Here is a 72,089-nt window from a genome sequence, read left to right on the forward strand (position 1 = left end):
CTTCTTGGCATTTCATGTCACAGACGAACAAACATGTAGGTCTCTGTTCCTTTCATGGATTTCACCTCAAATGTATCGGTTGTTGTCGCAATTGGCTCGTCTGAAAGATCTTGCGTCTCTGTCCTTTGCTGACATGTGCTCACTTCTATCCATATATTTTCAAAAGCATACGCATGTGGTAGCCTCTCGTGTTGCCTTATATCACTGTCAAAAACAACCGCATCAATCTTATTGCTCTTGGGCTGCTGAACTTCATGACCTCAATAGAAAGTGTCAATTTGTTACTGAAGTTCACAAAGAATCCTACGCCGATTCCATGTTATGGGATGCTATTATCCGGTCAGCGCCCGACAAAGACGTTAGGCAACGTGCCCTTCAGTTGGCCAATCTGACTCTATATGAAGTCCTATCCATCGCACTGTAATTTGAAATTTCTCACACCACTGGAGCATAAATAGAGGCGTGGGTGATGTTGTGGAAATACAACCTCTGTGCGCTGTTGATGACGCGTGCGACAGGTCTCCGCCGACCAACGTGGCCGCAGTACGCTCCCAAGTGCAGCCTCGGGCTAACCGAAAACAAACCTATAAGAAACTGCAGCAAAACCCCCAGCAACTTCCTTCATGTCCGCAGTGTCTTACGAAACATTCACGGGAGGATTGTCCCCAACGTTGGGCCGTGTGTCACAATTGCAAAAAGAAAGGTCATGTGTCATCCATTTACAAATCCGACCGCATACCTGATGTTCATGACCATGATGCTGATTCTGCTTCTGTGTTGGATGTCAATGGGACCTCTTCCCTTTCAGGGAAGTTATTCCACACTGTCCAAATACTATGGCGGGATGTTTGCACGCAGGTGGATACTGGTTCTGCTGCCACTATCATCAATTCTCAGACGTATCTTCAGTTGGGTTCACCTGTCACTAGGCAATTATGGACCTACAATAAACAGAAGATTTCTCTCTTGGGACAATTTGATGCTGAGGTATCTTACAAATCCATTGTTCGCACTGTTCCCATATTTGTGGTCGACCATAGTAAGGCAGAGAATCTTTTTGGTTTTGATGTCTTTTGTGTTTTTGGGTTCTCCATAGATAACTCTGTCAATATTGTCTCTGATGCTATTCCTTATGGTCAATTGGATTCCTTGTCAACGACATTTTTGTCCCTGTTTCTTGGGTTAGGCTGTGCAAATGATTTTGAAGCTCATATCATGCTCAAACCCACTTCTCGGCCTAAGTTTTTTCAGGCTCGACCTATTCCTTTGGCCCTTCGTGATCGGATAAAGTGGGAGCTGGATTGTGTCACTACTTCCGTGGTCTTGCTTCCTGTCACTTCCAGTGAGTGGTCCTCTCCTGTCATCGTCCATGCTAAGCCCAATGGTGATATTTGTCTCTGTGGCGATTTTAAAGCCACTGTAAATTCTCAATGCCTCATTGACACTTACCCTATGTCTCGACCTGAAGAATTGTTCAATAAACTTGCTGGAGGCCAGTATTTTTCTAAAACTGACCTGTCAGAAGCTTATCATCAACTTCCTCTTGATGCTGCTTCCCGGTAGTTTCTTGTCCTTAACACACCTTTCAGCCTCTATTAATACCAACGATTGCCATTCGGGGTTGCCAGCACCCCTGCTCTGTTTCAGCGATTCTTGGAAAAATTATTGCTCCCTTCCCTAGGTGTATTACATGGATGACATTGTTGTCACTGGCTCCACCACTGAAGAACATTTTCAGAATCTCCGCATGCTTTTTCATGACTTACAGACTGCCGGTCTTAAGTGTAATCTTCAGAAATTACAATTTTTTCAGGCATCTACCACGTACTTGAGGTTCCAACTCTCTCGGGATGGTATTCGTCTACTTCAGCAAACTGTCGCTGCGATTGATGCCCTTTCTCGCCCTACATCTGTTAAGGAACTGCAGGCCTTCTTCGGGAAAACAGCATACTGTCGCAGGTTTTTACCGTCTACAGCTTCAGTGGCTCAGCTGTTGCATCGCCTGTTGCATAAAAACATGCCCTTTCACTGGTCCGCGTCATGCGATGTCGCTTTACAAAAATTGAAGACTATGCTGAAACAGGCCCCGTGCCTGGCTACTTATCGACCTGGCCAGCATCTCATTCTTGTCACAGACGCCTCTCAATACGGGGTTGGTGCAGTCCTTGCACACCGTTTTTCTGACGGTTCTGAACAACCCATTGCTTATGCCTCCAAAACACTCACGGATGCCCAACAAAAATATTCTCAAATTGAAAAAGAAGCTTTGGCCATTATTTATGCTCTTCATAAGTTTGATGTTTTTCTTTATAGATCCAAATTTGATCTTGTTATGGACCACAAACCATGTGTTTCCTTGTTTCATCCATCAATGTCACTTCCCGACAAGGCTGCACACCGCCTCCAGTGTTGAGCGTTTCAATTATGAGATTCATTTCCGATCGACGGCTCAACATGCGAATGCCGATGCACTGTCTCACCTTCCCATGGGTCCTGATCTGGCATTTGATAGGGATGAACTTTTGTGTTTCCACCTGGATGTTGTAGAGCAGCGGGTTGTGGACGGGTTCCCCATCACCGGGGACCAGCTGGCGGCTGCTACGGGTTCTGACCCTCCCCTCCCCCGGGTTTTACGCTGTATTCAGAAGGGTTGGCTGGATCATCCATCTGCGAAGACTTCTGATCCGTTGCGGAACTACTATGCTTTGTGCTACCACCTCACGGCTAGGGATGGTGTTATCCTCCTTTCCACCAACAACGCTTCACCGCGTGTTGTGGTACCTGCGTCTTTGCAAGCTTCGGTCTTGCGCCTCCTTCACCAACTGCACTGAGGTGTCTCTCGTACAAAATCTCTGGCGGGTCGTCGTGTGTACTGGCCCGGCATCGACTTTGAAATAACACACATGGTCACTGCCTGCGGCCCTTGTGCGTCACAGACCACCGCCCCGAAGTCATCTTTGTCACCTTGGCCTTCGCCTGAGAAGCCCTGGGAGTGTATTCATGCTGACTTCGCAGGTCCTTTTTAGGTGCTTATTGGCTACTCGTAGTTGGCGCCTACTCTATCTTAACTTTCATTGTCCGTTGCATGTCGCCTACCACCGCGGCAACCACAAGTGCTTTCACTCACATTTTCTCTTTGGAAGGCCTTCCCTTTACTCTTGTTACTGATAAAGGTCCACAATTTGCCTCTTCTGAATTTGCGGATTCTTGTGCTCGTCACAGCGTCATGCATGTCACAGCCCCTCTGTTCCATCCACAGTCAAGGGGTGAGGCTGAACAACTGGTCCGCACATTTAAGGCTCAGATGAGGAAACTCCTGACTTCTGCTGCTGATGATGATGCACTTCTTCAATTTCTGGCTTCTTACCGTTTCACCCCCATGGGTGACAGCCTGGGTGAGCTCTTACATCGCCAACAGCCCCGCACGCTACTTCATCTTCTACGGCCTTCCACCTCACAGCCGCGGGTGCCTTTGCTTGGCCGGTTCACCACTGGCGACCTTGTCTGGGTACAGGGCTATGGCAGGCGGCCAAAATGGAGTCCTGGTCGCATCTTACGACACCGTGGCTGACGCCTGTATGAAATCCTGTCGCACACGGGTGTTGCACTGTGTCATTCAGACCAGCTTCAGCCTCGTGTGTCAGCAATGTCTGTTCCGAATGCCGCTACACCACCTTTGGCTCTCCCTGACGCTCGGGATCTTGGCAACTCTCATTACTCACAACGCAGCCCTCTCACCATCACCTCGGTGCCAGCACAAGAACTGACACCACCAGAAGATGTGCCCATGCACGAACCAGATGACCATCGTCTGTCGCAGCAACTCTACTTGCCTCCTTCTCCTACGGGCACCGACACATCGCCCATGTCTCCTGTTATAATAACCGGACTTGCCGCAATGGACAGATTGGTGCACGGGGCCCCAGCAGATTCGACCCCTACGTCTCCTGTCATCTCGACCCGTTATCATCGGGGACACTTCCGTCTGTACGGGAAGCCTCCTCCTCGAGACTTTACGGCCAGTCAAACAACACCTATGGGCGTTAGCAATCTATGGGCCACCTACATCAAGACCAGTGCAAAAAACTCATAGGGGGAAAAGTGTTGTGACTCACCAATCTTTCAAAGTGCCGCCGTGCAGTTACGCGCATCCTCTACATGCGGTGCTGTCTGCCAGCCATTCAGCAGCCGCACCACCTAAACGGCCAGCCAGCCAGCGGCCACTAGACTTGGATTCAGCACTGATTTGACTGTTACCGTGTACACATGTCTTACTTTGTCTACTTGCTCTGTGGCTTACATGTGTTGTGTCGTTTTTTGAAGTATATGTGTTCAAATTGACGTTATAACAGTAATAACTTAAAGCATCATGCTTGATACAACAGTTTCACTGTGTGAGGAGCAAAAGTATAGTATGTGATAAACATTTTTCCTTTCATCATTTTGTGGGAGACATCGGTTCGAAATTGTTAATGTTTGAAATTGTCTAAAAGTTGTTGCAAATCTCTCAGTACTCTCATTCTCAAATACTGGATGACTTAAGTATGGGTACTCACGCTTCATGGGCTACATTGTTTTTTCATTTCCACCCCTTTGGTAGATGGGTGGTTCATACCCCCACAGCAATTCTTTCCAGGCAGTAAGTGATAGGTGTACCAACTTTGGTTGAAATTGGTCAACTGGTTTAGGAGCAAATGTGTAACATACATGCATACATACATACATATTCTCAAAATGGATGTACTTATATACACATATTTACATACATCCATTTTTATGATTTGTATGGATTCAACCAACTGATGTATTATAACGGATAGATATTGTATCATTATATATAGGTCTTGACATTTTGATTTTTACATAGTGTTCTCTATAGTGTAGTGCATGTATAGAACAGATCACAGTGTAATAAACAGATGGCTTTTTACAGCGTATTACATTCTTCTTTGCACTTTATGGACAATTCCCATATGTTTAAAATTACATACATATACCGAATATTCAACAGTTCCTATTACATGTTCCTAAAGTTTGTAAAGAGGACTTAGCAGGCAAAGTTTTGATAAAAAATCCATGTCCAGGATCACATTTAAATCTCCTGATTCATGGTATGCACACAGTGTAAACAAGGGGCTCATTAACATGTGTGCTCTAAATGAGCTGCTCTGCATCTTTATGAGGTGCATCTGTGATGCTGTGGTGCATGCTTTCATACAAATGGTCCACAACCCTGAGTATTGAATAATTTTTGTTGCTGCTGAACTCGTGCAACAATATCTTCTTCTGGCTGTACAGGTGTCCCATACAAAGTTGTTCCCTGCTCACATCATAAGACTATACAGGAAAATGTCAAGAGGGGTTTATTCTGGCGTACACGGTGACCATGGAATTTGTCCACCTTTCATCATATGTTTGGTTGAGATGTTTGTGGATTGTTTCATGCCATTTCAATAAAGAATAACTGCCTCATGTATTCCCTTGACATATGTTCCTAATTTTGTACTAATATTGAAAGGCATACCCACATAAATCACTTTAATGCCTTGTTATTAAGCTGAATCTATTGATGGTTTCATTGCCTTCTTTTCAGGAGTATGACGGTCTCAGTTCCTCTATGAAGAAATTTGGTATGGGTCCAACACACAAGCAATATTCTAGAACCAGTCACACGAGTGAAACATAAGCAATTTCCTTTGTACGGTGATTGCACTTCCACAGTATTCTACTGATAAACTAAAGTCTGTCACTTCCTTTACTCACAACTGAATCTGCATAATCATCCCATTTCATATCATTACAAGGTGTTACACCCAGGTATTTGTATGAGTTGGCCATCTCCAACAGTGACTCACAGATATTATAGTCACAGCATACTATGTTTTTTATTATTATTATTATTATTTTTCATTTTGTGAAGTGCAAAATTTTACATTTCTGAACATTTAAAGCAAGTTTCCAATCTCTGCACCACTTTGAAATCTTATCACGATTGGAATGAATATTTATGAGGCTTCTTTCAGATAGTACTTCATTATAGATAACTGTCAGATAGTACTTCATTATAGATGACTGTATCATATGCAGAAAGCCTAATTTGACTATTAATATTGTCTGTAAGGTTATTAATACACAACATGCAAAGTAAGGGTCCCAACACATTTCCCTGAGGCACAACTGAAGTTACTTCTACATCTGACAATGACTCTCCAGCAAAGATAACATGCTGCATCATCCCTACCAAAAAGTCCTTAATCCAGTCACAAACTTCACTTGATACCCCATACAATCATACTTTTAACAGTAAGTGTAGATGTGGTACTGAGTCAAATGCTTTTTGGAAATCAAGAAATACTGCCTTGATCCAAAGATTTCATTATGTCATGTGAGAAAAGTGTTAAGTCGGGTTTCACATGATCGAAGTTTTCTGAATCCATGCTGGTTGGCATTGAGGTCATTCTATTTGAGATATTTCATTATATTTGAGCTCAGGTTATGTTCTAAGATTCTACAACAAATCAATATCAAGGATATTGGACCGTAGTTTTGTGGATCATTTCTACTACACTTCTAGTAGATGGGTGTGACCTGTGATTTCTTCCTACTACTGGGCATAGTTTTTTGTTGAATGGATCTATGATAGATTGTAGGCAGAAGAGGGATTAACACAGCCACAAATTCAACAATTTGAAAACAGAGTTAGGCATTTCAGCTTTTAGTTTGCTTCCCTGAGTTTGTTCCTATCTCGTTCACTAGGGACTGGACACTAACTTCCATTGATAACATTACTGTATTCTATGACAAGTCAATCTGCACAACTGTCATGTGAGCTTGTGGGCAGTTTATCACACACTGGTATGTGGTACTAGTTGTCATAAAGTCCGCTGGGCAGCTTTGACAGTGACTCTCAATGTGGACCTCCTACATAACCAAATAGTTGTTATAAAGTGGATAATGACTGAACAACTCTTCATAACACCAAACTGTAACCATTACTGTATTGAAAGAATGTGGAAAGATAAACTGTACTTCTATTTCAGTAATGGTGGAAATGGAATGACCTTTGCTTCTGTTCGAGAACAAAGTGTAATCATTAGCAAAGTTTCATGTAGGAAGTGAGTGTAAGTGTGTAATGACCACAATATACAGACTTGTGGGACCAATATCTCATTCAAACTTTTTAATGGAAGTTACATAACATGTATAAACTCTAAGGACTACATCTGAAGACTAATGCTTACATTTCACTTGAACAAATATACACTCCTGGAAATTGAAATAAGAACACCGTGAATTCATTGTCCCAGGAAGGGGAAACTTTATTGACACATTCGTGGGGTCAGACACATCACATGATCACACTGACAGAACCACAGGCACATAGACACAGGCAACAGAGCATGCACAATGTCGGCACTAGTACAGTGTATATCCACCTTTCGCAGCAATACAGGCTGCTATTCTCCCATGGAGACGATCGTAGAGATGCTGGATGTAGTCCTGTGGAACGGCTTGCCATGCCATTTCCACCTGGCGCCTCAGTTGGACCAGCGTTCGTGCTGGACGTGCAGACCGCGTGAGACGACGCTTCATCGAGTCCCAAACAGGCTCAATGGGGGACATATCCGGAGATCTTGCTGGCCAGGGTAGTTGACTTACACCTTGTAGAGCACGTTGGGTGGCACGGGATAAATGCAGATGTGCACTGTCCTGTTGGAACAGCAAGTTCCCTTGCCGGTCTAGGAATGGTAGAACGATGGGTTCGATGATGGTTTGGATGTACCGTGCACTATTCAGTGTCCCATCGACGATCACCAGAGGTGTACGGCCAGTGTAGGAGATCGCTCCCCACACCATGATGCCGGGTGTTGGCCCTGTGTGCCTCGGTCGTATGCAGTCCTGATTGTGGCGCTCACCTGCACGGCGCCAAACATGCATACGACCATCATTGGCACCAAGGCAGAAGCGACTCTCATCGCTGAAGACGACACGTCTCCATTCGTCCCTCCATTCATGCCTGTCGCGACCCCACTGGAGATGGGCTGCACGATGTTGGAGCGTGTGCGGAAGACGGCCTAACGGTGTGCGGGACCGTAGCGCAGCTTCATGGAGACGGTTGCGAATGGTCTTCGCCGATACCCCAGGAGCAACAGTGTCCCTAATTTGCTTGGAAGTGACGGTGCGGTCCCCTACGGCACTGTGTAGGATCCTACGGTCTTGGCGTGCATCCGTGCGTCGCTGCGGTCCGGTGCCAGGTCGACGGGCACGTGCACCTTCCGCCGACCACTGGCGACAACATCGATGTACTGTGGAGACCTCACGCCCCACGTGTTGAGCAATTCGGCGGTACGTCCACCCGGCCTCCCGCATGCGCACTATACGCCCTCGCTCAAAGTCCGTCAACTGCACATACGGTTCACGTCCACGCTGTCGCGGCATGCTACCAGTGTTAAAGACTGCGATGGAGCTCCGTACGCCACGGCAAACTGGCTGACACTGACGGCGGCGGTGCACAAATGCTGCGCAGCTAGCGCCATTCGACAGCCAACACCGCGGTTCCTGGTGTGTCCGCTGTGCCGTGCGTGTGATCAATGCTTGTACAGCCCTCTCGCAGTGTCCGGAGCAAGTATGGTGGGTCTGACACACCGGTGTCAATGTGTTCTTTTTTCCCTTTTCCAGGAGTGTATATCACACACTGTGCTGTCTTACATCATATTTATTTATGATCACAGACTGTATTTACAGTGGAAAACTACCACTTGTGACAACTTCACATCTCATACATGCTATTTAACCAGAAAAGTATTTGATTTGAAAATATCAGAAAACAATAGTTAACATCGTAATACTGCCTTAGCAAGTATAAAACATTAAAAACATGTAATAGCAGTAAGGGCACAGCACCTTTGCTCAGCTGTAGCAGTTATAATGCTGAGTACTGACAAACTTATTTGTGCACTGTTATACAGTTCTCAAATTTAATAGTTTTCAGTGGTGTTTCGTGCCATTTGTGGCGAAATAACGACTTAATAAACTTTTGGAAATGTTCGCTTGCTGTGTTTTTTAGAATTTTCTGTTCATTGAAGTCATTTAGTAAATTCTGTGCTTTAGTTTTAACTGACATTTCCTATTGTATCTAGTGAAATATTTCAGTAAAATTTTCATTCAGTGTTTTAACTTCATTTAGTGTTTCAGTGGCCGTTTGAATTTTTTGAGTTTAGCTAATAATTTTGTGAAGTTTTGTTGGTATTGGTATTAGCTGTGGTGTAGTAGTATTAATGTAAGTAGTTGCTTTCTTAGTAGGCAGGGAATTTCGAGACCATTATTATTAGTTCTTAAATAGTTCTACTGGTGTAACTGAACTTTGGTAACGTAGACGTTTAGTTTTTTTCAGTAATGTAAAATTTTACCATGAGTGAGAAGTGTGGGCTTTTTTCGTAGTTTGTGGGTAGTGGATTACCGTGTGGGATTTGTTCAAAGTATTTTCATTGGGAGAGAATACAGTGGGGAAGCCATTGGTCATTTTAGTGAGATCCTCTCCTAGGACTGCAGAATCTGTAGTAGAAATAAATTGTAGTGGAGCAGGAGTGTAAGATGTGTGCCCTTCAGGTGCAGTTACAATGCACAAAGGAGGAACTAGATAGGTTGAGGAGGGTGAAGGGTGGTCGAGAATGGGAACTGGCAGTTGGCAAGAAGGCAGCTAGGAAGAGGAGGTATTCAGACAGTTTTACTATGCATACATGAAATAGATATTACCAACTGTCAGAGTTGAGTACTCGTGTATCTGTAGATGTAGGGAACATGCAGCAGTCCTCAGCAGTTAGGAGGCATAGATTAGTTGCAAAGTCTACAGAAAGAAGAAGCTTCTGCTACTAGGTAGTTCTCATGGTAGAGGTGTGGGCCAGCAGTTGCAGGAAGTGTAGGGGAGTGAGTACCAGGTCACCAGCATTGTGAAGCCTAGTGCAGGGTAGGCTTAAGTGACTGACAGCATAGGCGAGTTATATAGGAATTTTACAAAAGAGGATCAGGTAGTGATAGTGGGTGGAGCAGGGAACAGTCTTGATAGGGATGTGGAATATGATGTAGGTGGTGACCTGGTAAAGATAGCTACGCAAACTGGTGGCACTAATGTGCATATCGTGCAACTGTTTCAGTATCATGATCGGCCTCACCTTAATGCGTCTGTTATGCAAGTTAACACGGGGCTGGTGAGGGTACCGATGGCAGAGGGCATTGGTCACATCTCAGTGGTGCCAGTTTTGTCCATCAGTAGATCAGGTTTCACTAGACATGGCGTGCACCTAAATAGGTATGGCAAGAGGAGGCTGGCTAAGCTAATAGGTGACAGTGTAGTGGGTGGTGGTGGTGTCACTAATGTAAACATTCCTGTAGTAGTTGGTGTTACACACACATCTTTTTTAGATTGAAGCCACCTGATAGGTATACCTACTTAAAGGAAGTCCCTCTAAGGGTCCACCTTCTGAGGATGCAATGTTTCCAAGTAGAGAAGGAATTAGCATATTTCATCAAAATATAAGAGGTATTAGAGATAATGTTAGTGAAATAGTTATACGTGTTGACTCTGAAATTATTGGTATATCACAGCACCACTTAAATAATTTGACAATTCAGAGGCTTCCTTTACCAGGATACAGATTAGCTGGCTGTTTCTCAAGGAGTTCCTTGCAGGATGGAGGAATGGCTATGTACGTAAAAAACAGTATTCCATTTGAGTCCATAGACATATCACGACACAGCACTGAACAGGTATTTGAATGTTGTGCAGGGGCAGTTGAATTTGGTGAAACTAAACTTCTAATTGTTGTTGTTTATACATCCCCTAAGTCTGACTTCAGAGCATTTCTGCTCAAGCTAGAGAGGGCCCTTGATTCACTTTTTTAGGTTTTTAGGAAGTACCAGAAACTAGTTAAATGTGGTGAATTCAATATACATTTTGTATATGATAGTGCAAGAAAAAAGATGTTGGTAGGGCTCCTAAATTCATATGATCTGATGCAGACCATGATTTTTCCAACTAGGGTGAAGGGGAACAGTAGCACAACCATAGACAATATTCTTATTCATTACTAGATGGGCATTCTGTTAGTAAAAGCGTGAATGGCCTTTCAGACCACGATGCACAAATTTCAACACAAAAAGGCTTTTGTACTCAAACCAATGTCATATTTAATTACAAACTATGTTGGAAAGTTAATCCAACAGCAATAGAGAGTTTTTTAAAACTTGTCAAGGAACAAGAGTGGCAGGATGTTTATAGTGGCGATAACACAGACAATAAATACCATGCTTTCTTTAACACATTTCTTATAATCTTTGAGAGTTACTTTCCATTAGAACATTCTAAATGGGGTACTAGCAGTAATAGGCAGTCCGGGTGGCTGACTAGTGGGATAAGGATATTCTGTAGAACAAAGCGAGAATTATATTAAAATGTTAGAAGTAGTCATAATCAATCTACAGTAGTCCATTACAAATGGTATTGTAAGGTACTTAAAAATGTTATTAGGAAGGCAAAGAGTATGTGGTATGCAAATAGAATAGCTAATTCATAGAATACAATTAAAACCATTTGGTCAGTTGTTAAGGAAGTGTCTGGTCACAACACAGGGTCGACGATATAATGTCAGTTCACAGTAAAAATATTTCTGTTACTAATAAATTAGATATATGTACAGTATTTAACAATCATTTTCTGAAAATTTGTCGTGAATTAAATAAAAATTTAGTTTCTACAGGAAATCATATAACTTTCTTGGCAAATGCCTTTTCGAGATTGATGTCTGAAATACTCCTCTGTGATACAGACAAGAGGGAGACAGAGTCAATAATTAAATCACTGAAGACTAAGGACTCTCATGGTTATGATGGAGTGTCTAACAGAATATCAAAGAACTGTGCTGCACATGTTAGCCCTGTATTTAGCAATTTTTCTAATTTTTCCTTTAGGAATGGTCAGTTTCCTGAACGATTAAAGTACTCAGTAGTAAAGCTGCTTTATAAAAAGGGGGAAAGGGATAACGTATATAATTTTAGATCTATTTCTAAGCCACCAGTGTTTGCAAAAATTATTGAAAAGGCTGTGTGTGTAAGGATAACTGATCACTTTATATCACACGATTAGCTATCATATGTACAGTTTGGGTTTAGAAGTCATTTAACAACTGAAAATGCTATATTCTCTTTTCTCTGTGAGGTACTGGATGAGATAATCAAAGGGTTTGAACACTTGGTGTATTTTTTTTGTTTAACTAAGGCATCTGATTGTGATGATCACAAAATATTGCTCCAGAAGTTGGACCATTACGGAATACGGGGAGTAGCTCACAATTTCTTCACCTCTTACTTTAGCAACAGGCAGCAAAAGGTCATTATTCACAATGTTGATAACTGTTGTGATGTGGGGTCTGAATGGGGTACTGTCAAGGGGGGGGGGGGGGGGGAGGGGGTGCCCCATGGATCCTGTTCCTTATTTATATATGTGATATGCCCTCTAGCATTATGGGTAACTCTTAAGTATTTATGTTTTGCTGATGACATTAGCTTGGTAGTAAAGGATGTTGTGTTCAACATTGGCTCAGTTTCAAATAGTGCAGTACATGACCTAAGCTCATGGCTTGTAGAAAGTAAACTAATGCTACACCACAGAAAGACTCAGTTTTTACAGTTTATAATGCACATTTCAACAAAACCTGACGTTTTAATTTCACCGAACAGATATATGATTAGTGAAACTTGAAACTGAACAGTTCAAATTTAGGTGTTCAGATAGATAGTAAGCTGTCGTGGAACGCCCACATTCAGCATCTTGTTCAAAGACTTAATACTGCCATTTTTACTATTCGAACGGTATCAGAAGTGCATGATCGTTCAACACAAAAATTATTCTACTTTGCTTATTTTCACTCACTCATGTTGTATGGTATTATATTTTGGGGTAACTCTTCCCATTTTAAAACGTTACTTTTGGCTCACAAATGGGTGATTCGGGCCATAAGTGGTGTAAGTTCACAAACCTCTTGTCGACCCCCGTTCACGATTGGGGGTATTTTGACATTGCCCTCTCAATATATATATTTCTTAATGTCATTTCTTGTTAACAATATTAGTTATTCCCAAGAATAAGCAGCTTTCACTTGGTTAATACTCAGCAGAAGTCAAACCTGCATTTGGATTGGGCTTCCTTAACTCTTGGGCAAAAAGGTGTACATTATACTGCTGCATCCCTTTTCAGTAAGCTACCACTCAAATTCAAAAATCTTAGCAGAAATTCACGTGCTTTCAAATCAAAACTGAAGAGTTTCCTCATGGATCACTCCTATTCCTCCGAGGAGTTTCTTGAAAAATTAAGCAGATTCTTATTGTATTGTTGATTGTGTTCACTTACTCTTATGGACTGACTTTTTTCGGGTTCATGAACATTTATTTTTATCTGTTATTACATTTATGTTGTAATTTCATGTATTGACACATTCCAAGAGCTTGGAGATTTGATCCTCAATTTTGTCCTACAGAACTTGACGTGTAAATAAATAAATAAATAACAAAACACCCAGGAGGTCAATACACTGGCTACTAGCTATGGGGTATGGTTGTGTCTGAGCAATGGTATTGTGCTCTTATTGCTGTTACATGTCTTCAATGATTTCTGCTTGCTTAAGCCAGTGTTATGGCATTAAGTATCATTTTCTGTCATTTTGAAGTCATCAAAGGCACATAATTTCCAGGTTAAGTAGCTACAATAGAAGGGGAATGGGTAGCTCTGAGGGATGAAGTAGTGAAGGCAGCAGAGGATCAAGTAGGTAAAAAGACGAGGGCTAGTAGAAATCCTTGGGTAAAAGAAGTAATCTTGAATTTAATTGATGAAAGGAGAAGATATAAAAATGCAGTAAATGAAGCAGACAAAAAGGAATAAAAACGTCTCAAAAATGAGATTGATAGGAAGTGCAAAATGACTAAGCAGGGATGGCTAGAGCACAAACGTAATTATGTAGAGGCTTACCTCACTAGGGGTAAGATAGACACTGCCTACAGGAAAATTAAAGAGACCTTTGGAGAAAAGAGAACCACTTGTATGAATATCAAGAGCTTAGATGGAAACCCAGTTCTAAGCATAGAAGGGAAAGCAAAAAGGTGGAAGGAGTATATAGAGGGTATATACAAGGGCGATGTTCTTGAGGACAATATTATGGAAATGGAAGAGGATGTAGATGAAGATGAAATGGGAGATATGACACTGTGTGAAGAGTTTGACAGAGCACTGAAAGACCTGACTCGAAATAAGGCCCCCAGAGTAGACAACATTCCATTAGAACTACTGACAGCCTTGGGAGAGTCAGTTCTGACAAAACTCTACCATCTGGTGAGCAAGATGTATGAGACAGGCGAAATATCCTCAGACTTCAAGAAGAATATAATAATTACAATCCCAAAGAAAGCAGGTGTTGACAGATGTGAAAATTACTGAACTAAGTATTGGAACACGTGAGGCAATACTGACCTTACGACTTATCTTAGAAGAAAGATTAAGGAAAGGCAAACCTACGTTTCTAGCATTTGTAGACTTAGAGAAAGCTTTTGACAATGTTGACTGGAATACTCTTTCAAATTTTGAAGGTGGCAGGGGTAAAATACAGGGAGCGAAAGGCTATTTACAATTTGTACAGAAACCAGATGGCAGTTATAAGAGTCGAGGGGCATGAAAGGGTTGGTAAGGGAGTGAGGCAGGGTTATAGCCTCTCCCCGATGTTATTCAATCTGTATATTGAGCAAGCAGTAAAAGAAACAAAAAAGAAAACCTCAAAGTTGTTATTAAAATCCATGGAGAAGGAACAAAAACTTTGAGGTTTGCCGATGACATTGGAATTCGATCAGAGACAGCAAAGGACTTGGAAGTGCAGTTGAAAGAAATGGACAGTGTCTTGATAGGAGGATATAAGATGAACATCAACAAAAGCAAAACGAGGATAATGGAATGTAGTCGAATTATGTCGGGTGATGCTGAGGGAATTAGATTAGGAAATGAGACACGTAAAGTAGTAAAGGAGTTTTGCTATTTGGGGAGCAAAATATCTGATAATGGTCAAAGTTAAAATGTAGACTGGCAATGGCAAGGAAAGCGTTTTTGAAGAAGAGAAATTTTTTAACATTGAGTATTGATTTAAGTGTTAGGAAGTTGTTTCTGAAAGTATTTGTATGGAGTGTAGCCATGTATGGAAGTGAAACATGGACGATAAATAGTTTGGACAAGAAGAGAATAGAAGCTTTTGAAATGTGGTGCTACAGAAGAATGCTGAATATTAGATGGGCAGATCACATAACTAATGAGGAAGTATTGAATAGAATTGGGGAGAAGAGGAGTTTGTGGCACAACTTGCCAAAAGGAAGGGACTGGTTAGTAGGACATGTTCTGAGGCATCAAGGGATCAAAAATTTAGCATTGGAGAGCAGCATGGAGGGTAAAAATCGTAGGGGGAGACCAATAGATGAATACACTATGCAGATTCAGAGGGATGTAGGTTGTAGTAAGCACTGGGAGATGAAGAAGCTTGCACAGGATAGGGTAGCATGGAGAGTTGTATCAAACCAGTCTCAGGACTGAAGACCACAACAACAACAACATGAGATGAGAAGTTGTCACAGTAGATATTTTTCCACTGTGAAGATGGTCCATGATTCTCCAAGTTTGTTGATGCTATTGACAGTCCCCTGAAAGAAATTTTTGGATTACAGCCTCAGCTCCTATGAGCAAATAAATGTCTAATCATTATTCCTCTAATAACAGGGGAGACTATAATGACAAGAAACACTGAGCATCATACTTTGAAAGAGCAGCAAAGTTATTCGTGGTTTGCAGTGTAAATGCGTTGTACAGTGAAACCTCAATATAACGTTTTTCAAGGGACCACAAATTCTGAACACTGAACAGATGAAAACACTATAAAGAGGAGGGCTTCCAAATAATAATTATAGGGCATTACTGAAGATTGGGATACCACTAATCAGCTTTGACAAATGGTGCCATAGATGACATTTTAAATTTTCACAACAGTAATATGACATTCATTGCAAATGATCAATGTATCAAATGATAAGTTTTTTGTAATCAAAACATGGGGCCCAGTAGGTGGATGGGTGAAAGTAAATGGATCAGTTTGTACTGTAAAAAGTTATAACAGATTCTAAAGATATGACATCATTGTCCAAAATTGACAGGTCGTATTCCGTTCTTCAGTCGACCCAGTTGTAGAATATGAGCCAAGTTTTGTTTATGATATACTGAACATATTATATAAAAACACAGTAAATGGTATAGATTAAAAAAGAATTAGTCACGAAAAAATTACTTTAATAATTAAATTATGAAACAGAACTTAAATTTACACAAAACTCTAGGAACCTATGCAATCTGAAAATCACATGCATATGATTTTTTAAAACATTCAAGCAAGCATGTTTGTTTTCAATTTCTCCTAGAGACTATGGCAAACATTTCTTGCTCCAAATGAGCACAATGAACTACTGTTCTGTCCTCAAGTCTATGGGCCATCATATACCTCCTGAATGTTTCAAAGGCGTCAGCTGCCGTAGTATATGAGGGCACAGGGTCATCTTCCTTGTCACTGTCTCTTTCACTACCACTATTATTCTCCAAGCTTTTCTCGGCTGTCAGCTCCTCAATACTTTGTACTCCTCTGGTTGCCACATTGTCATCCACAGCCACAACATCCTTAAAAGTGACAGAATCACTGCCTATTAATTCCTGAAACTCTTGCAAATCACTTGCAACATCTTCCATAGGAGCTGCCATCTCGGTCTCACAGAATCCTGCTTTTGCGAAACAGTTTTTAATAGCTTCAGCACTGATTTCCCTCCACGAGTACATAATTAAATTCATTGGCTGTAAAATATTCAGCTTCAGTTGTGAGCTCTGCTGGCTTCCTGGTTTTCTTTGGTCCATCAAATTCAAGGCCTTTTTTACAAGAGCTGTCCTGTATATGTTTTTGCATAGATGTCTGCATGTACTGATGAAACAGTCTGCCAGGATTGGTACCATAATTCTGGCTCATAATTGAAACGAGGGCACTCAATGTCCTTTAATGATGAAGCAACAAAGAATGTATAAGTACAACAATGTGTGCAGTACGCTATAGGCCTGGTAACATACATCACAATTCTGTGTTAAACTAAATTTAACAGAAAAGAATGTCTTTTTGACATGAAGGCTTAAATGAGATTACATGTGCAGAAGAATGTATGGGTATGACTGTCATCCTTAAATGTCACATTTATTCATGATGTAGGGTCATAAAGTTACAGCTTCTTGAGCACATGTTTGTGTGACACATCCTGTGGCATAGTATAACAATGAATTTTTGACAAAACAATTTAACTGGATGGATAAAAAATTTACTCACCAAGCAGTGGCAGAACATGGACATAGAAGGTTATAATCAGGCAAGGTTTCAGAGACACTGGCTCCTTCTTCAGGCAGAACAGTTGAAGGGGAAGGACGATGCGTGAAGGAAAAGGACTGGAGAGGTCTATGACAAGGGTCAGATTTTGGGAAAGTCACCTAGAACCGCAGGTTAGGGGAGACTTACTGGATGGGATGAGAAGACGACTGATTGTTGTGGACTACTTCAAATGAGATTTGAAAACCTGAGAGCTCAAAGGTGGGAGACAGGGTAATACACAACACAGAGATTAAAGCTTAAACATTGTACACATGTTAATAAGAGTGAAAATTTAAGTGTACTGTGAGAAAAAGGGGTGGTGAAAAATTGACAGGTAAGAAAATGAAAGATGCAGAAAACTAAAACTGAGTGAAGAAAAGAGTAGTTACTGTGAAGAAACGCCGAGATCAAAGAAATTAACGCAAAATAAGGCCAGGTGGGTAATGAGAACCAAGGACATGTTGTAACACTAGTTGCCATCTGCGGAGTCCTGAGAAACTGGTGTCTGGGGGAAGAATCCAGACGGCACATGTAGTGAAACAGGCACTGAGGTCATGATTGTAGTGCTGTAGAGCAGGCTCTGCAACAGGATATTCGTGTTGCCAGTATACACCCTCTGCCTAAGCCCATTCATCCTAACTGATAATTTTGTGGTAATCATGCTGATTGTAAAAGGCTGAACAGTGTTTACATAACAGCTGGTATGTGATGTGTCGTTTCACAGGTGGCTCGCTCTTTGATAGTATGTATCGTGCCAGTTAGGTGGTGGTAGGGGGGATGCATAGGGCAAATCTTGCATGGGGACGATTAGAGGGATAGAAGCCATAGGGTAGGGAGATGGGCACCAAAGGAGCATAGGGTCTGACAAGAATATTGCAGACATTGGGAGGGCAATGAAAAGATATTCTAGGTGTGGTGTGGCAGAGCTGGCATCAGCTGCTACTTATATTACCAGCAGTCACTATGACTAGCGAGGAGTCATCACACAATTTCCACCTTCTCACTGTCTACACATTGCCTTCTGCATATGGGCACTTAAATTCCATGTGGTTTGACACACCACAGCGGATAGTGCATAGAAATGGAATAAAAAAGCTAATGGGGGTTAAGAATATGAATCAGTTATGCCTCAATGATGGATTCCACAAGAGACAACAAATAAACAAGTACTCAATCAGCAGTAAAAGAAAAGTGATTAGCAAATTGATTAAAACTTCACAAGCAGGTTAACTGCCTTACTTCCACAAGTCAATATCCTGGCATTTGCAGAGCAATTTAAACCACGAGGAAGAGGGCTGAAGACTGGTGAAGAGGAACTGAATTTTCCCTGTATCGATCTGCTGTTGAAGTTACATTTCTGTTTAAGGACAGGGTAAGTTCAAGGCATCTAACAACTCAACACTGATTCACAAAGCAATAAAGAAACCGAGAAAATGATAGAACCATAAAAATTTATATGGACAGATGAATGACAATTAAGGAAGTCACATTTAACAACATAATGTGTGGTACGTGTTGTTCCATGTGTAGAGGGGATTGCACTCAGTCTCAAGACTGAAGGGCATAAGGTTACTGGGAATACAGTGTATGATGACAAGGTACTGAGGGAAGAAAAGTGCTATCAAATATTAGGTAGTACCACCCCCCCCCCCCACCCCTCAATCACCATCAACTTTAGTGCATAATTAAACAAAAATGAAAAAAATTTTGAATACCATTATTTTTCAAATAACGAAATATAAATTATATTTAGTATTTACGGGTGCTTTATTAAACTAGGAGCTAATGAGTCACTGAGGCAATTCTCAGTGTATCTCAAGTGCTTCCTACAATTCATTCACGGAAACCAAAGCTAACTATCTGCACTGAGGGTAGACACTTGTTACAAAACAAGTTTCCTCTGCACTACTCCTCTCACTAGTGACACTTGCTTCACTCACACCTTGCATTCCCATTTAAAAATCAACCAGATTAAAATTTGTGCACTGTACTTATTGTTTGTAAATCACTTGATTGCTGAACTCCTTACTTTTGAACTGACAGACAGTGTAAGACCACAAGCTTCCAATTCCATTTTTATTTGACCACTGGCGCTAACAACATCAACAATAATAGTGTGTAGGCCCTAGAGAAGTTTAGTAGCCTTTACATAGTAAGTTTCGTCTTGTGGCATCAGTTAGCTTGCATAGTGAAGTGAATAATGAAGCAATTTTGGTCCATTGTGGGAACTACATACAACTCAGAGGTGAAGTTTTCATGAGGTATTTAAGCATATGTGGTGTATATGTCCCAATTTCATTGCCATAGGTGCATGGCCCAAAGTAAAAAGTGTTAATACAGTAAGTGAACTATGTGAGGCAATCATTTCACAGGTTGTAAACTCCAGCACTCTGTGTCACACATTGTTCCTGGTATTTAGAAAAATGTGATATTACATGATGTTTAAGGTAGCTCACACATGACAATGTAATGAGTGCTGCATGTTGTTGTTTGTGTAGCAGGCATCAAATGCAGTCTCAAGAGCAAAGGACATCAGGATGCTGCGAACATAGTGCATAACAATATGGTGCTGAGGATGGAAGATTTTTACACTTTCTCACACCCTTAGGAGCATTGTGTTTCACTAATGGTGGATCCACCAGAACCAGAGGTGGGTGCAGTGCTGCTTGTCCATGATAGGCCTTAACATGTCAAAGTGCATGTAGTTTATCTCTCAACTGATTGAGGGCGTCAGACACATAATTTGGTACGGCCCTTCATTGGGTGTGGACAATTTTCGTTCTTCACTTTTTGATCACCAGGTTACACAATTAGTAGGCCCCTTTGTTACTTCTCTGAATCTGTTTAGAAATAGTTTTGCGGCTACACTGCTTTTCCTCTCATCAAATCATTTTATGTTTCTGAATCAGGACTTCTACCTCATTTGAAATGCTACCTGGTGGCAATTTGTAAGCTCAAGTGGAAAACTCATTGGCTGTCCATATACCACCTCATGGGACATGATTGATTCATGAGTGCGACTGCTGTAAGAAAACACGATGTATGGCAAATACTGATCCACTCATCATGTGTCTTGTTCACATAATAACATTTTTAATATTATTTTATGAGCTCATTCCACTCTTCCATTGGCTTTAGGGTGAAAGGCAGTAATTCTTTACTTTTTGGTTCACAAAAGCTAGCATATTTGGACAGAGAAGGCAGCTACAATGAACTGGTTTTCCTTCGTGCTGTTGTAAATTTTACGTTACATCAAATCTGTGGCCATGAAATATTGCCTTTCTTCAAATAGTGATGCAAATTCCTCTATTAGTGGTTATAAAAGGCTTCTCTCTGAATCCAATAAAAGTGACAATTTCTTCTACAGTCAGTTTCTAAGGGGCAGTGTTGTAATGACATTACCACTCTCTTTCCTATTCATAAAACGTGAAATTCTATGATCACCTTATGTTACGGGTTCTTAGTTACATCTGCAAAGTAGCATGATCTTCCCACCACCTTGGCTACCTTTTGTAACTTACAACTTTCAACTTGCAACTTAACCAACAATATAAACACAGTGAATGCTTTCACATAGGCTGCACACCCTTACTATAGTGAACCATAGTATTACCTCTCTGAAATTTAACCAGACAATCTTACTCCATCTGAAGTGTTCGCTGAGCAACCTAAGGGGTTGTAGCGAATAAATGCTATGCACACCATTTCTTACCTTCATCTATCCTTATGATAGTTGATGTTTTCCACTAACGCATAGTAACAGCATACCATACTAGACCAGAATCAATACTGACTTACCTCGTGGACAATCCTCCAGAAAAACAATATACTACATACTATAAACAGTCACCACACCCTGAAGGGATGAATTTTGGAAAAGTCAGTTTGCTCATACAGCTTAGAACAGTTGCTGAATTTGTTGTTTCATGAATGTGATTAATCTTTGTTACTTCAGACTTTGTATTGAGGCATTGCTTTAAGGATCTTGTAAAAAAAAAAAAAAAAAAAAAAATTAGTTTTGGTCTTTAGGCATCAGTTATTTTAATCTTAGAACTTTGAGTGACTGATTTTAAGTGAACGAAAGTTATGGGAAGACTGAAACAATACAACCCATCAATGTTGTGAGACAGCATTTCTTACATTAAAACATAACACCACCATTGCTTTCATTGGTGCAACTTTCCAACCATAAATTATTAACCATAATGATAGCATTTAAGCTAAGTGGTAACACTCATTATAGTTACCTCTAATTGTACTAACTCAAGAAGTCTTTTCATTCATTTTGAATTGATGTGAGTCTGGCTCTCCTACATAATATTCCAGAATAAAGTGTTTGTAGGCTGCCTTGTCACATGCAATGCAAATACTCCTGCATATTATTAATGTCTCTAATATACTGGATAAGCTGAAGTAACACACAATCTACCCCTGAGCAGCATACTTGAAGTAAGACGATGTAATAACTGCAACACCTAATAATGCCTGAAAAAATCTTGCATTCACGGCAACAATATTACAGAGACAACTTTAATTTTTGGAAGTGCTTGTATTACTTGTTCCAATGAATTGTACTACAGTGAGCACAATTACTCATGGTTTTGTAGAGTGCCTTACAACATGAACTTCCACATTGACTGCCAGCAGCCTACTCTCCACAGTCCATTCTAAAGTCTACCTCTCACCAGAGAAGAAGCATTCCCAAAACAGAAAATAGCAAGGTTACTTGCCACCATACCTCAATGCTGTCCACCAGGTCAGCCTATTGCGCATTCTCCCTTGAAGGATAGGTATTTTCGAAATGGAGCAACAAGAGGAAAGGCTTAGTCTTTCTCAGGTCTGTTGGTCTTGCTCAGGACTGTTGACTGCCACAGTTCTTTTGCAGAATACTATGTGCTGCATTAAATGTTTATTAACAATTATCTCCTGTATACTGGGCAGTACATTTCCATGTAGAATTATGAAGGTTTTTCACCCAAACTTTTCTAAGCAGAGTGGCAATATACTTTCCCATTCATGGCCTCATCCTTCCAAGAAGCCTGTTTCACATGAACTTGAGGACAATCTAGAACTTCATTCTAGCTCAGCACATCAACCAAAGGAGAGTGCTGCCAGAATGTAACTCCATGATGGCACTGATAGGTCAGTGTAATATTGCAGCTCTCTTAAAAAAGCAAATGTTAAGCAATGAAATGCGCATGGAATGTATAGAAAATGTTGCAAAAGTAATTCTGTGCATGAAGTGTCGATTCTGGCTACATGAAAAGTGTGCAAAAGTGAACCTAAAATTCACGAATGATGATTTCTTGTGGTGCTGCCATGATTGTTTACATAACTGCTTTTGTGACGAAAAGGTTGATTTCCAAAGTGAAATGAATACAAAAGAAAGTGTTACTCAAATGCTGCAAAAAGAAATTGAATCCCTCAGAGAAGATTTGTTAGTATTACAAAACAAAAACAGCAATTTTATGTGCCAGAAGACTGTGATTACGAGGAATACATTGCCAGAAATGATGAAAATTTGCAGATGTGGAGTAATATAAGCTGTGTTTCAAAAACTGGTAATGACGTCTCGTTTTAAGGAATACACCGCAATAAGAAGTACTGCCTCCTAGAAATGAAGAAATGAATATGTGGAATATATTCATGAAGGAAACTGTGACTCAAATGAATCTAAAAAACTGTGCACATTTTAAGTACATGTCTCCAAAAAAAAAAAAAGAAATCTTTAGGAAAGTTCACTCAACTTAGCATCTGTTCAGATAGTCACGGTTGCAGACCTGTAGAAATACTTTGTAATCGTTATGATCTGGAAGCATACAGTTATGTGAAACTAGAAGCACCAATGCAGGAAACTGTCAAGGCCGTTTTAATGGACAAACAAAAAAACGAAAACCATCATGCTGTATGAATTGCAGGAGCAAATGATGTGTATTGTAACAAGTTAGCGAATGCTATTCTCAGTTTAAAAACTGCCCTGATTTTGATAGAGAACCAAGAAATAACTGTTTTTGGTATACCACATAGTTATGACCTCGAATCAACTTCATGTGCGAATGCTGAAATTAAGGAAGCAAACAAGCAGATGTAAACAATATTTAAAATATTTGAAACATAAGATTCCTTAGTGCAAATTTCCTGGAGGGATGCAACTTTACATAACATAGCAGGCACCTTAATGTTAGAAACATATAAAAACAGAGTATGTGTGAGTCAGTGCCAGCCACTTCTATGAACCACCAATACATTGCTGAATGCAACCCTACAAGAAATGACCATCTTGGAGGCAACAAATGCAGCAGCTGCAGAATCGCTAATGACTGCAACATCACTACCATACTCAATAAAAATTGCACCACCGACAAAACCACCAGCATCTGAACCAACTCAAACAATAACAGCTGAAGCACAAGCAACAGAAGCAGAAATGGGATCAACAATAACAACAACAACAACAACAACAGAGTAGTTCTACAGCAATCAGCAGAAGCAGCTTCACCAATAACATCACAAAACATGTGTGAAACCAAATGATCTGCTGTCTGTGACCCTTAGAACAAGAAAAGTTCCATAGAAGAGCAGTGATTTTTTTATGGTTGGCTCCGGGGAAACGGCTATGATATCGTCAATTGGATCCAACACCATCAATGAGCCAGCCATAATTCACCGGAACATAAAGTACATTAAAAATAAGGTAAACCAATTAGAAATAATACTAAAAAAGGTAATTCCTCATTTCTAGCTCTAACAGAATGTGGACTAAATGAGCATGAAATTTGAAATCTTATCATAGCAAATTCCTGTCTAACAGCTAGCTCATGCAGGAGAAATAGTAAAGGAGGGAGAACTGCTATACTAATCCATAATGAGATAAACAGAAACTGTGTACATGGTCTTGGTTTATGCAAAAAATATAACACTGAAAATGTAATAGAAGTAACAGGTCCACTGTACACCTTAAACATCTACAGACCACCAAAAGAATGCATAGACACTTTCACTGAAATTATTGGAGAACTCTTGCATATCACCCTAAACAAAAATTGCACACTTATTCTACTAGTGACCTCAACATAAATACGTTAAAAGGTTCAAAGGACGGTAGGGAACTCCTTAACACAATGAAAACATATGGCTTAAACAAGGCGATATAAAAGCCAACACACCCAACTGCAAACACCTGTACACAAATAGTTCATATATTCACAAATCTATGTGATTTTCAGTAGAAAAGTGAAATTATAGGAACAGCCCTGTCAGATCATGATGCAATAAAAATATGATTAAATTATTCCACCAGAAAATAAAAGGGTAAAAAAAAAACTGGAAGAGTAGAAACCTAAATGAACAAAACCTAACAGCCCTCAGACATAAACTTAAAAAACAAGAATGGGAAAGTTTGCAAAAAATTTTCACACTGGATCAAAAAGTAACATACTTGATAAATTTCATTCCTTATTACCTTCAAATAACATGCCCAATAACAACGGCCAGTAGCAAAGTCATCAACAAAAACAAAAACTGGATAACAAAAGGTATTGTAGTCTCTAGAGGTGAATGCAAATCATATACCATCAAATCCATAGGAACACATCAAAATACAGTTTATGATAAGCAAAAAGATGATAAAAGAGCAGAATAACACTGTCAATCTCTTCAATGAGCATTTTGCCACAGTAGGCCAAAAACTTAGAGAAAAGACAAACTGTAGACACAATAGCACATGGAATACGTATATTCATCCCATTAAAAAAACTGTGGCTCTATTCCCAGTGAAATAAAAAAAACACTACAGATAATAAAAAGTCTAAAACAGACAAAACCATATGGAACTGATGGAATATCACCCATAGAAATTAAATTTGTTAGCAGGAGTTCAAAAAACCACTTACACAACTAATCAACAAGTCATACGTGGAAGGAATTTTTCCAAACTGTTTGAGGACAGTGTAGGAATTGGGTAATGAACACTGTGTTTAATGACAGTCAACATTACTGATTCACATAGACAATATTTATTTATACACATATACGGACAGATACAACTTAAATACTTAGATTACTGCAGGTATTAAAGTGTCTTCAGAAAGAAAAAGAAAACTGTATGAGACAGCAAGAACAAGTTAAGATCCAGAAGTAGTTTTACACTATAAAAGTTATTGTAACAACTCTGTCAATAAAATAAAATCAGTGTGGGATCTTGTTAGAAGGAAGACGGGAAAAGTAACCACTGGGATAACTAGTATTACTATTAAAGAGAATGAGACCATGCTAACCAACAGTACACAAGTAGCTAAAGTATTTAACAACTATTTCTTAATTGTAGGAGAAAAAATTGGTGAGAATAGTTAAAAAGAAAAAGCCAGGTAATACTTGGAAGAGTCAGTTTTGAAAAATTTCAGCCAGATTAAGTTTCACATAACAACCTCTCGTGAAATAAGTAAAATTATTAAATCCTTGAAAAATAAATGTTCTGTTGGAGTAGATGACATCTCTAATAAAATTATTAAAACAATGTGTAACAATTACAGATGATGTTCTGAGCCACATATGTAATGTATCACTAACTCAAGGTATTTTCCCAGACAGGTTAAAATATGCCGTTGTCAGGCCTCTCTACAAAAAGAGGGTCACGACAGATGTCAATAATTACCGGCCAGTAACCTTGCTTACATCATTTTCAAAAATCTTCAAGAAAGTAATGTACTCAAGAGTGGTTGGCAATCTCAATAGTAATGGGATACTTAGTAAATCGCAGTTCAGATTTCAAAAATGCTGTACCACTGAGACAGCAATAAACAATTTCACTTTCCACATAATAGAGTCTTTAAATAGTAAAATGTCACCAATAGGAATTTTCTGTGACTTGTCCAAAGCATTTGATTGTGTGAACCATGACATTATATTAAAGAAATTACAATTCTATGGTATAAATGGAATAGCATATGAGTCTGTGACTTGTCCAAAGCATTTGATTGTGTGAACCATGACATTACGTTAAAGAAATTACAATTCTATGGTATAAATGGAATAGCATATGAGTGGTTTAAGTCATACCTACAGGACAGGAAACAAAAAGTTTCTTTGTATGGGTCAAGTGATTTAAATTGGTCAAGTGATTTAAATAAGTTTGCCACTTCATCTAAGTGGGATGAAATTACATTAGATGTTCCACAGGGTTCAATCATGTGTCCCCTTCTGTTGATGTATGTGAAGGACCTCCCTTCTTATCTGAATCAAGAAGCTAAATTGACACTATTTGCTAATGATACAAACATAGTTGTTAATCCAGTAAAATAAACTCCAATTGAAAATGATACAAATAAGGTATTCGGAAAAGTCATTAATTGGTTTTCTGCAAATGGGCTTGCTTTAAACTTTGAAAAAATACAGTACATCCAATTTTCTGCTGCAAAAACTATAGTTCCTTCAATAAATATAACACATCAGGAGAAGTCAGTAGACAGGGTAGGGCATACTAAGTTTTTGGGTTTACATGTAGACGAGAATCTTAATTGGAAAATTCATATTTTGGATCTTCTAAAGTGACTAGGTTCAGCAACTTTTGTAATCAGAATAACTGCAAATTTTGAGGATACAGAAATTAGTAAGCTAACATACTTTGAATACTTTCACTCTCTGATATCATACAGAATAATATTTTGGGATAACTGAACACTTGGACAGAAAGTATTCACTACTCAAAAGAAAGTGGTTAGAATAATGTATGGGATTCATAGCCACACATCATGTAGGCATCTTTTTAAAAGATTGGGAATTCTTACAACAGCCTTATAGTACATTTACTCAAAAATGAAATTTGTTCTCAACAACATGGACCAGTTTAAAAACAAGTGACATTCATGATTACCAGAAAAAAGAAAGACTTACACTATCCTTTACTCAACCAATCTTTGGCACAGAAAGTGGTAAAATATGGTGCTATTAAATTTTTTGACAAATTACAAGGTGAAATAAAGTGTCTGACAGACACCGGTAACAGCTTCAAAAACAAACTGAAATTATATCTCCTTGACAACTCCTTTCATACCATAGATGAATTCTTGAACAGGGATAAATAAAGCTATAAATATAGTATATGCATGTTGTGCCATTTAAGGGAATGGAGTAAATAATAGGAATATTAATCTTTAACACTGTACTGTAGTAGATATATGTTGAAAAATCTTCTTTCATGTCCGCATTTCTTGTGTACTTGACACGCCACATCATAACGGCTACCATACCGTGTAACTGATCAATGGAACACTCAACCAACTACCTAACTAACTAACTCAGAACACACTACTCAAGGTCCAGAGATATTGTTTTCACCATGATATTCTTGGGGACGGTACTGGAGGTGCCATCGTTAGGTCATCCACTGGTGGTTGTATGCGATCCTGTGGTGGGGCTGTAGGCTGATCCTGTGTCCAGTTTTCTGTGTTGTGGTCTCAGGCTGACACATGTAGGATGCCATCCCTGGATAGCGTAGATAACAGTGTAGCTGTATCGACTGACTGTTGCATCAGTATGAAGTGGTACAATGAATGCGAACCGTGCTGTTGCTGACCTGTTGGTTTTCATATGTGGCAGATACCATGATCGTTGTGTCATGTAGAGGCACTGTGATATCTTCAGGAAGGTAGTGCTTGACATAAACTGTGATGGAAAAGGAGGTTGTGTCATGGCGTGGTGTCAAAGGGCTGGTATTGTTCCCCAGCATCTCTGCCTCCATGCTGGCTTCAGTCTACTGACAGGCACAGTAGTGGGTTTGCCAGCTATCACGACTTTGAATGTGTTGGGTACCTATCTCAGTATTTTATACAGCTCACTGTAGACTGGGTGCAGTGCTGGCTTCATGGCGTCTATGTGTAGCATGATGTGAATGCAAGTCTGTAGGTTTTTGTGCACAAATACAGTGGGTGTTGTGTGGTGCAATGGGTGTGGGACTCTAATGCTGTGTATCCGTTCTCTGACCTGTCATATGAGGTCTGGGAGGTCCTTGTTGTCTTCGTCCATCGTCTGTGTGACAAGCTCCGCTGGGAGGCTTATCGCTTCACTGTAGAGGATCTCTGCTAGCAGAGCATCGAGGTCCTCTTTGTGGGCTGTTCTGACACCCAGCAGCACACAGAGAATGGCCTCTGACCATTCGTTATCGTAGCACGCTAGTGCTGTTTTCAGCGTGTGGTGCCACCATACCACTAGGCCTTCTGACTGTGAAAGACAGGCTGTGGTATGGAAATCAGTGGCAGCCACAGAGGCGGCACAGTTCTGTAAACAGAATCGATTCAAACTATCTGCCCTGATCGGTTGTTACTGACTCAGGGCAGCCAAATATCACTATCCACAGGTCAATGAACGATCTCGCCACTGTCTCCACTGATATGTCCCTGAGCGGAGTGGCCTCCATCCACCGAGTCGCTCGGTCAGTGACTAATAGGATATAATGAACTCCATTAGAGTCAGGTAGTGGCCCCACTAAATCTATATGTGTGTGGCAAAAACGGCCCTTCGGGACAGGCAGGCTCCCTAACAGTGTCTGATTGTGTCGTGCTGTCTTCATCCTCTGGCAAGGAATGCATGCTTGCATCCAAGTGGCACAATCCCTCTTCATATTCTGCCACATATAACACTCCAAAACTAGTTTTGTAGTGGGATGCACTCTGGGGTGAGCTAAGTTATGGAGCAAGTCAAATATTGTTTGGAAATAGTTGGCAGGAACAAAAGGTCATTGCTTCCCCATTGACACATCGCACAAAACTAGTTTGTTGGTTCTGAGCACTGATCATTTTCACAGCTGTAATCCTGTGTTGTCGCCTGACAAGAATTGTTCCAGGTTGGTATCTAATGCCTATGTGTCTGCAAGGTTATCAAAATCCAGTTGAGTGGCACGGCTGCCAGGCAGGACAGGTAGTCCACATCCATACTGTCCACCCCACCCACCTGGCAAATGTCTGTTGTGAACTGTGAGAACTGGTCAAAGTGCCTAAACCTACATGGTGTGATGTTGGCAGACGAATTCTTTACTGCATCAGCTAATGGTCGATGGTCTGTACAGATAGTAAGTGGTCTCCCTTCAGTATTGTCCTGGAAGTAGCACATCACTTCGTACTTTGCCAGTAGTTCGCTGTCAAGGGTCAACCACTTTATTTGAGAGTCTGTCAGTTTCCTTGAGAAACAACGGAGAAGTTGTGTCATCCCTGGCACTTCCTGCTGTAATACAGCACCTATTGCTTGGTTGCTCATGATTGATGTAATGATGAGATGAGCATCCAGTGAAGGTAGTGTGAGTGTGACAGTTTGGGTTACTTGAGCTTTAATGTTGTTGAATGCAGTTTGCATCTCAACTGTCCACATTAGATTCCTCTTTTCTTATGTATTTTTCCCCTGTAGAGCCTCTGTGATGGGAAGTAGAGTTTCAGCCGAATAGGGTAAGTGTCGTCGGTAAAAAGTGACAACGCCAAGAAATTTACGTAGTTCTTCATAGTTTGTGAGAGGGGGCCAGTTAGTAATCTGCTCAATTTTGTACTGTGTGGGCTGTATACCTGTTGTATCAACTAGGTGGCTGACGAACATGACACTAGGCTGTCCATCCCGTGTTGCGACAGCTTGTCGTATACATCATGCAGGTGTCGTTATGTTCCTCTGTGGATTTAGAGAATATAATTAAACTGTCTAAATAGCAGTAAAACTGTGGCAAATTGAAAAACAACCCATCAATGAATCTTTGCCATGCCTGTGCACCTTTTTTCAACCGAAACATGAATAAGAATTCATCTAAACCGAATGGAGTGATAATGGCCATTTGTGAAAGTCCTCTGTGGCTGTAGGGATTTGGGAGTACACTCTTTTACAGTCCAGCACGTTAAAGATAGTTGCCCCTGCCAAATCGTGTGAAATATTGGATATTTGGGACAGGGTAGCTATCTATAATCGTTCTCGCTTTGAGGTACTGGCAGTCGCTGCAGAGGTGCCATGTACCGTCTTTCTTTGGCCACATAGTAATAGGTGATGCCCATCCACTGTCCAAAGGTCTGATTACACTGTCCTTAAGAAATTCTTTAATTGCTGCCTTGAGTTTGTGGCGGGCTAGGTGGTGGGGCGACAGTGCCGTCTGTAACTATGCTAACTGTCTTGTTTGGTAGGGGTGGTCTAGGTGGCAGAATCCAGTTGTCTGATCTGTCAACAGACGCGGTAACCTCATCAGTGGGTAACCCACTCATGAGAGCAGAAACACTGTCACTATTTTACCTGCTTGCAAGAGTGTGAACACTATCACTGTTCAACACACTCACGAGAGCTGCATCACCAAGTATAATAGGCCCTTTACTAACTTGTGTATCTGTGCTAGTGGTTGTACCGTTATCCTGTGGCTCTCAGGTGCATCAGGCCATCTGTAGTTGCTGCTGGTAGCCGCTTGTCATTTTGTTTTGGCTGGGCTGTGTTGTGGTGGCCAGGGTGTCGGCCATCTCCCTGGTTTATTTACTTCCTGCAGCAGCTGGGTCTGTGTGCACAAGGTCTGGTCACACTACCAGGATCCTTTACGATCACAGCCATTTCGGGTCTAGCTTATTACACGAATGTAGCAGATTGTTTTTGTACTGGATATAGTGTTTGTCGCTAAAAAGTGTGTGTATTTAGAAATGGGTTGCTGTATTGCACCAAACTGTAGCAGCAATTTGTCTAAAGTGATCAGATTATTCAGATTTCCTACAGTCAATGATCAGAAAGGTAAATGGTTACAAAACTGTAGGAGAGACAAATGGAAGCCAACAACACATTCCCAGTTGTGATTGGTAAGTAAATTACTGATTAAAAGACTTACAGCTGAAATATTGTACGTTTTCTATATAATTTATATATTTAAGATTTTTTAAAGCTTGACTTTGAAGATTCACAGTTCAAGCTAAGGAAAGCAGATGGGAGAAGACTGCTAAAATGGAATGCCATTCCAACAAAATATGATGTCCCAAATCCATCCAAACTGGTCTCTTCAAAACGGAAACATCATAAAGCAAGGACAGTAACTAAATTAAATGCCAATGAAAGTGAGATATTCATCAACATTTTTCAGTTTTCATATGTTGGAATGCAGTTGTTAACTTTATTTTAGCTTTATTAATGTAACCTTCCAATCCATGATCAGTTACCATCACTTGTTAAATCTGAAATGATGGTAGTTCATGATGGAACCAAATTAGTGGTGAGCAATTTGTAGAAAGCATAGATTTATATCAAGCATTTCTGTTTAAAACTCTGCTTTGGGCCTACTGCAGTTTCTGTTAATTCTCAGGCACACATTCTGTCGACAATATGGGTTTGTACAGTTTGTTATTGTGTAATGTGGTCAGTGAACCCTTGCATATAAAGAATAAATTGTGAAACAGAAGATAGCAATTGTTGCACCAGACACACTAATTGTGTTATGCCAGTATTAAAGCTGCAAATGCAATGTTGGGACTAGGGAACTTGGTTTCATAGCTGAGTGCATGCCAGTGTTTGTTTAAAGGCGCAATGCTGGTAAGATGGTTACTGAAAAGGCTGCTTCAACTTTTGTCTTTATTTGAACATTTTTAGCTGTGAAATAATGGAGTTTCATAATTATATTTCCAGCCACTGAAGCATTCGAGGAAGAAACACATGAACAGAAACAGGAAGCATGTAGTAAAGATGACAATGCTGTTGCATACCTTTAGTTGCAAAACAAGAGACTGAAAACAGATATGAGTATTTATAGTGATGTCACTTTTATCATTAATAAAATCCACTAGTAGGAAATGTGCTATAATAATCATTTACATATGTTTTGATGGTTCTTCTCTCTTCACAGATGAAGAAAACCAATGATAAAATGACTGCAATGGAGAGCACATTTTTACACCCAGACCCGATAAGTTACTTGGAAACAGTTTCTGAGTCAAACCCTTACAAATGGTCAAATAAAACTATAAGATTTGCTCTAAAAGTGAAATGTGCTGTTGGTACAAAGGGTTATGAATATCTGAGGAACACCAACTACCCACTAACATCAGCAAGGACCCTGAGGAGGAGAACTGAAGCCTGCAAATTTCCACCTGGCATTCAGCATGCTATTATTCAGTGGTTAGGTGTGAAGCTGCAGTCTGAAGATGTGAAACGGAAATTGTGCGTACTTTCATTGGATGAAATGTCCATAAGGCCATTTGTTGAAAATGAGAAAAGTTTAAAAAGATATATAGGATTTATTAATGAAGAGTTAAGCAGTTCATCAGAGCTGCAGCTTGCCAGCCATGCCTTAGTTTTTGTGGTGCGACATTTAACTGTACACTGGAAGCAGGTTTTGGCATATTTTTAACTGGGAACTCTATAAACCCAAACAAACTTTGGAACACCCTCCAGAAGGCAACTAAATGTTTGTATACTCAAGATGTAATAGTGAAGTGTATTTCAAGTGGCATGAGGTACTAGCAATGCTGGCATTTGGGGAATTCTAGGAATTCATTCAATTCATAGCCTGGTGAATTGTAAAATTAAGCATCTGTGCTTGCCTGATGAGACCTTATATTTTGCTGCAGATGTACCCCAATTTTAAAGAAAATTAGAAATTGTTTGTTGTCACAAAACATAACATTGTCTGTGGCCACAGTAAAAGAAAATACTCTGAGTCACAACACAGTTTCACTGAAGCATGTAGAATCTTTAGTCAAACTTCAAGGGGAGGGTGGACCTGTCCTTGTTCCAAGTTTGTTAGCTACAAAGATTAATACAAATACATTTGAAAAGATGAGAGTTCCAGTGGCACGAAACTTGTTGGATCATAATGTGCTTCAGCTTTACAATTTGTTGCATTAGTAGGGCTTCTTTCAAAAGAGGCGCCTAACAACAAGCTGGTTTATTAATAGTGTTAATAGGTGGTATGATATAATGGTAAGTAGAAATAAAGCAGAATTACTCTGTAAGAACAATGCAGATAGGATGATGCATTTGAGACAGATGCTGAAGTGGTTTACAACATTGAGTTTCATAAGCAAGAAGCAGTGGAAGCCAATACAAGCTAGACTTCAGCTGTCTACTACATCTGCTATGGAATTGTTTGAGGAACTATCTTCCAAGCAGTTAACTGACTATCTACTAAGTAGTAGGCTGTTGAGAAACTCTGTAGAAAACATATTTTCCCTAAGTCTGTGAAACTGGTGATATTCATCCTACACCAGTAAAACTACGACATGTAATCAGGATGATAAACATTGCCCAGTATTCCCATGTGCACAGTCATCTCCATATGAAGTGGATGATGAGGATGAGTACTACCTTGACTTTTTTTCCAAATCAAAACAGCCAGAGGCTACGAGACTGAGTTAGAGCCTCAAGCATCAGACCCTGTAAGTATTAACTGTTCAGCTAGCAGGCCTGTGTTACTTGTCAAGGTGGTTGGTGCATAAACTTATCAGAACTTTGTCAGTTACATGTGACACGTGTATAAAATCAATATATTCTCTACAACCTTCAGAGAACCTTCCCTATGAGTAGACATCAATTGTGAATCAAACTGATGCATCCACAAGAGGCTGCATTTAATGTTATAAGCCATGGTGAAGAGGTCTTGCACTTATGCACTGTTGAAGTATGAGAATGTGTCTTACCATTGCTTACAATGTGTCTCAGTTGTATCGAATGTGTCAGTGGTCCTTTTTGTCCTGGGCATGATGTAGTGGAATTTCTTTTAAAGACTTTTTTCTCTGTGGGACTACATATTTTTTGCACATATTTTGTTTGTAGCAGTTGCCTTCAGAAAACTGATTCATTTTATCTGTTTCTTCTTCTTGTGGTTGACACTTTTGGCCATAAATATAATTTTTCTGTTAATTAATGTGGCAGTAATGTCACAGTACAGTATTCTATAGTACATTGAGGCTCAGCTATTTCCAAATTTGAAACATAGCTGGTTGGTACATTAAGTTAAAACAGACTGCTATCAAGTCAGTATATTTCTATAATCTGTTTGTCATAAAAATAAACCTGATGTAAACAAACACAAACATGTTGATTGGTCAGAAGCCGTAGCATAAGTTGACTGGTGTTGTTATGCTCTTGGAAGTAGGTCTTACTTGTGTATTAATTTCTTATTACTAAGTTACGTTAAATGAAACTTTAAGATATACAAAAGTATTATAACAGCCGTCAAAGTTTTTCTAAATCATGCATTAGCTAAGTAGTTTTTATTTCAAAAATCATGTACAGTCACAGCCTCTGCAGCATTGTGCTCTGATTGCCATGCTGTTAATGCGCAGTATGAAAATGGCTGAGGCTGCTTTCGTTTCCATAGTGAAACATGTGCTTAAGTTTTCCCAGTGCTGTATGTATGGAATGACATTCCAGTAATGGTTCGTTGATTCACGTTTCCACAGTCTCATTGTTTTTCTCATTTAATTTGAAATACTGACATCTCATAATTATAAAACTCATCATCATTTTTTATGAATAATGCATGTCTTCTTGCTTCTAATTACATATTGGATGCGAAATTCCTGTTTCAATTTCAAACAGTAATTCTTAATTATCAATGTTTTATGTTAGACTGCTCATAAAAGTTGCTTAACTTAAGAAAACATAACAATTTAATCTTTTAAGTCAAAAATGGAAAACCAAATCCTCTTTATCCTGACTATGCACATCATTTATACCACAGAGGTAGATAAGTATAGCAAAACATGAAGAACAATCATTTTCACAGCATCGAGAACATTCATACAAATGCTGCATTTTTACATTTGCTACTGTACCATCACAATATGACTCCAACAGAACTGATCTGGAGCCATGTTGCGGGATTTGACCCGAGCAGTAACAAGACTGTTAAGCTGCCAGATGTACTGGAACTAACGCACGCAGCTTTTCTACACTGGCGGGATATAGAACGGCTCGTCATATAAGAAGAGAAAATGCTGCGCCTGGTTGGCTTCATGGTTTCTATTGTTGATGGGCTCATTATCAACATAACAGGTGACACTTCCAGAACTGAACTGTATTTCTCGGATTACCAGACAACTGACTGTGAGTAATACCTTCAGTGGTTTTAATATTTAACTGTGTAGTGAAATCCTTCAATACTTTCTTATGTTACACATATCTTATGCAGAAAAATTACCCTGTGGTTAAGTCAGGAATTTTCATCATTCTTGTTTTTAATTACAATGGCACGTTGGTTAAAAATGATAACATGTTTTGGTTTTCGTTTAGTCATCTGAGGAGCGTATTGTGGGAGATCTGCAGTGTGTTATTTTATTCTGCTTAAAATTAAATGACATTCGACTCTGTCTTGCTCCCCTGCTCATCTCTTTTTACGTGTGAACTGCAGTTGGCGGCATCACTGCAGGCTAGCTCTACCAGCTGACCGGCCAGTGCTGTCCAAGTTAAATGCGCTGGTAAAGCCGTTTCCTGTATTATCGCTAAGTTGATATGCACGTAACACACAGCACAAAATGTACCATTATTATTGTACTTGACAGTACTTGAGACAGCTTGGCTGCAGTCCCACGTGAAACAGAAACCCAATAAGGTTTCAGCAAATGCGGAAGAATACATAGTGCATGTTTACATAAGGTTTATTCTTATGATGAAAGGATTATAGTACACTTGCTCTGACTGGAACATAGCCAGGAAAGTTACTGCTTTTCAGTGATGTAACAATTTTTGCTATGTCTCCAACGGTTGTGTTGGTATAACTGGTGTCTACTGGTAGATTAGGTAATGCCTGTCAACGAAAATCCACTGGGTCTGCTTTTAATGGTCCATTTTTGTAATTTTTTCTTATCTACAATGTCCTGGCACAAGGTAATTTGATACTAGATGTTAGCTACCTTTACTCTATCCTTCCACTGTCTCTGACATTTTGTAAGGGGGACCTATGTTCATAGTGATGTAAAAATTATTTTCAAGAGATAACTATATTTTTCATATATTGTGTGAACTTGATAAAATTCACTATAGAAAATACTGCTCAAATAACTAGTAATCTAAAGTCTTGGGTCATTGTGAGTTGTGAATGATGTGTACTGTTAGATAATACATTAGTCTGCCATAACTGATGGACTTTTATCTGATCAACTGTTAAAACTAAAAGTGTCACACAGCAGCAGTTACATTACTGATTTCCGGGAAATGTAAACCTGATATCACAGTGTTATTTGGGACTGTGTGCAAATGAACCTTTTACGTGAATCTAGGTTTACAAAAAAAAAAAAAAAAAAAAAAAAAAAATTCAGTTTTAGCAAGTACATCACATCCATTACCCTCATTTATCAAAATAAATATTATTGGAATTTCCTTCATTGTTAACCTTTCCTTAATCACAATCCCTCGGTTAGTTTCAATAGTGGTTTGGTTTGAGGCAGAGAAACCAAAATTTTTATGAGGCATGCTGGTTATACAGAATGTGACAACATTCATTCTCACTGCAATACTGGTATGCATGACTTTTGGCTAAAGATACAATTGGTAAATTGTGTTACATTGGAAAGAAAGAGGCCTTTCCATTAACAAAATTCTGCTTTCCCCAAAGGCATCTTGGGGAACATAAAGCTGTGTGTTTCCTTTAAATAGTCTGTAAATTGTTTCCCCCCTTCCAGTCACTGAAGCACAATATTATTAATAAAAAAACCAGGGTGTTGTCAGTGGAATAGAATGCCTAGTGAGCTTTTCTGGCCACATTTGTTTCACCTGCTATCACTGTTTTTAACCAGTTTCTGGTTTTTAGGCACATGCAACAGGTCAGCTTTGCAGGTAATGAGTTGGTTCACTCAGAATACAGTAAAGATATAGATGTCATAAATGCTAAATTAAACTCTATATTTTTAATATCCTCAAAACTAATAGTTTGCAAATGGTGCTTGTTTCATATTCGCATGCCTACACAACTTTCTCTGTATAAACATAGAAACAGTAATAATGCACAACTTATGTAACTATTTATCCAGCAATTTCTGTAGCAGACGTGACAGTCACAGCTTCATTGTGGTAATACTGCATCAGATTCCCTTGTCAAGTGTTTACATTCAGCAGGTACAAACATTTATGAAGGCATACCATTTTACTCAAACGAAATGGGCAATATTGGCCTTACGCAGTCAGCATTTTATTTTTAAACTTAAATATTTAATTTTCTGACACAAAAGACATGTAAACTGTTTTCGCAATGATAATAATTTCTGAAAGCAACTGCTCTCTTCCCTAGCGACATAGCACTATGTTGACTGCTCTAGCCCCAATATGGTGATTCCAGAAGGAACATTGGTGTCCAGTCCTTCCCTATATAGACCTTGCATGCACCATGATTGTTGTGGTGCCTACAGCGGTCATGGCCTGCAAGGTGGCTGGGGTTCAGTTTTGGGGCAGGGAGGAAGTTGCTTGGGGTCTGCATGTAATGTTTTGTGCTGTGTCTGCCACTGCTGTTGTCGTCATCTGTTGTGCACCATATTTGTCGCTGGCGTGGCAGTTGTAGATATGTATCAGTGTTAGGTGGCGTGCGGGTGCCAGCATCCTAACAGCCAGTTGTAGGTGTGTTTCCAGTTCTGTCCCCACATGTACTAGACGTGCAAAATGTATTTGCTCTGGGAGCCTGAGTAACCATAATGACCATAGGGGCCGGTCTGGTAGTAGTTTGCTACCCGTTTTAAGGCACAGTTTGTAACATAACACCGATGGTTTGTCATCATCACCCAGCATTGTCTCGTTTATGGCGAGGTTCAGCTGTTGCTCTGCCATGCATGATAATCGTTGAAATATTAGTTGCTTCATCATCTGATACTTGTGTGCAGTTGGAGTATTTAGCAGTACATCACTGACAAGATTTGCTTGTTCACTGAGATGGTTGAGAAGTATTAACAGCTTGCTCTGATCATCCTTGATCCCTGCTGTCCTCATCATACGTTCATATAAAGAAAACCACACTTCTGGTGAGTCTGTGGGAATGGGCAGCAGGTGGAGTTTGATAGAAGGTGGGTGATTCCCGTAGTGATTGTTTTGTGTTGTTGGTGAGACCATACCAGCACACTGCAAGTATCAGCACGTCTTGGTGTGAGCTAGGGTGTGGGGACTGGTGCAGCTGGCGGGGACGTGATGTCACGCTCAAGGTGTACCTTGGTAGGCGGCGTGGCTGCCGTCATGTCACCTGCGTGACGCATGAGAGCAAAAGCGGTTTGCAGAAATATGCCATTTTGTTCAAAATCACTGTTAACTGGCACTATCTGTCTGTGAGACCACCAAATTCACTGACTTGCAAGTTTGTTTGTTGTCACTGATTGTTCCACGTTTGTTACATTATTGTGGTTGGTGTCCGTAATTAACTGTCAATGCCTGACATCTCAATAATGGTAGAGTTATTCGTTTGATAGGGAGACTTACAAGTATCATTAGTACTAGCTGAATGTAAATCAATTGGAATATTGCACTCAAGAGTGGCAGGGGGCGACAGGGTAGCGCCACTGTTCATTACCCCCAATTGTCGTTGTCCCTTCGTTATGTAGTCTGACAAAGTTAGTGTCCACATAAGCACTAGTAGCACTATTTTCAGTGTTTGTTAATGGTATTGTGGTCAATGGAAGTTCAATATCGTAGTCCTTATGTGTGCACTGATGCGACAATGGTTACGCTGTTGTGCGGGTGTTAAACACAGAAGTATTGCAATTTCCGTGATGTAGTGATGAAAGGTCGTTAGATAAACACTCGCAGCACTTGCTATTGTTGATTGTAGCTGGCTGACTGTCAGTGTGTGTAGGATCCACTTTGGCAAGGTGTTCAATTTTCACGCTGGATGGAGTGTTACACAAAAATGTCGTGGCGTGGTTGTCAAAAAACTCGGGGTCACCAATGTAGGAGTTAGGTAAAGAACACGATGTGTAAAGACTGTCAACATAACCGATTCACATAAACAATATTTATTTATATATATTATACAGATTCAGAAGGATGTAGGTTGTAGTAGGTACTGGGAGATGAAGAAGCTTGCACAGGATAGAGTAGCATGGAGAGCTGCATCAAACCAGTCTCAGGACTGAAGACCACAACAACAACAACAACATACAGACAGACACAACTTAAACACTTGGTGCTCTGAACACAATTCTCAAGGTCGAGAGATTGTGTTTTTGCAGAAATATTCTTGGGGACAGAAGTCTATAGAGCTTGTGTCCTCAGAGCAGCACTGATAAAACCAACACATAAAAAGGTAAATGAATATCAGCCAGAAAATTATAGATCCATAGCTCTTTTACCAGTCATATCAAAAATATTTGAACAAGCCTATGCTCAGAGTCTCATTGCATTTCTGATGAAATATGGATCTAGTTGTGAATGTCATGACCAACTTAGACAGTAGTAATAACTGTACAGGGGTATTTATGGATTTAACAAAAGCTTTTGACTGCGTAGACCATTAAACATTAGCAGAAATATTAGGGGCATACTGGATAAGAGGGATGACAAGAGACTGGATCCTGCAAAGAGTATTGAAAATGCAGAAAAGAGCAATAAGAATAATGTCTGACCTTAAGTGGAGAGAATCATACTGGCTAGCATTCAAAGCCCTGAAAATACTAATACTACCAAGCATTTACCTTTATCAACTCTTGTGCTGGACAAAATTCAAATATGTATCCAATACCAAACCCCAGCACAACCATGAAACTAGGAAGGGAAACTTCTTCCATGAAACCAGACATAACACCATGAAATTCAAAACAAATCCATCCTATGCAGTCCCGAAAGCCATTGAAAAATTTCCTTCATACCTGAGAGAGATAAACAATAAACTATTTTCAAAAAGTCTGAATAATCCAAAATTGCCATTGTAATAGTACATAAAAAAAAGATGTAGACAAGTTTGAGACATAAGAAACGCACTAAAGTCAGACAAATTGCAATGTAATATGTGTACTAATACAATGTATTGTACAAAACCACAAAATATGTAAAACCTCTCTCTCTCTGTCTATATACACACACAGAGAGAAGATGTTTACATGATCTATACTCTTTGTGTGTGTGTGATGCAGCGTCAGTGCTTGCTTATTGACTGGGGGGTAAAAACACTATGCTCACTTGAGTACCCATATATATCAAAATTCTTAAACTTCTTCCATGCATCTTAATAATCACAATCAGTTTTGCAGAGGAGGGGGAGAGGGAAAGGGGGGGGAGAGAGAGAGAGATAGAAAGAGAAAGAGAGAATGGCTTTCTGTGCTGTTGACATAGTTGACAGAGATCTTTCCAATGTTCTCCAATGCTTGATTGGCTGCTACCATGCTTTGTGCTTTGTGAAGCAACTCAGACTGGGTTTGGCAAGCTGGCATGGTGGGGTGGTCTGTGGAGGGCAGCAGGGTGGCAGACACCTGTGCACTGTTATCAGTGCTGGGTAGCAGGCAGTAAGCTTGACATTGTGCAGAGACTGAGCCACAGCAACTGGTTAGCAGCATGTCCATGCCGCTCAGGCAGTAGCCGGCTAGGCTACAGTGGTTGCCAGGCCACTTGTTGGCTCGTGGTGAGCACATAACAGCACTTGCTCACAGGCCATGACAGTGCAGCCAGACTTTGCTCAGCATTGCAGTAGGATGTCTCGAGTCCGTAAGTGTTTCTGCCTGTAGCCTTGGTGTATGTAGGGCAGTGTAGTCCCAGCACTCCTTTCTTTCAAGTGCTAGCAATATTCAATTTCGATCATTCAGCTATGAATACGCAGCTTTCTTAATTGGACTGAAAAGTGGGAGATCCTGCTTCACTGACACCAGAATTGTGTAGTGAACTTGCATGCTGAATTCTGAAGTGAGGTCAGGAATATTGGGAAAGATGAGCATCCATTGGATTATCAAATAACAAACAGAGGTTTGTATTGAAAAATTGATATGTATGTTGAAGTAGGTGAGCTTGCCGAGGTATGCCATACATGGCACCAACCCTCTGGAGGAACTGTCATGGCTGAGCTGAAGTGAACCAATGTCGAAAAAATAGGATAGGAGCAAGGAGCAAATGGGTCTGCTATCAGACCAGCAGCTGAGAGCAGAGAAGAAGGCTTGTCAAGAATCTACTCTCTGCACATGTCATCACCCCCCCCCCCCCCCTTCCTCTGCCAGAGCCACATGTGACATTTTTTCTACACTTCCTGTTGGTTGTTGCAGGTACCATTTGTAAAGTGTGCCCTGCCAGCAGCTCTAAATTGGTGCACGCCACTCCTGGCCTGAAACACAGGCTTCTTTTGGCACAGAAGCCATGGGAACAGTGAAAGGGATGATAGTTCTAACAAAAGAAAAATTTTAATTTCCAATGAATTGAAAATAATCATTCATGGCATTTTCTTCAGAGAGGTGGCTACTTTTACTTACATGTAAGCAGTGATCTATCTGAACAGCTACCCACACTAACTGCAGTTTCTTTGCAATCAGCTTGTTCTTTAGATGGAAAGCATGTATCTGAGTTTTTGATGGGTTAGGCTTCCACTGGATTTTTCAGTGAGAGTCAGTTAGTTCAGATAGGGCCTGATAGCATTTCTTTTACAGTCATAAAATAAGGTTAATCTTCGTCCACCAAGAAAAATTTTCAGTTTTGGGAAGAGACAGAAGTCTGACAGACTCATATCAGGTGAATAAGGTGGGTGTGGCAACAATTAATACCTTAGTTCGAGTAGTTTTGCGGTTTTTGATACAGTGTCAAGGCACCCATCTTGCTGATATTTTTTTTCATTTCTAATTCTTCATTTAAAATGTGACATACCATTTCAGATGACATCTGACAAGCATGAGCAATTTCATGCACTTTCAATTGGCAATCTTCCATGACCATTTTGTGCACTTCTGCAATGATTTCTGGAGTAGTGACACATCTTGGCCGACCACTGCGCGCAACATCATCTAAGCTCCCCTGACCAAATTTAAATTCATCTGGCCACTTGGCAACTGTTGAACATGAAGGAGCAGAGTCCCCTACTGTATTCTAGAAATCAGCATGAATGTCCATTGCTTTCAAACCTTTCTTTATGAAGTACTTAATCACTGCTCGAATCTCGAAGTTTTCCATCTCTGCAGATCACTACACAGGAACAACAACAGAGCCAAGTCATCGCCATAGCTCTCTTCCAAGAGCCTTGATGTGGCACATGTTTACATGCAACAGTCCAATGAATATCACGTGAACAACTCGTGCTAGCGCTGACCTCTGATGGTGATTATGCGAACTTTTCAAACCACTCTCGTACGTGTTGTCCAACTGCAATTATATTAACACTGAAAGGTTTCTCTTCAAATGAATGATAACATTCAGTCAGTGGAGCAGAAGTCTCCTCCATTAGACCCTGTATGCAGTTACTTCCACGTCCTCTAGGGACTGCAATTCTTGAACTCTCATTGTGCTCATCATACGTATCTGGAACAGTACTAATTGTATGAATATTCTTATCCAGCAGATTGGTGAATCTTTCACAGCTGGCATTTTTAAAATTACAAATCTTTTTAAAGCCAACCTTTTGGGATTTAATTACAGCTATCAGTTACCGCTTATCAGACAAAGCTGTGTATTAGTTATAGGAGTACAAACAGTTTTGACACACTGATGAACTATCTTCTCACTCAAAATTATTAGATCAACTACTTAATCTTCATTTGAGCTCACAGTTTACAATAATTTTGAGTTGTTACCTGAAGTAAGAGGCGACGAGTCTCATCCAGCTGTAGGTCACAGTAGGGTGCTGCAGACTTGTAGCAAAGAAATAAATTGTGTTACTGAAAGAGAGCAGGAACAAAAGAGCCTTGCTGCTAGGTAGTAGCCATTGCAGTGGTGTAGGCTAGATGGTTTAGGACAAATCAGGAACAGAGTACCAGGTGGCAATTATTGTGAAACCAACAGCTAGACTCAGCAAGGTGACAGGCAACACTGGGAATTTGTGTAAAGATTTTGACAAAGTGGATCAGGTTCTCATAGTAGGTGGTGCAGAGAACAGCCTACGTAAAGACAGAAATTGCAGGATTAGTGGTGACTGGATGAATTAGGAGTAACAACTACAAACACAAGTGTGAGTTCGTGGAAGTCTTACAGCAGAATTACCAGCCCTGGGTTAACACTGCTATAAGCTGTTTGAAAGCTAAGTAGAGTAGGTGGCCTGCTGACTGAAATGAAATATCATACAGGTGCAATGTTTGTTGTTACAATTGGGAGATGGAGATGTACTGACATGGCCTAACCAAAATAAAAGAGGGAAAGATAGGTTGTCTGAGCTTCATGCAAATAATCTACAAGAGGCCACCATCACACAAAGTAAGAGCCCTCTGGTTGCTGGTGTCAGAGAGTTACATTTTTAAGGTTAGATTCAGGGGTCATGCACCCTACAAAGAAAGAAATTAAAATAACAGAAGAGCCAAATCCCCACAAAATGATTATGAATACACAGAAAAGTAAGGTTAACTTATTTCATCAGAATAATAGAGGACTGAGTAATGAAGCAGAGGAGCTTCTTGTTTGTTTGAAAAATTTAGAGAGCTCTGAAAAGACAGGCACTGTGTGCCTATCTTAGCACCACATAACCTATGAGGCTACAAAAGTTAAATATAAAAACCAACTTTACCCGCAGCAGTGCTCGCATGTGAGTAAAATGACACAAAATGTGTTGATAGCTTTATCAGCTGGGAGAATCCATTCAAGAAATTTGGGTGCTTGGTGCAAGTCATTTTATTTAACGCAATTTTAATGACTTGTGCATCTATGATGATACAATTGTAAAGAGAACACACATACCCAGGTATGAGCAGAAAAAGTTCAACCTCGCCCCAGGAAATGAAACCTGGGACCCCATGGGCGATGGTCCAAAATGCCAACCAGAAGACTACCAGCAGCTGACACATGTTAACACGTATTAGAAGCTATAAGAATATGTGATGCTCAGTTGTTAAAATGCAATGGATTTGAGACTGATTTAGTACGGAAGTATTCATTAAACATGTAGAAGATTGTAGAAGCATTGTATTCATTATGTTTAATTGTACTGTATAGAGCCTTTCAAACAATAAAATCATTTTCACAAATATAATAAAGTTCAAAAGTCAAAGAATACACAGCTTTTTCAAAGAATAATTACTGTTCCATATTTCATGCTATATTCTTCAAATCAATAAATGTATTGTACTGTGTACTTCCTAGAGCAGCCTATATTCTTCCTGAGTGTTCAAGCTATCTCCATTCCAAATTTCATCAAAATCAGTTCAGCGTTTTAGTCATGGAAGAATAATGGACGGAGCTACTTTTAGATTTATAATGTTAGTATGGATTACTTTGTGGCATCTGGTTCATGTAGAACTAATATGGGAAACCTCAAGTGTGTATTTCTTAAATTCACACTCAATCAATGCAGTACAGCCTGCTTTTCGTTTGTGATTTGTAGTACCCTCATATGGTTGTGTTCCTGGACAGCAATCAATTTTAAATTGGGTAAATGCATTCAGAATGACAGTGGATGTGTCATCTGTATGAAGAGGACCTGAGAGAAGCATTACAACACCACAAAATGTCGAACGAGTTAGACCAGCAGTACAACAATCTCCAAAATGCTCAACTCGGAAACACGCACTTGCTCTTGGCATCTCAAGACATTCTCTCCACCTGATTCTTCATAATGAGCTGAATTTTCACCTGTATATAATGTGTGTGGTCCAGCAATTGCCAATACAGGATGTAACAAGAAGAACATCTTGTAAAGACATACCCCAAGATGCAAACCTGTTTTTTTTCTGATGAGGCACATTTTCACCTCAGTGGGTGTGTGAACAAACAGAATATGCAGTACTGGAGCAACACAAACCCCAGGCAAAGCAAATTCACCAAACCCCTGCACTCAGACCGTGTCACTGTGTGGTGAGCCATATCATAAGTAGGCATCATTGGCCTTTACTTCATCATCATCACCATCATTTAAGACTGATTATGCCTTTCAGCGTTCAGTCTGGAGCATAGACCTCTTATAAAATTCCTCCATGATCCCCTATTCAGTGCTAACATTGGTGCCTCTTCTGATGTTAAACCTATTACTTCAAAATCATTCTTAACCCAATCCAGGTACCTTCTCCTTGATCTGACACGACTCCTCCTACCCTCTACTGCTGAACCCATGAGTCTCTTGGGTAACCTTGCTTCTCCCATGCGTGTAACATGACCCCACGATCTAAGCCTGTTTGCCCTGACTGCTACATCTATAGAGTTCATTCCCAGTTTTTCTTTGATTTCCTCATTGTGGACACCCTCCTGCCATTGTGCCCATCTACTAGTACCTGCAATCATCCTAGCTACTTTCATATCCGTAACCTCAACCTTGTTGATAAGGTAACCTGAATCCACCCAGCTTTCACTCCCATACAACAAAGTTGGTAGAAAGATTGAACGGTGCACAGATAACTTAGTCTTGGTACTGACTTCCTTCTTGCAGAAGAGAGTAGATCGTAGCTGAGTGTTCACTGCATTAGCTTTGCTACACCTCGCTTCCAGTTCTTTCACTACGGACTAAGGTAAGTCGCAAGGTCAATATTGCCTCACGTGTTCCAATATTTCTACGGAATCCAAACTGATCTTCCCTGAGGTCGGCTTCTATGAGTTTTTCCATTCGTCTGTAAAGAATTTGCATTAGTATTTTGCATCTGTGACTTATTAAACTGATAGTTCAGTAATTTTCACATCTGTCAACACCTGCTTTCTATGGGACTGGAATAATTATATTCTTCTTGAAGTCTGAGGGTACTTTCATCGATTAACTTCAATATTTCTTCTGTTACCCAAGGATTTCTACTAGCCCTCATCTTTTTACCTACTTGATCCTCTGCTGCCTTCACTACTTCATCCCTCAGAGTTACCCATTCTTCTTCTACTGTACTTCTTTCCCCCACTGCTGTCAATTGTTCCCTTATGCTCTCCCTGAAACTTTGCACAACCTCTGGGTTAGTCAGTTTATCCAGGTCCCATCTCCTTAAATTCCAACCTTTTTGCAGTTTCTTCTATTATAATCTGCAGTTCATAACCAATAGATTGTGGTCAGAGTCCACATCTGCCTCTGGAAATAATTTAAAACCTGGTTCCTAAATCTCTGTCTTACCATTATATAATCTATCTGATACCTTTTACTATCTCCGGGATTCTTCCATGTATACAACCTTCTTTTACGATTCTTCAACCAAGTGTTAGCTATGATTAAGTTATGCTCTTCTGACAGATGGCTTCCTGTTTCATTTCTTACCACCAATCCATAATCACCTACTATGTTTCCTTCTCTCTCTTTTCCTACACTCGAATTCCAGTCACCCATGACTATTAAATTGTCATCTCCCTTCAATATCTGAATAATTTACTTTATCTAATCATACATTTCATCAATTTCTTCATCATCTGCAGAGCTAGTTGTCATATAAACTTGTACTACTGTAGTAGGTGTGGGCTTTGTGTCTATCTTGGCCACAATAATGCGTTCACTATGCTGTTTGTAGTAGCTTACCCGCACTCCTATTTTTTTATTCATTATTAAACCTACTCCTGCATTACACCTATTTGATTTTGTATTTATAACCCTGTATTCAACTGACCAAAAGTCTTGTTCCTCCTGCCACCGAACGTCACTAATTCCTACTATATCTAACTTTAACCTATCCATTTCCCTTTTTAAATTTTCTAACCTACCTGCTCGATTAAGGGATCTGACATTCCACACTTCGATCCATAGAATGCCAGTTTTCTTTCTCCTCATAACAACGTCCTCTTGAGTAGCCCCCCCCCCCCCCCCCCCTCCCAGAGATCCGAATGGAGGACTATTTTACCTCCGGAATATTTTACCCAAGAGGACACCATCATCATTTAACCATACAGTAAAGCTGCATGCCCTCGGGAAAAATTACGGCCATAGTTTCCCCTTGCTTTCAGCCGTTCGCAGTACCAGCACAGCAAGGCCATTTGGTTATTGTTGCAAGGCCAGATCAGTCAATCATCCAGGCTGTTGCCCCTGCAACTACTGAAAAGGCTGCTGCCCCTCTTCAGGAACCACACGTTTGTCTGGCCTCTCAACAGATACCCCTCTGTTGTGGTTGCACCTACGGTACGGCCATCTGTATCGCTGAGGCACGCAAGCCTCCCCACCAGCAACAAGGTCCATAGTTCATGGGGGTTGATGGGGGGGGATCCTCTGCAAAGAAGAAAAAAATCCATTCACCTTCTTTTGAGTTCTATACAGAAAGTACTAACGTTTTCATCACATCACTTGATATTTTCATACAGAATATCTATACCCAGCATTATATAATCACAAGACAAAATTCTTTTACCTAAATTTATTATTATAACATTTGGATGGTACCAGTTAAAGGAGTTTTGGTAGGATACTACTACAAGAGAACTGCGAGGCCTCATTCTTTTTTTATTCTTTCTTTTTTTAATGAATGAAAACAAAGATATGATAATGACAGAGAGTTTTGGCCTAAGCCCATTCTCATCAATACAAGAAGCAGGAAAGGACAGACTCAGTGATAAGGCATTAGAGTAACTAATTAAAAGGTGTGGGCTTTGAAAAACAACTGAGGAAAATACAATCAATATAATTCATCACATACAGTGCCAGAAACAGGCGGTTGTGGTTGTGGCCACACAGCAGTGTAAGTACTAACACCTTTCCCTACACTCCTTCCTGATAATACCAAACTTTATTTAAATTTTCTCACAATGCAAAATAATTTTAAGTAATAGACAAGCAAACAGAATGAACACTAAGCCTCAATAATAATACCAAAGTTTAAAAAATAGGAAATATTTTCATATAAAGTAAGCAATATTCAGTCTGCTGATAGAAGTGATAATTCTGATCATTTATCTATCTGGGCTCTTTTTAGTCCAAGTAAACCCACTAATTTTGTTCCATATTTGAATAAAATTCTCATAAATGCAAACACTAAAGTTCGTTATAAGTTGTAATAAACATGTTTCACAAAATACCAGTCATGATGGTTTAAGTGTTTTTTGTGTTGGTAAGTGGGATGTATTGATTTGTTTGGGTTGTGTGTTATGAATCTTGCTTCCACTGATGAGGAATATAAGCAGTAAATTTAAAAAATGGCAATTGAAATAATTTTTGTGAACTAGCCTCTACCATGAAGGACTTTAAAAACACTATGACACATTCATAAATAAGCAAAACACACTTTAAACATGGCTCATGAAATTTGCCTCTTTTTAAAGAGGACTTTAAGTAATGCTGGTGGTACATATTGGACTAGATGAAACATAATCTAAACATGCGGTATGAAATTTGACTCTTTTGGTGAGGACTCTACGATATGATGCCATAAGTGAAAAATATAAGAAGAAGTGCTAACGGTTTTCAAAGATAAATATTACATCAAACAAACTGCAAAAGGTTCTCTGAAGAGAGTGTAGGACCATGGTATCAAAGGAAGAATGCCACTGAATCAAGAGGGAGTGGAATCTGTACATGTGAAACCAATTGTAACTGAGCTACTAAAGATTACTGACAGAGTTGTAATTGTAATACTTTTACCAAGGACAGAGGAGTGATACAACAGAAGTTAAACAGACCCTTATTACAAATTTTGCAAGTGTTCTTTTTGGACTGGATCTAATGCCCCAAATCTGGAGAATATAATCCTTGCTGAATATTATAAGGGATACTGTCAGAAAGTCTTGTGTGTGTGTGTGTGTGTGTGTGTGTGTGTGTGTGTGTGTGTGTGTGTGTGTGTGTGTGTGTGTGTAAAGAAATGTGTAAATAGTTTTAAAGGACAGGTCTAGATGAGTCGATGAGACACTAGTGACCAGCTGGTATAAGAGCAGTGAGATTATAGCTTTAGTAATTCTTTTATTCTTTAAGTAAAATTAAAAAATTAACATCTCCAATCTTAGTGAGTTCAATGTTTGTTAGTTCATTTAGTGACATAGGTCTTACAGGAATCACATAATGTTTTAAATCAATTACATTTTTCAATCCAAACAATTTACTTGATTTCACATAAGCCAATTCATAGGTGCTATTATGAGCTACTCTGATGACTTTAAATGACTATGGTACACACACCAGAACTTTTCAATTTTGTCATTCACTTTGTTGGACTTTTCTTCTGGTTTTACCAGTACTAAATAACCAGATATATAATTAACAGGTTTTACATTGTTGCCATGTCATTTTTCTTTCTGCTGTTTTCTTTTTCATCATTTCTTCATGTGATGTTTCCTTACCACCAGAAAACCAATTTCTTCCCCAATTATGTTAGAAGGCTTTATCCCAAACATCAGTTTACATGGTGAAAAACCAGTGGATTCATTCCACAAATTATTAATGCTGTTCTCAAACTGGTATATGTAATTAGCCCAAGCAGAGTGTTTCTTACTACAAGACATATGATATAACATGTTGAACTCCTTCATTACTCTCTCACTCATATTCACTTGAGGGAAGTATGTTGATTTTTTATTTGCTTAATTTTATATTGGCCTGTGAACTGCAAAAATCTTTCTACAGGAAACTAAGGCCCATTACCTGAAAGCTACACAGCTGAAATACCTACTCATGGAAAACAGCCAGTTTCAAATATTTTCAGTAATAACTCTTGATGTTGGCTGTCTTCAAAGGATAAAATTTAACACGCCTGACAACAGTGCCCAAACTACCAATACCTGTTTACATGTGCCATGTAGAACTGGGTAAAGGTCCTAGTAAATTGACTGTTATTAATTCTCTTGGTTCATTTTGTAATATTTAATGCATTAAATCCTTTAAGGGAATATTACTATTTTTTACTTTTTACAGGTGTCACAACTGGCAAACAGTTAAACAGAGAACCGACTCGTGGCGATAACATATTAGACCATCTGGTGACAAACAGACCCAAACTATTTGAAACAGTTAACGCAGAACAGGGAATCAGCGATCATAAAGCAGTTACTGCATCGATGATTTCAGCTGTAAATAGAAATATTAAAATGTGTTGAGGATCAGTGGACAAAGTTCAAAACCATCATACAATATGTGTTAGATGAGTATGTGCCAAGCAAGATCGTAAGAGATGGAAAAGAGCCACCGTGGTACAACAACCGAGTTAGAAAACTTCTGCAGAAGCAAAGGGAACTTCACAGCAAACATAAACATAGCCAAAGCCTTGCAGACAAACAAAAATTACGCGGAGCGAAATGTAGTGTGAGGAGGGCTATGCGAGAGGCGTTCAATGAATTCGAAAGTAAAGTTCTATGTACTGACTTGGCAGAAAATCCTAAGAAATTTTGGTCTTATGTCAAAATGGTAGGTGGATCAAAATAAAATGTCCAGACACTCTGTGACCAAAATGGTACTGAAACAGAGGATGACAGACTAAAGGTCGAAATACTAAATGTCTTTTTCCAAAGCTGTTTCACAGAGGAAGACTGCACTGTAGTTCCTTCTCTAGATTGTTGCACAGATGACTAAATGGTAGATATCGAAATAGATGACAGAGTGATAGAGAAATAATTAAAATCGCTCAAAAGAGGAAAGGCCGCTGAACCTGATGGGATACCAGTTCGATTTTACATAGAATACATGAAGGAACTTGCCCCCCTTGTTGCAGCGATGTACTGTAGGTCTCTAGACGAGCGTAGCATTCCAAAGGATTGGAAAAGGGCACAGGTCATCCCCATCTTCAAGAAGGGATGTCGAACAGATGTGCAGAACTACATACCTTTATCTCTAACATTCATCAGTTGTAGAATTTTGGAACATGTATTATGTTAGAGTATAACGACTTTTCTGAAGACTAGAAATCTACTCTGTAGGAAAGACGGTCGTGTGAAACCCAGATCGCGCTATTAGTCCACGAGACTCAGAGGGCCATAGACACAGGTTCACAGTTAGATGCCGTGTTTCTTGACTTCCGCAAGACGTTCGATACAATTCTCTACAGTTGTTTAATGAACAAAGTAAGAGCATATGGACTATCAGACCAATTGTGTGATTGGATTGAAGAGTTCCTAGATAACAGAACGCAGCATGTCATTCTCAATGGAGAGAAGTCTTCCGAAGTAAGAGTGATTTCAGGTGTGCCGCAGGGGAGTGTCATAGGACTGTTGCTATTCACAATATACATAAATGACCTTGTGGATGACATCAGAAATTCACTGAGGCTTTTTGCAGATGATGCTGTGGTGTATTGAGAGGTTGTAACAATGGAAAATTGTACTGAAATGCAGTAGGATCTGCATCGAATTGACGCACGGTGCAGGAAATGGCAATTGAATCTCAATGTAGACAAGTGTAATGTGCTGCGAATACATAGAAAGATAGATCACTTATCATTTAGCTACAAAATAGCAGGTCAGCAACTGGAAGCAGTTAATTCCATAAATTATCTGGGAGTATGCATTAGGAGTGATTTAAAATGGAATGATCATATAAAGTTGATCGTTGTTAAAGCAGATGCCAGACTGAGATTCATTGGAAGAATCCTAAGGAAATGCAATCCAAAAACAAAGGAAGTAGGTTACAGTACGCTTGCTTGCCCACTGCTTGAATACTGTTCAGCAGTGTGTGATCCGTACCAGATAGGGTTGATAGAAGAGAGAGAGAAGATCCAACGGAGAGCAGCACACTTCGTTACAGGATCATTTAGTAATCACGAAAGTGTTACGGAGATGATAGATAAACTCCAGTGGAAGACTCTGCAGCAGAGACATTCAGTAGCTCAGTACGGGCTTTTGTTCAAGTATCGAGAACATACCTTCAGCGAAGAGTCAAGCAGTATATAGCTCCCTCCTACGTATATCTCGTGAAGAGACCATGAGGATAAAATCAGAGAGATTAGAGCCCACGCAGAAGCATATCGACAATCCTTCTTTTCACGAACAATACGAGACTGGAATAGAAGGGAAAACCAGTAGAGGTACTCAAGGTACCCTCCGCCACACACCACTGGGTGGCTTGCAGAGTATGGATGTAGATGTAGATGTAGATGATCTTCTTTTTACCCACCTTCATATATTATCAAAAGTTACTGTTTCTTGTATTTTAGCTACCAGTTTTCTTTTTCCATAATGATCGTAACTTTAATGCAAATAATCAAAGCATCCACATGCAGCTCAGGAAAACATAATTTCTATTCCTGATTATCTACAGACTTCCCTCTAAAATGCAACCTTATGTGACTCAGATAACATTTTTTTTTTTATTTTTGGAAAATTATCAGAATTGTAATATTGTTCAATGAGTTTTCACAAATTTTTCTAGTAGATTTTTCTTCCTTCAACCTTTCCGTATAGAATATTTTGATCAAAACCCCTTTCTGTTTCTTGAATGTTATCCCTTCTTCTTTGTGGTAAAGAGGACAATAAATCAGCAATAATATTTTCCTTTCCTTTTATGTGTGTTGTGATGTAACTTTTCTAACTGGGTAAAAGGAGGCTGCCTGTCCCATGTGACAGTGAAAGTGAGTATGACCAACATTGTCAACCTGTTCTACTTAATCTATCCTGCTGTAAGAAACTCAAAGAACTGTGATCAGTATCAACAACTATTTAGTATCCTACTAAGTATCTGTTAAATTTCTGATAACGAAATATAATAGCTAATACTTCTAGCCCTGAAACCTTTTTTTTTTTTTATGCAACATTCGACTGGCAAAGGCTAGAGTCCTATGTTCAGTTCGATTTTCTGTTTTGATGAGTTGAAAATTTCCACCCGCAGCCCACAATATCTAGCATCAGTGCTCACACAGAACAGCAGAGAAAAGTCATGATGATACAATATTTTACTATTAACCCATTCTTCTTTTAATTTTTGAAAATAATAATTATTATTATTTTTAAAATTCATCTGTCCAGTTCTAAACTACATTTTTCTTCAACAAATTCTCTAAACATGGGTTATTAAATGCCTGATCACTTACAAATTTACAATAGAAACTAAACAAGCCCAACATGTCTTTCAATTCTTTTTTATTTCTAGGAGGTGGAAAATCTTCTATAGCCTTTAATTTCTTGGGTAGCCAACTCTGATTTGGCAACATCTAATTTCTTCTTCCCCTTCTGAATAGCCTGTAAAACGTCATCCATTAAGCTAAAATGCTCAAAACAGCTTGAATTTGCAATAAGTATGTCATCTTCATAATCATTTATTATATTTAGTAATTCATTAACCAACACCTGATCTGTAGCCCGGATGAATACACCAACTGAAACATTCAATCCAAAAGGCACCTCACAATGATGATAACACTTACCTTCATGTATGAAAGCCATACAAGGTCTGGATTCCTTAGTCAAATTAATAGTCCAGTACCCACAAGAGACAAAGTTAAATATTTAGCACCCTGGTATTTTCATAGAATTTCATCTATATTAACAGGCCTAACATTTTCTCTTAGCACAATTTCATTAAGTCTTCTTACATCCAATGCTAATCTCACACCCCCATTCTTTTTGCAGACTACTACTGTAGGGTTATTATACCAATCAGATCTGCCTATAATTCCTCATCAAATTGTTCTTTTCTATTTCCCTTTTAAACCCCTCTGTTCTTGAAAATGGGATTATTTAAGGTTTCTTAAAAAAAGGGTTTATGTCTTTAAATTTTAATTTACACTCAATTTTTTAACTGATTCAGGTTTTTCAGAGAATAATTTATTATTATGAATTAAATTCACATGACTCACATTACCCAGTTTACCAAACAAATTTCCTTCATCTGTATTACCATTATAATCAAATGAAAAATTTCCAACACTGAAATCACTTTTGACATTCCATGTGCACAAAAGTTAAAAAAGTACATTGATATTAAGACCAGGAATAACTAAAAATGTGCAATCCATCCTTTGGTCAGCCAATTCTATGTTAAAAATACCTCTTTTCTCAGTAGCACCAATGATACGAATTCCAGAAACCTTCATGGCAACTAGCCCCTCTCTTTTTTTAACAGATTCAAAAAATGCTTGAGATATCGAATGTAATTCACTCCTGCTGACCAGAAGGCACATTACTACCACTCTTTGTACCTTAGCCATAACCACAGGATTATATAGTATATTTCATCATTATTCTATGAAATGCCTGCTTCGTACAACAAGCCCTTATTTATTTTTCTTCTAGAAAAACCATCACCTGGATCACCAAAATTGTTTTCAGCTAAAGTCAAGTGACACACAGCAATATCCTCCTCATTACTTACCTCTACTACACTCCTATCTTCATTAATAGCCCCATTTTTTAAGAATTACTTTCTCTTTACTAATTAAACTACTTTTTTGTAATAAACACATTCAAATGCTCCTTCCTCGTTATCACTACTTGACTATTCCTCATTCACTTCATCTTGCTAATTACTACTTGTATCACTATCATTATCATTCAACATTTGATTAACTGTTTGATACTTTTCCTCATTATTATTAGACCACAAAGCCAAACACTTCAAAGTTGATGTGCCTTGTATGGATTCACCTTCTGGTATCTCCTCTTGATTGTCATTGTTTTCAGTTTGTAACAGTAGAACAGTATTTTCATTTTCAATTTCACCTATGTGGTCAGACAAGTTTTCAAATGAAATTTCTTTACTAATACTGGAAATTACTCTATTTAATTACAAACAAGATTTAGTAGTTTTCTCTTTAATGCTGTTTGCTTCTTCTGCATTATTTATCTCTTAATATTCATTTTCATGCTGATTTAGCACATAATCTGGTTCCTTCCATTTTCTTTCTGTATAGAACTGCTTTCTTATTATATCTATAATTTTGAAGGTATATATTATCTTAAACTTAAAAAAAGACTTTTAATTCCACTATTTTTTGGTACATAACCAGTATTATATTTGAAACTGTATGGTTCTTTGCAACCTTTTGTCAAGTCTGGGCCTGGTGCAAATCTTAGTTTCCCTGATCCTGATTTGCAAGACCATTTATCCTTTCATTCCAGTTACCTGAGCTATCTTCATCCCTACCTATTCTGTCACTATTACTTCTCCAGTTATTCATTTGGTAACTATTTCTACTCCCATTTTCCCTTGCTGAAGTAGGTTTATGTTCCCCAAAATCAGATTTAACACTTTCTACTCTTTCCACATGAGTTAAAAAAATTGTTTAAATTTCCTCTGGGCCTCTTTGAGGCAATTTGTTTTCTAACCCCAAGAAAACTGTTTCACTATCCAAAACCTGATCAAGATATTTGAGTTTGTTTATCCAAGATTGACAAAATAGTTTTATTATGCCTCTCTCATGGTTATAATTTTTCCTCCACCCTAACTAACTGAAGACATTCTTTTGTTCTATTCTGCATCAATATTCTTCTAGAAAGACCTTTCTGGCTTCTTTCCAAGAAGCACATTTATTACCTATTTCTGCTGCCCAACCATAAGCATCCCCTTTCACAAAAATTCTTAACAAAGACATTTTTTCTCCTTCACTCCATCCCTTAGGCAAATCGTGAAATTCTTTAATAAATTCCATTGGGTGTACATTGCCACAGCTTTTCATACTAATCACAGATGAAAAACCTGATACAGAGTGATCACTCCCACCAACACTTTGATTCACCTTATTTTAAATTTCAGTAAATTTTGAATTCATTAACCCCAACATACTGTCCTTATTTAGAAACATACACTTATTTCCTACTTTACTTCCCAGACTTAGGGTATTCACTGCTTCTTTTTTCTGCTGTAGCCATGTTTCCAAATCACATTTATTTTTGTCACAGTAAGTTTTATTATTCTCATCAACTTTATGACAATTAGCATTTACTGCGTCCAACTCAGTCTTACACAATTTTACAACATTTTCATTACTAGTTTTTCAATGATTGCCTAATTCCTCCATTTTATAATCTATTTACATACTAGCCTCACTCAACCAGCTCTCATAACTAGTTCCTAATTTAACAATTCGTTGGTCAAATTTTGTTAAATTTTCATTTATAACCCCCAGCTCCCTCTTTATATTGCCAATATTCCTTTCATTTGACCCTTGCTTGAGTTCATTTCTCCTTCAGTTTACTCATTTTGTATTGAATTAGTCAGCATAGCTATTACTTTTGCCATGCTGTTACCTATCCCACCATTTTGTTCTGTATTTACTTTACCAAAGAAGAAGTGATCACTGACAGGTTCTTGCATGACATTGAAGGGTTGTACGAGGATGGTTTGAAAAGTTCTCAGAATCACCACGAGAGGTCAGCGTTAGCACAATGAGTTGTTCACATGATATTCATTGGACTGTTGCCCGTAAACATGTGCCACGTCAGTGCTCTTGGAAGAGAGCTGTGGTGGTGAAGTGGCTCTGTTGTTGTTCACGTGTAGTGATTTGCAAAGATGGGGAAAAAAATAATAATAATAATCGAGATTTGAGCAGTGACTAAGAAAGGTATGAAAACAAAGAACATTCATGTCAATTTCCAGAATACACTGGGGGACTCTGCTCCTTCATATTCAACTGTTGCCAAGTGGACAAATGAATTTAAATGTGATCAGGAGAGCTTAAATGATCCATGCAGTGGTCGGCCAAGATGTGTTACTACACCAGAAATCATTGCAAAAGTGCACAAAATGGTCATGGAGGATCACCAACTGATAGAGCATGAAATTGCTCATGCTTGCCAGATGTCATCTGAAAGGGTATATCACATTTTAACTGAAGAATTAGAAATGAAAAAATTATCTGCAAGATGAGTGCCGTGACTCTTGATGCATGTCTGCACACGTTCCATCACCATATATGGCTCCATAAGACTTACATCTCTTCCCAAAACCGAAAACTTTTCTTGGTGGACAAAGATCCACTTCAAATGAAGAACTGATAGCTGGAATTGACAACTATTTTGCAGGCCTGGAGGAAACTCGTTTTCCAGATAGGATCAAGGCACTGGAAAATTGTTGGACCAAGTGCATTTGTTAATTTCAACATTACTTACATTTTTACCATTACTGGGTGAAGCCCTTGTCATTTCTTCCAAAATTTGACTATTTGTTCGACTATCATCAGATCTTCTTTCATAACCTACCTCATCTAAAATTTCTGTCTTAATGAGAAAAATAGGTACAACCACTACATTGTCATCTTGATTTCCTTTATCATCAAGAACAACTTTCTTACCACTAACACTTTTTTCCTTATGAGGTATTTTTATAGAATTAAATTGGAACACTGAATAAAGCAAATTATTGAAATAGCTTTTAAATATGTCTACGTGATGAGTTCAGTGATGCCACCTCCAGATCTATTTGGTACTGCCTAATATCGTCTGATATGTTGCCTCCTACAGAATTCCAAACATGAGATTAGTCAAGTTTTCATGATGGCTACCAACTCTGCTGTTCCGGTATCCAGCATTCCTTCTTGGTTGTTAGCACTGTATCAGTTTCCGTGTTGCTCCTCACACATCTAAAAAATCATATGCAAACATCACTAGTACCACTTTCCATTAAAAATAACTTCTGCACACTGTTCTTTACATTCACGAGTCTGCAGAAAAGACTGTATTGTGGTGTCACCGCCAGACACCACACTTGCTAGGTGGTAGCCTTTAAATAGGTTGCGGTCCCTTAGTATATGTCGGACCCGTGTGTAGCCACTATCAGTGGTTGCAGACCGAGCACCGCCACACGGCAGGTTTAGAGAGACTTCCTAGCACTCGCCCAGTTGTACAGCCGACTTTGCTAGCGATGGTTCACTGACTTCTACGCTCTCATTTGCCGAGATGATAGTTAGCCTTCAGCTACGTCATTTGCTATGACCTAGCAAGGTGCCATTATCAGTTAATATTGATATTGTACATCATGTACCGTCAAGACCGAAATTCGTCATTAATGGATTAAAGTTAAGTATTCCACCAGCTACGTCCGTTTTTCTAAATTCTAATTTCCTTGTCCTGTTCCAGACATCACGCCAGCCTGCGTGGGCTAAACGTGTGCCTTTTGGCCGCCTCTAGTAACACGGTGTTGGCTCTCCTGCAACCCACAACATGTATAAAGTCTGATACTGCTCCTTGAATGTGCCACCAGGTTTAAGGATACAAGGGGGACCTTCCTATGGATTAATGTTGCATTTGTTACATTTACGTCTCATTTTTATCATCAGCAGTGTATGAGACAAAGTACAACTTATTTGCGTAGAGTGTGAACTATGTGAGGAACCAGTAACCTTCACTGCATAATGCTCCTAATTGAGAAAAAATAATTATTGACAACTTATATAATCAAAAATTTGTGATAATAGTAAATATCTTTTGAAAATAACATAGTTTCATGAGTGAAACAGAATCAAATTGTTTAGTTTTTATCCCTCAGAAAATACTATTTTACCCCTCAGGGGGTATTACCCACAGGTCGTACATGTCTGAAAAACAGACACCATGTGGAATCTGCTGCTATGATAGATTATATGTAAATTGAATATGAAGGGGAAAGAAAGGAAAGGAAAGGGGAGGGATTACTGATATCAGCTTTATCAGAACGTTACACAGAACCAGCAGCTATGAGTGAATATGTGTGCCGGGCCAGGATTGAAACCTGGGATCTCATGCTTACTAGGCAAGTGAGTTAAACACTGTGCTATCTGAAACACAGAGTTATGGCAACCACACTGACTACAAAGGCACATCTCATCTCATGACTGACCCAAATTGCCACCAAGTGCCACCTATCCGTAGTCGCCATCCACTTCCTCCTTGCTTGCAACTCTCACCTGGATGGGCAATGGATCCACCTTCTTCATTGCAGATGTACAAGTATGACTGACCTTCTGTAGGAATCTCAGAGTAGTGAACATTGAGGAAATGAATGGGCACTGTAAACAGGTAGCTCTTGGTGGGAATGTGGGTCAGCTGTGATGTGTGTCAAGATAGCCAACACAGTTGTGATAGCACTGTGTCCCGGATGATGCAGTGTTAATGAGTCTGCAATAATAAGCAGGAGATCCTGGGTTCAAACCCTTGTCTGGCACTTATTTTCACTCATTACTGCTGCTTCTGAGTAACATCCCAATACAGCAGACATCAGTAATGCCTTCCCTTGCCTTTCCTTTCTTCCCCCTCCAACTTCACCAACCAATAGATAATGTCTGTCCATACTGATGAGAATTTAAATTGGAAAAATTTCATTTTGGTATCCCTGAAACAACTTAGTTCTGTTACATTTGCATTTATAATCATTGAAAATATTGGGGACAAAGTAAAATTTGAAACCAAACTGAAAAAGTTTCTCCTTGATAACTCCTTCTATTCCCACAAATGAATTTGTATTTTTATAATGTGTGAAATGTGGTGGGTAGCAGTTACAGGATGTATAAGTGGATGTTGTTGTTGTTGTGGTCTTCAGTCATGAGACTGGTTTGATGCAGCTCTCCATGCTACTCTATCCTGTGCAAGACTCTTCATCTCCCAGTACCTACTGCAGCCCTACATCCTTCTGAATCTGCTTAGTGTATTCATCTCTTGGTCTCCCTCTATGATTTTTACCCTCCACACTGCCCTCCAGTACTAAATTGGTGATTCCTTCATGCCTCAGAACATGTCCTACCAACTGATCCCTTCCTCTAGTCAAATTGTGCCACAAACTCCTCTTCTCCCCAATTCTATTCAATACCTCCCCATTAGTTATGTGATCTACCCATCTTATCTTCAGCATTCTTCTGTAGCACCACATTTTGGAAGCTTCTATTCTCTTCATGTCTAAACTATAAATCGTCCACGTTTCACTTTCATACATGGCTATACTCCATACAAATACTTTCAGAAAGGATTTCCAGACACTTAAATCTATACTCGATGTTAACAAATTTCTCTTCTTCAGAAACACTTTCCTCGCCGTAGCTAGTCAACATTTTATATCCTCCCTACTTCGACCAACATCAGTTATTTTGCTCCCCAAATAGCAGAACTCCTTTACTTCTTTAAGTGTCTCATTTCCTAATCTAATTCCTTCAGCATTAACCGACTTAATTCGACTACACTTCATTATCCTCATTTTGCTTTTGTTTATTTTCATCTTATATCCTCCTTTCAAGACACTGTCCATTCCGTTCAACTGCTCTTCCAAGTCCTTTGCTGTCGCTGACAGAATTACAATGTCATCAGCGAACCTCAAAGTTTTTATTTCTTCTCCATGGATTTTAATACCTACTCCGAATTTTTCTTTTGTTTCCTTTACTGCTTGCTCAATATACAGATTGAATAACATTGGGGAGAGGCTACAACCCTGTCTCACTCCCTTCCCAACCACTGCTTCCCTTTCATGCCCCTCGAGTCTTATAACTGCCATCTGGTTTCTGTACAAATTGTAAATAGCCTGTCGCTCCCTGGCCTTTACCACTGCTGCCTTCAGAATTTGAAGAAGTATTCCAGTCAACATCGTCGAAAGCTTTCTCTAAGTCTACAAATGTTAGAAACGTAGGTTTGCCTTTCCTTAATCTAGCTTCTAAGATAAGTCGCAGGGTCAGTATTGCCTCACTGAGGAAAAAAAATTCCTGGATTTTCCCCAGAATTCCAGGTTAAAAACACACTTACTTCCTGGTGAAAATACACTTTTTCCATGTTAAGTGAGAGTGTACTTTTCCTCGGAACTGTAAAACTTACCAGTCTTTTGCATGGTTATGGTTTTATACTCCAGCGTAGACTTTCCCGGCACTGAAAACAAAACTCAGGGAACAAAACATGTTTTGGGAAGATGTCTGATGTGCAGCAACAATTATACTGCATATTTTCGTATTACAAAAGTAGAAATTTGAATTCCACAAAACACTGCATGCTACTTTCTAAAGCATTGATATAGAGATTGTGATAGACATTTGTAAGCAGGTCAGATCTCACGACACGTGATCTCACCAGCCAAAGACAGCAGATATTTAGAACATAGGACACATGATGTAGTCAGCCAATAAATAGCAACAACACTGTTAAGTAATGCGAACACATAAATAGGATTAAATTAATATATGCAGTGTTGCTACATGGGAAGTTCACATATAATGTTGCCCCTTTTTGTGCATTTTACACTTTGAGACACATCACACAAATGTGCCAGTAAAATTTTTAAGAACGACATAAATGTCAGGTCTGCTGGGCTTGAAATTATTCTAAATCATCTTAAAGAGTTGATTTTTTAATGCGAGTCAAAAGTTCTGTGATTTAAGAAATTCATTGTACATTCTCGCACATTGTTGATCTTGGGCAAAAGGAAATTTACTTTGAAAGTAACGCTTTTCAATTCACAATTCGCAATATTTTCCCACAACCTGTTAGAAATAGGTACATTTCAGCAGTTGCCAGAGAGCCTCAGCGTCACCGCGCTTGTGCAGTTACGATAACACAGGAAGCCCGTATGTTCGTACATATAAAACATTAAAAGTAAATAAAATAGAAAGAAACTTCCACACGGCCTTTAAATATGTCTGCTTGTGTCTGTGTATGTGCGGATGGATATGTGTGTATGTGTGTGTGTGTGTGTGTGTGTGTGTGTGTGTGTGTGTGTGTGTGTGTGTGTGTGTGTGTGTGTGTTTGTGTGTGCGAGTGTACACCTGTCCTTTTTTTTTTTTCCCCTAAGGGAAGTCTTTCCGCTCCCAGGATTGGAATGACTCCTTACCCTCTCCCTTAAAACCCACATCCTTTCATTTTTCCCTCTCCTTCCCTCTTTCCTGACGAAGCAACTGCCAGTTGCGAAAGCTCGTAATTCTGTGTGTGTGTTTGTGTGTTTTGTTCATGTGCCTGTCTGCCGGCGCTTTCCCGCTTGGTAAGTCTTGGAATCTTTGTTTATAAAACATTAAAAGGTTTTACATAATGTCATAAAAGACCTTAGAGGATACTCCAAGAGCACGGGAATTCCATGAACCATACTGAAATGCGTAATTCGGCTTAAAGTGCACATTCGTATGTCCAGATTCAGATTCAGATTCAGATGTAAATTTTCTTGGAGTACTAATACTGTATTATCTCATGTTTGGTTCTTCATTATGGCATAATGCCATACTTGCTAGAAGATGAAAACATTCACTTGAAATGCAGTGAACAGTTGAAACTAGCTAATAGTGTGGAATTAAACACTCTGTTTCAAGTAAATTGGCAATAAATTGGCTGGTTCAGTAGAAAAGGTTAATAAATGCCAAATTCCTTTAACAAATTGACAAAAATAACTTCATTGTTCTGCAATGTGATTAATGCTTGACTGTCAGAAAGGGGAAATAAAATCAAACCCGAAACTAATAACATATTTTAGCTTCCTTTAATTATGTGAATGTATTTCAATTCACTTGATAGCTCCCGGTCACAGAAATCCATTTTGTTTTCATTTGACATGAGAGCAATAAACAAAAAGGAAACATCAAAATTACTAAATGTAAACACGGGTCACATGAGACTACCCACCTCCCCATTACAACTTAAGGCTGCTCTGTAGATCTGCCCCAGATCTACGATATTTCCGAACCGAGGCAATACTAGACAGTTGTGCCCCTCCTCCCTCGAGGGTTTGAGGTAGGAGGTCAAAAATTTTAAAAAATTGACTTTTCAAAAATATGTTCATTTTGTAGTGCATATCTTTGTGGAGAGTCTGATGAACAAAACATATATGTTTGAAGAAATGTAAGACTTATTATTTGGTCTTAAATGTGCCAAAGTGCAGTACCAGATATCTTCACACTGCATTCCTCTATCGCACGTCACTGTATTTTGCTCTGTGGAACTCAAACATGTAACATTTTGTAATGGGTGCCACCAAACTGTATACAGAATGTCCTGTGGTACCTCTCCTGCTCCCAGTCAGCCGGTTTGAAACCTGCCCTTGTTTAAAAAAAAAACTCAATAAATACTGGATGGGAATATTTGTAACCAGGAGAAAAGGAACTTGTCAGAAAATCTGCACTCTTTACTGCCTGTTAGCTAATAACTTGATGTTATATGTGAGATAAAATTAAATATAGGATACATAAAACCGGTAAAGATAACAGACAAGCAAGGCAGTACACATTTCTTCAATTAATAAGTCCTGCATAGCTTTTACTCACTAACCTTAGTACAGCTTTACATGGCTTGCTTTCCTTTTGGGAAAGAAACTATTAGCCATCAAAGTTCGTCAAACGTTTTGCTACATGAAAAAAACAAATGTTATTGTCTAATACTGAAAAGGCCATTAATGCCAACAGTACCCGAAGACTGGTGTGGTTTCTCGATCTGATTATGTGTATTTTGTCACTGTCTGCTAGATAAAACAAAATAGGTCTGCCTAATGTTCCAGCAATTGAAACACACACAAAATAAACGACAGTGTTTTGGCAGAAACAGGCTATAATCGTGAAGTAACAATATTAAATGCTTATTAGGCTTACTATACAAGCAAAAAGTTTCATGTTAGGAAATAGTTTCACATTTCATTCATATGCTCTAGCTTCTGGAGCATGAGATCGAAAAGTAGTAGTACGAAATTTTTATATACATTTGGAATCGTCATATTTTTCCAGTATTTGTATGATATCCCCATTTCTTCTCCTTCCTTGCCCTAACAAACAATCTTGTCATCACTAGTTCTGCAATTATTTCTGCCAGGATTAAAACTTATTCTCTAGTTAACTTGAGTAGCTCTGCCACAATCACCGTTTTCAGTTATCCCGCATTTATTCTCCCGTTACGCATTATTACGTGTTCGTACAACACGTTTTCCATGCTACTCCCAGAATAGGACTTCAGCGGCTGCTAGCCGGGTACTGTGCAACAGGCCTTTTCCAGTGTCTCATTCCGGCAAAAAATTTTCTGCAAAAATTTCATTTTCTTGGATACACTGAGAAGATAAAACATAATCTTTCTTGGGAGTGGGAGATATTTCTTGGGTGTGGGAGATTGATGGCACTTTTAAGAGCTGTCTTGACACCATTGAATGCATATGTCAGTACATCAGATTACTGCACCTTGCATGTGCCACACATGCTTTTGCCTATCGAGGGGAGGGGGGGGGGGGGGGGGGGGAGTGAAGAGATGCAATGTGAGGAATGTGTAGATGGAAAAAGTTCGCCATGCCAAGAAACCATCTGAGGTTGCAATAAGTTTTGTGTAGAAGCACTTCATTTATGGAAGCTACACAGTCGAATGCTGGATTGACTCCTTCCGAAGTGATGGTGTCACCGAGGAAGGTAACACTGAGGCATCATAGTTATGAGTCATCATCATGTTTATCTCTACATCATTATCTGAGAGAATTTTGAAAGAACATCTGAGATAACTGCCACTTGTGCTCCTGAGCAGAGTTGAAAACGATGAGGATATCATCTAGAAAAGCACAGTAAAAGGTAAGGAAAACAGTACAGTATTGATAAACCACTGCCACGTTTCAACAGCATTCTTCAGACTATAAAGCATACAGCAATACTCGAGCAGGCCGAAGGGTGTGATGAAGGCAGTTTTTGGAATATCATCCTTGTGCATCAGTATATGGTGATAAACTTTTTGACAGTCAGTAGCACAAAAGAGCTGTGAGCCATGGAGCTGCTGTGCAAAGTCATAAATCTGAGGGATTGGATAGTCATCCATAACAGTACATACATTGAGCTTATCATAGCCTCCACACAACCTAAACGTACATCTTTCTTATGGACCAGCTGGAAAGGTAATAACAAACTGTTGTGAAATGGATGCATGATACCTGCATCTAAGAGTTCTTGGATGGGAGCCTTTGAGTGATGAAGCTTTTTAGCGGTAATATGCTTCACTCTGTAATGTACAGAAGGATCTTTTGTGATGGCTAACATGTTGCAGATACTGTTATATATCACACCAATGAAGGACTTTGTAGTAGATGGTAGTACTCCATTCCTAACTCCAGGACGTGAGAGTGGATCTTCACACAAAACATTGATAGTTCGTGAGTCACTGTCTTGAAGTGTCTGCAGTGTAGGCAGTGAAGAGGGAACAGCAGATGCACAGTTGGACAGGAGGCAGCCAAACAACAGTGGCATCACTGACCATGTGGAGAGAAGGCACCAGATCACCTGACGCATCAGCCATCTGCTGATGGAGGATGCTGTTGCTGATCTGATGCATAGGGTGTTGATATCTCAGTGCTGAGTCATGAGCTCTGCCATTCTGTTGAGAATGTTAGCTTTCAGATGGGAGCACTCAGAGGTAGTATGAACAAGAGGGATGCACTGAACCACAGATAAGTGAAGGGAAAGGGAGAAGGAGTTGGGAACGTGCATGTGTAATGTGTGCTGGAGAATGCACCAGAGGCAGAGAATGTGGAGCAGAGAAAGTGGAGGCATTAGAATGTTGGTCGAGGGAGGGACCAAAATGTTAAAAAATTCATCCCAAGGAGATAGCCCACCACATCAGTCACATGGAAGTTCCAAGACAACAAAGATCTGACATAAACTGAAGCTAAAGATCAGTGGCACCGTGAATGGTGATATTGGAGATGTTAGCCGCTTGAAGAACTGTCAACGTAAGGAGTGAAGGAGGGAGGGAGTGATGACAATCAAATCTGCACCTTTGTCAATGAGAAACTGTATATTATTTGCTCAATAAAACACATAAAGTTTGCCAGTGGAAGGAGACACTGAGGTTAATGACTGACTCTGGAGATGGTGACCTGTGGCAACAACGTGGGACGAGGCACCTAAACCAACCCACATGATGAGTTTGGGTGCTGCATGCAAGGGGGCAACAGTTTCTTGCAGCATTACTGAATGTCACGCAAAACCAGCATACTGGGTATACAGGGTGCAGAGTGAGGGGGCTGTTGGCCACGGTGTCTGTCAGGCCCTGAAGGTGGCTAGGTGGCAGAGAAGCAGGGGCCACTACGTCCAAGATCTCATGTGACACCTGCCATATGAGTGTAGGAGGGGGGGTAGGGAAGCTGTTGAAGTAATGCTACCAAGACCTTGTCTGTCTGAGAGCAACACAGGAATTGATGATGGCAAATGATAAAAATGATAAAAATAATCACTGAACTGAAGTTAAGCATCCAACGGCTCCATGGCATGTGAGAGGAAGCTGTAGCGGCAGGTCATGAGGCAGTTTGACCAACCATAATATCCATAGAGCAATATTACACTTCGCCTTTGGGTCTACAAGAGCATGTAACCTCCACCAGAGCTGTTAAGGTGACTTATCTCCTAGGTGTTTGTCATGGATGATACACTGAAAGGCATCCTTGGGGAAATGAGACAAGCATTTGATGATAATTAAACATGCATTGGCGTATTCTGGAGGGGACAGGGGGGTAAAATCAAGTCACTGATGAAGCCTGTATGTTCACGTAGATTGCTTACTAGGTACCCAAATCTGACATCATCATAGTGGATGCAATAAGTGTCCAGAATATTGTTGACCAACACAAACTATGCTTCTGGATTGTCTTTAAGCAGCTGAGGTAGCTTGGGGAAATGTTCAACAATATCCTGTTGCATTACTGAGGGTGAACCCAATGTAAAACAGGGTGGGGTTGGAGTGACTGTCCATTGCATTGGTGTGTTGGAGACGTCCAGAACACATCTGAAGTACAGCAACAGTGTCCTATGTGATGCATCACCAGAGGCCTCGGTGAAGGAATGGGCCAGGAGGTGGCCACACAAGAGGCATGGCATAGCAGGTGTGACTGAAGACACAACTGGCATGGATGGAACAGATGGAACCTTTGAGAAGCAGGTCGAATCGTTCAGCTGCAATTGGTCTTGAAACAAAATGAAGCAACATGGTTCCCATACAAAACTCAAGTCTCTCACCAGTTGAGAGAGGAAAGTCACACGTTGGGAAGAATGTACTGATACAGCCAAAATGCACTGTTCGGCGGAAGTCGTGGCTTGTGGTGGCAGCCAGGTCTGTTCATGTGCACTGACAAATCTTCCAACAGCTGAGTTGGTAATTACACAGACAAACATGGTTGCAAAACACGGATGATGTCTGGAGTAAAAGACAACAATACAACACTTGCAGAAAACCCTTCCAGAACTGTTTACCACTATCACATCTAAAAATAATGGCATGAGACAGCAAAATCAGAATCACGATTGTGGGGAATCTGGTCCTATACTCACTGGAAAATAGAATGATTCACCACTTCATTGTAAGACTAAGGTTTTATTACACCATACACTAATGAAAGGAACAAAAACTGCAGTACACAAAAACAAGATGGAGCTAACTTAACACTCCATCGAATAGCTTTGGTTACAGCTCCAGAGACTACTAGATAGTTAAAGGCTATCTGGCCATTGACCTTCATCAGTGCAAATGTGCACAGGTTGCCCGACCTGACGGGAATCATCACCTTAGCTGGCGTGAGTAATGAGTGGATGGGGAAATATCTATTACGAACATTATGTATGTAGATTGTAGACAGTTGGGAATGTGGGTCTCACAGGAAAGGAGCATGGGATAAGTCCCTGCAGTCACGCTATTCATCTGTATACTCAGTGGCTCAGACAATTCTCGCTTCGCGCGTCGGGCGACTAGGTTGTGCTCTTAGTTCCGCCTCTACCGTAGCGCAGCGTGTTTTCCTCCTGTCAGTTTAGAGCCGTGTTGGTCTCCGTGCGCGTCGCATCGCTGGTTGTCGGCTGGTGTTTGGTGTTCGTGCGGCCCTTCCTGTCGCGGCGTCGTCTCTCGCCGTGATGTCCACCATGGTTCCCACGAAAGTTCCGCGTACAGGTACAGTCAGTTTTACCTTTGACAAATCCACGCGTCACGTCCAGCCCGGTTCTTTGGAGATACATGACTGGTTAGTCGATACAGTTAAGGTCACTACTGATCAGGTGCATACCGCATATTTCGACAGCGAATTATATGTGTTTTTTGTTAAGTTTCTTGACCCGCTCCAGGTTGATAGGCTACTTTCTCGTCAGGGTTCTCAGGTACCCTTTACGCACCGTGATGGTTCCACTAGTATGGTTCTCTTGGCAAATGCAGAAGTGATATATACGAATGTTCGGGTATTTAACCTTCCGCCCGAGGTTGACGACTGTTTTCTGAAGTCCGTTTTGCTTCCTTATGGGGACGTACGCCATATTCGAAAGGAACGCTGGTCTGCTCAGCACCGCTTACAGGTATATAGTGGTATTCGGTCGGTGGAAATGGTGGTCAAAAAACCTATTCCTTCTCACCTACAGGTATGTGGTTATAGGGTCCATATCACGTACAGTGGCCAGGAAGGAACATGTTATTATTGTAATGAAACTGGTCATTTCCGTACTAATTGTCCGCGGCGTGTGGTGGTATTAAAACCTACATACGAACAGCGTAAAAAATTGACTTTAGCTGATCTTCTCCCGCAAGGATCTCGGACTGAATCGCTCACTGTTACTGAGGGACGCAGTGATCCGTTGCCCGACAACGGCCGTGATTTTCCCCCGTTGTCCTTGAGTAGGGATGTTGCTGCCCTTAATTCCGATGTGCCCGCGCTGATTTCTCACAACAAGCGCCGGCGAACACAGGATGATGCGGCTGATGAATCTTCCTTATTGGCTCGCCCTTCCGATGGGCCTCCGGTAAAGGACTCTCTTTCTCAGTCGGAAATCGTGGATGAGGACGCCACAGGTGCTATCACGCCTTTGGAGAAGCTCCCTGCCACCTTATCTGACGTTGTTCCTGCTGCCGCGGCAGCCTCTTCGGAGACGCCCGTGACGGAACCTGCTTCTGGTTGCCACGTGTCTTCTCCGGTTCTCTCTGACACTTCTCCTATTGACTCTGTTTCGCATCCCCCTTCTGGAATTTCTGTCGCCCCCTCTGGGTCACAGCCTCCTCCCATCAAACAACTGATTGATTCTCCAGAGCCAGTGGATCCCGTTGTTATTCACCAACTGTCCCACCGTGAACCCATGTCTGCGGACGAGTGGGATGTAGAGGCCTCTCTCCCGCAATCTGACACGGAATGTTTACATGATGCTCCCACGCAGCCGAACGCTGCAGCGTCGGCACCGCGGAGCCGCAGTCGAATCCGTAAACAGCCACAGAGAGCCGCGTCACGGCCGAAGAAAAAGCAGTGGGAAGATGAGGGTTCTGTTTCGTAGTTTTTCTATCTGTGGTTTAGCGCTTGTTTCTGGTATGATTACTTGTATGTTGTTCCGTCAGCTGACGGCTCTCTACCGATCTTTGTTCTTCTTTCTGGGTTGAAGTTCCATGCAAGCATATACATTTCTTACTCTGAATATTAACAGAATATGTTCTGAGCTTCGGCTCGCCGCTTTGCGACAGTTTATCTATCAGTCTGGGGCAGATGTTGTTTTTTTTACAGGAAGTCCTATTCGACCAGTTTTCCATTCCTGGGTTCTCGACGTTTTTTAATGTCGCTTCCGAACTTTCTATGGGCACTGCCTTCTTTTATAGAGAAGGCATTCCGTTGATGAATTTCGAAGTACTCGACAGTGGAAGGGGGATCGGGTGCACGTTTTATGATCTCAGTTTACTCCTTCTTTATGCCCCTTCTGGTTCGGGTTGTACTACCGCACGTCCGAGTTTTTATAAAGAAGAAGTTATTTACCTGCTTCGTAAATCCCCGACAAAGATAATTTTAGGTGGGGACTTCAATTGTGTTCTACGGCCGGTAGATCAGTCTCCTAATTTTAATTTCAGTAAAGAACTCGACGACCTTGTGCGCTCCTTGCACCTGCGTGACGTGTGGGTTTCTCGCTATCCTACACTTGTGCGACATACCTACTTTACTCCCACGTCTAGCAGTCGCCTCGATCGCTTTTACCTTTCCGATTCCTTGTGTGGGCAACTTCTGGCTGTTGATGTGATACCAGCCTGTTTTACTGATCATTGCGCTGTAGCCGTTACGTTTAATTACGAGCGACAACCGGTAAAATTGTTTCGTCGTCCTTGGATGCTCAATATCGCGTATTTGCAAGATACCTCCCTTGGTATCGTCCTGGAGGACATTTGGACTCGTTGTTCTCGTACTATGGACCGGTACCCGTCTATCGTGGCATGGTGGACACTGTATGCAAAACCACACATCCGTAGGGCTCTCATGCGTTTTGGGGCTGCGAAGGTGGCAGAAGATCGACGAACGCAAGAATTTTACTATTCTGTCTTACGTCAACTGTACGATAGTGCTACGCATGCTCCCCTACGGGTTACTGATATACAGCGCATCAAAGCCAAATTGCTGCAGCTCAAACGCATTCAAATGGAGGGCCTGCGGACGAGGTCTCAACCACGTTCCCTTCTACAAGAGGAACTGACGTCACTCTACCATCTAGTCCGTTTACGGTCGCGCCGGAAACGTGGGTGCCTTGCCTCCCTCACAACCGCTGACGGCCGCGTGTTCACCTCTCACCGTGACATTTCTGACTTCGTTTACACCTATTTTACTGATCTGTACGATACTCATGTCCCGGCGGAAACCTCTCTTGACGACTTTACCTCCTTGCTGCCTCGCGTCGTCACTCATCAATTAAACGACGCCTTTCTGCGTCCCTTTCAGAAGGATGACATATATGATGTTGTTGCAGGATCGCAGTCCCGCAAGTCGCCTGGATTAGATGGTATTCCTAAGGAGTTCTATGTTCAATTTTGGCCGCTCATTGGTGACACCTTAACGTCAATGGTAAATGAAGTGATGCGGGGAGTCTCACTTCCTGCTCCTTTTCAGGAAGGCAGAATGGTCCTCCTCCCGAAATCCACAGGTCGACCTGCAATTGATTCCCTCCGTCCTATTACTCTCCTTAACTTTGATTATAAACTTGTCGCTCGAGCAATTAATATCCGTCTCTCTAAGCTGCTCGATACCATTATTGCCGCCCACCAAAGCTGTGTGCCTGGACGCACGATACTGACTTCCGTTCTCGAATGTCGCGATGTAATCTCGGTGGCGGCTGCCGCTAATATCCCAGGGGCCTTGCTTTTTCTTGATTTCCACAAAGCGTTCGATCGCGTTAGCCATGATTTTTTATCGAGAGTGCTCACCGCTGTCGGCTTTAATAATGATGCTCGACAAGTCATAACTAATCTTTTTACCGTTATCAGTGTCTCGGTGATTGTGAACGGTCACCCTACCCCCCGGATATCGATCAGACGGGGGTTACCCCAGGGAAGCCCCTTATCCATGTCACTTTTTGTTCTATCCTTAGAGACCTTACTTCGCCATCTCACCATGCAATTACGTGGCTGGAATATATTGGGGGAAATTTTTGCAGTCCGTGCATAAGCCGATGACGTCATGGTTTTAGTACGACATGCCGAGGACATACCGCGGCTTAAGGATACCTTGGATTCATTTTGTGGTCTTGCTGGTGCTCGCATTAATGATCGCAAATGCACGTTCCTGCCGTTGAGAGGCTTTGATCATGTCGTCATTCCTTGGGCGACGGTTGTCGATCGCCATAAGACCTTGGGGATCAAAATGGCGGCACTAAATTGGCGTGAGGTTACGAGTCGTGTTCACGGGGCGATCCTTGAACATGACCGCCGTTCCGTTAGCCTCCTTCACAAGGCACGGGTTTTAGAGACCTATGTCTTCAGTAAAATATACTACGTTGCGCAGGTCTTCCCGCTTCCCGCGATGATGGCCCGCAGGCTGAAACAGCTGTCTAGTCGATTTCTGTGGCGCCGCCATGTCTTCCGTGTCCGGTATGAAGTTGTGGCCAGGCCTCGGAAGCTTGGAGGATTGGGTCTTTCAGATATCAAAGTGAAGAC

Source organism: Schistocerca gregaria, chromosome 2, assembly GCF_023897955.1.
Source record: "Schistocerca gregaria isolate iqSchGreg1 chromosome 2, iqSchGreg1.2, whole genome shotgun sequence".
In the NCBI taxonomy this organism is placed as follows: Eukaryota; Metazoa; Arthropoda; class Insecta; order Orthoptera; family Acrididae; genus Schistocerca; species Schistocerca gregaria.